Source organism: Ammodytes marinus (assembly GCF_949987685.1).
Source record: "Ammodytes marinus genome assembly, chromosome: 18".
Taxonomy (NCBI): domain Eukaryota; kingdom Metazoa; phylum Chordata; class Actinopteri; order Uranoscopiformes; family Ammodytidae; genus Ammodytes; species Ammodytes marinus.
Window position 1 is genome coordinate 10747060 of NC_137222.1, and position 63506 is coordinate 10810565.

A 63506-nucleotide genomic window follows, 5' to 3' on the forward strand; every position below is an offset into this window, starting at 1 on the left:
AGTATTCATTAATAGTTCCCAAATAAAGAAAAGCTTAGCTAAGGCGAAAACCCTTTTTTTTTTTTACTAGCCCCTTCTGCAACAGGATAATGCTTACTTCTGCAACAGAGCCGTCTCCCCCAAGCTTTTTAAAAGGACTGCACACATACAACCATCTCCATAAGGTTACAGAATAACTATGCATAATTAACTCTTACAAACCCACTTCACTATCCCTTTACTGTTTCCTCTTAGTAATTAATAAACCAGTTTTCTTAGATTTCTCCTCCATCATAGGATAATTTTCTCCTGCAGTTATTCCCCCCCCCCCCCCCCCCCCCCCACACACACACACACACACACACACACACACACACACACACACACACACACACACACACACACACACACACACACACACACACACACACACACACACACACACACACACACACAGGGAAAGAGCATCTCCTGAGATAGAAGTGGGACTCCCCTGGAAAAAAGGTTCAAGGACACTTCTGACCAACATTGTATTGACAAGCATTTATTGAATACTTTGGATTAATATACTGTAATGACAATATTGCGTGATATAATTGACTGGTACATAGTATACATGATACAGCAGATTCTAAGCCACGTGTGAGCCACTCCTGCTGCTTGTTGGCTTGTCAGACATCATCCAACTTCCCCATGAGGAGTTTTCGGACAAGTCATCATTATAACAAGCAACCGTAGATCAACACGCTGGAGGTAAATACACATCAGAGATGAATAAGGTGCTGCAGGGAGTGGACATCTCTCAGGAATTAAAAAGGATTTTGACTTTTTGTTTCTTCATTTGAGACTGCCCACACGTTCTGCCCTGCACAGTGACAACAACAACAACAACACTTTTTAGTCATCAGAAGAATGTGGATTTTATGAAACAAATTCAACCAAATGAGGAGAAGACACACCTTTAGCCTGGTACTGTCATCCTGCTGTTGTGCTGCCCTTCTTTGAGGAGCTGCAGAAGGAAGCTATCCAGTCAGCGACATGACGCAGACCTGAAGGAAAGACAACATGAAACAGATAAGAATCCTTCTTCTGTCTGTAGAATCAGCTACAAGTGTTTTCTGCTGAGATAATGTTGGGGCATGTAACCTGATCCCACCCCTATCAGGTTTAACACGGTCCAGTCCACACAAAATCCTACATCACTGTACATTTCATATCCAAGTCTTTACTGTGTTTGAATTGTGTTTCTCAATAAATGAACCAGGCTGATGTTGTTATTCAAAGTAACATGTTCTTTATAAAAACCTGTTTGCTGCAAACATTTTTGTACGAAACCTAAACAAAATTGGTGTAATAAAGTTTGAATACTTACCAGACAATATTAGTCACAGGCACATACTGTAGTTCCACTTAATTTATTTCTTCAGTCCAGCTCATCTGTTCCCATTTAGGTTACTCAGTGTAACGGTGTGTCCGGTTGACTAACAAGACTGTGACACAGCTTTTCCTCAGCCAGAGACTCTAGTACTACAAACACTGTTGCCGCTGTCATCACACACTGTGATGTCATTGAAGAGGGAGCCACGCCACCACACAGATCGAGGAAGTAGAGTTTTCACACATGTCATGTGTGCTTCAAAGTCATGGTGGCGCAGACAACGGAGAACAAAATGAGACGTTGCCACTGACTTCAGATTAAAAAATTGGACACGTTCATGAAAAGGATATTTTCATACAATTTATACGTATGTGTCCATCAATAGCAATCAATCAATCATAATCAGACAAATCATACCAATCTTCACAAAGTGTGAAGATTGGTATGATTTGTCTGATTATGTTGAATATAGTAACACATTCATTGCATTTTTTGTATGAATACATTAAAACTGAACTCCCTCTAAAAATTCTACAATTCATCAGCATCTCAACACAAGGCCTGGATTTGAAATCAGAGGTTGTAACAAATAATGTAAACAGTCTTAACAATAAAGACTATTGTTATACAATAATATGTTAAAAATAACATAGGATGTTGTTTTTGGATATAAAAAGATCAGGATGTGACAGGTCAGGATGTGAGAGATGTTTGCTTTGAAATAGGCTTATTTAAAAAAATAAAAAACATAAATCTAGAGTTTATCCACGTTACCGATCTTTAGAAACTGCTCTATAAATGTCGATGTGCAGTATAAGTGGGACAATATAGGCTACTCAATGTTGACACACAAAAAAAAAAAAAAAAATTCTGATGTTTACATTTTTAATAAATAAATAAATAAATAAATAAATAAATAAATAAATAAATAATAATAATAAAAAATGCCTAATTATAAATAAATAATATATATAATAATTTTCTTATTGAATTGATTCTTAATCTTGTCCTTTTATGTCGTGAATTTTTGCTTATCATTATTTAAAATAATTTCCAGAAATTCTTTGGTTGATGATTTCTGATCTGCCAATAAAGCTAATTTAATAGGCTACTAAAATGAAATTTAAAAAAGCCTAAATAACAAATCAGTGAATAACTTAAACATTGTGAAACTTTGTATTACTCTAAAATAAACATTATAATAACGAAAACGTACAACACCCACACATGCTGTAAACGCGTGAATCGACTGAGTTGGCCTTGCTGAATCGATGTTGTCGTTGATCTGTGGTAGAGTCTGGCGGAGGATTGTTGTCATTTCTCGGTTGCTAGCCGTCAACGCTAGCTAGCCGCTCGATTTTCTCCTCAACATACTTTGATCCAGCAGGTGGGTCACAGCTTGTGTCAACCAGTTTGTACCGAGCCGAGTTGATTAACCCATATAGGTAAATTATTAGAGAATAAAAGCAACCGCTTGTTGTCGGAAAATACGTCAGTGGACGGAGTTAGTAGCTGTAAAGACCAGTTAGCTTACAGCTAGCCTGACATTAGCTTGGTAGACATATCTGGCTGTAAACTATGCTCTTTACTAATATTTGCTTGACAAACTAACACAGCTGTCCGACGTTCAGTTAACTTGTTATTGTGTCGCAGGTCACTGTGAGGGCTAGTCCATCTGCTTTCAGTGTAACCACGGTTAACTTGTTTTTAGTTTTACGCTCAACGACAAAAAATGTCCATGTTTGGTCATCTTAACACGACGGGTTTGGTTCTTTAAAGAAGAGCTGTAGATGTGTATTTACTCGACAGTTATATAAGGCTACTGAATAATGTTTATAAAGCCCAGTTTAAGTAATATTCCACAATTTTGTGCGGTTGTGTTGGCTTGTTTTTGAGGAAATGTCCCGTGGAAACTATCCCTTTGTACATGTCTCTGAGACCCCCCTCCTCCTATAAGTTATACAGTTCAGTGCATCGGCATCCACAGCGGACTACTTGTTGTGGACGAAATAATGATGATCGCTTAAATGAGCTGCTCTGACAGCAGGGGACTTGAAAGCAGCACATGGCTGTCTGTGCATTTGTAACACACACCAGTCATAACCTCCATGCTCGAATTAGTCCCAGTTAAGTTGGGGCCTCAAGTTATGTGTGGGTGCACAGTGGCAAAAATATGACTGCTTTAAGACGATGATGATTTTAAGCTGATGATTATTGATTAACTTTTTTTTTTTTAAATTGCTGTCATCTTTGTCATGTAGTGAATAGGGATGGGCCGATATTTTTGTTGTTGTTGTTGCAATAAATTACACTCACAATATGTTATTATTTTCAGTTTTTTTCACATGAGGTACTTGAAAAAGCTCTTAAGCTCGCTAATGCACACTCTACTATTGGTTTAATTGTTTTTTAAGAATATTTTGATGATTATCGAGATAATACCGCCAGTCACAAATACAGTAATTGTGGTTTGAACAAGACATGATGAACATTTCCACAATTTAAAAAAATAATTAGCAGATCAATAGATAGTAAAAAATAATAGCCTATTATGTACCATAGCATCTTAACTTTGGTATGTGATGATCATCATCTGTTGCCTGACATATTTTGTAACTTAAAGGTTGAGTCAGCGATTTTGGAGAATGCTTGTGGTCAAAATCACTTTTTGTCAAAATCAGTTGATATCTCCTCATGATCTGCCAACTTATTTTTCTTCTCTGAGAACTGATTTAAAATTTTAAAGTTGAGCTCAATATTTTTCTGTCATGGAAATTGAATGGGTTTAGTTTTAACATAATTGAAATGAAATGAAGAGTACCAAAGTACCAATTTAATTTCAGCAGAAGAAGAAAACATTCTAAAACACATTAACCATTCGTGTAAGTGTAAAAACAATCATCAATATCAACTTTAAGAAATGTATTTCAAGCTATGTTTGCTAAATAAGTTATCAGTCTTTAATGACTCAACTCTGTACTTTACAATTCATAAAGGGATGAAACCGTGCGTGAAGGCATTGAAGTTGCTTTTACAGAACATCACATCCATTAACCTTAATTGCGTGTGTGTGTGTGTGTGTACACAGGATGTTAGGATGGAGTGTGGCCCAGCTCTGCCGGACAGCCTGGTGTTGGAGATCTTCCTGCGTCTGCCCCACGATGCCGTGCTGAGTGCTGGTCTGACCTGCAGACAGTGGCTGGCTGTCTCCAGAGATGAGTTCCTATGGAGGGAGCTGTTCTACAGCTACTACCGCATACCGCGCTCCGTACCCCGACACCCAGGTAGAAATGATTAGAAATCCTTTGTGTAACAGTATTTTTTAAATACTTTATTTTTGACACAAACACACAACAGAAAAAGTGAACAAACAAACAAAAGACAAAACAAAATAAACAACTAACATGGCGTACTCTACGTATAAGGTTTCTAAGACATTGTTTAAACTAAAGGTAAATGTTAAGTCAAAAGGGTGTCAGGAAGGTCAATTCAGTGCTTCTATACGGTCGAGGAAAGCCTGCCTTGTCTGTTTAAATTTTCCTACTTTTCCTGAGATCGCATCATTTTCTCCATATATAGTGTGCTGGGGAACTCCATGAGCCACATATCGAAGCAGGGGGCTATCTCCTTATTCCAAACCTTAAGAATCATTTTTGAAGCGATAGTCATTTGTTTTCAATTAGTTATTTATTTAAAAAAAACACTGATGACTGCTTTTTGTGTAGATGTCTGTGTAATCAACTCCCACTCTACCTGTGTCCAGGGGCCGTGTCGTGGTACAGGGAGTTCAAGCGTCTGTTTGACTGCATCCCCTGTGTGGAGGTTCAGACACTGAGGGAGCACAGTGACCAAGTCCTCCACCTGGCTTTCTCTCACAGGGGCCACCGCTTCTCCTCCTGCTCCAAAGACTGCACTGTGAAGGTAAGGACTAAATGATTATTCCTTTAGTGAAGGGTTCATTTCCCCCCAGGACCTTATTTCCTTACTTTCTGCCAGTGTAACAAGTGATATCATCAGCATTTGGTTACGTAGCTTACGTAACCAAATGGGCTGCTTATTATTTTAAATGATTGATTAATCTTTATTGCACCTTATTCACTGTGCTGAGAGACTTTTCTATTCTCTCTCAAGGTTTTGATACAATTTTAGGGGTTTTATTAGAATTTCAATCATATTTACGTGAGTTATCCGATGACTTATTTTTCAAATTAAGTATGAATAGCGTTATAGCATTTAAGACAAGAATATGCTATTATTATGAATAGATCATTATGATCTGTTGGTGTAAATTATTATTCAAAATTTTTTATCTCTACATACTGAACACATGATAGAATGTGTAACAAAATTAAATCATTGTTGCTAAAAAAAATATATATATATCAAAATCTAGTTTAACATAAAAGTGGGAATTTGGTAATTTGAAACTTTGTAAATGATTTTTTTTTTTAAATATATTTTTTGGGCATTTTTATGCTTTATTGATAGTGCAGAGAGACCGAGTTGAAATGGGGCAGAGAGGGGAGTGACATGCAGAGAACGACCGCGGGTGGGAATCGAAGCCGGGTCTGCTGCTGGGCCTGGCCCGGGAGGGGGACGCCTTACCAACTGAGCTAAAGGCGCCCCCAACTTTGTAAATGATTAACTGTAGAACTCACCTTTTTGTATGCTATGAACTGAGTTTAGTAAGCCTTGAGTTCCAAACATGTCTTCTGGCTTCCCCTCTGTTTAGCTATGGGACACAGAGCGGCCGGACGGTAATATCTCTCTGGTGCACAGCTCCAGCATGCGACAGTTTAACTGGGGCTACACCCAATTCTCCCAGTTCAATGCTGACGACACCCTGCTGCTCGTATCTGGCGTCTACCTGGGCCCACACCACTCTTCGTCTGGGGAAATCGCTGTCATCAGTCTGGGTAGGAATCACACATTTAAAAAAAAAAAAAAAAAAAAACAGTGTTGAGTGTCATCATGTCCTGTTGATGCATATTGAAGATGTTGGCAGTATGTGGGACTTCCTTTAAAAGATTAGTCCAATAACGGTAATGATATGATCAGAGTATTTTTTTTTTTTTGTTATTTAGTGTGCCTCGTTGATATAAATATTATGGACAAAATGTTGAAAACACCAACACCAACTATACTATTTCCAAAAATGATCATAAAGTCAAGAAGCAACACTTTTCTAAAACAATTTAAACACAACTGAACAATATACATTTCATGAATGGAGGATTCACTGTGAGCTAAAAGTGAATTGATGGAAGAACAGTCACGTAAAATGTACTGAAGGAAACGAAGCACCTCTGTGTTCTTTGAATCAAAGTAAGAGTCTGTGTGCATATTTCCTCAATAACACGTGTTTCCCACTCTCCCTTCTTTATAAACAAACTACAGACAATTACACGCTGTTGTCGCGTGTGAGGAACAAGCCGTACGATGTGTTCGGCTGCTGGCTGAACGAGAGCCACCTGATCTCAGGGAACCTGCACTGGATTGGCAACATGACGTCATGCTCTGTGCTGTGGCTCAATAAAGCCTTCCAGGTGAGATCTCTGTTCAGAGATGTCTGTCAAGATCTTTCTACATCCAAGTGCAGACCCACAGGAAGACTTGTTTTGGGCTTTTTGGCTATTACTGTATATCATCTTATATTAACTTAAAAGTATTTTATCTCACTGAGTCCTTATCATTAAAGGGATAGTTTGGAATTTTGGACATAGGGCCTGATTCCCAAGTTAGCCTGAGTGTTATTTATCATTGGAGGCTAACTTGGGAATCAGGCCCTATGTCCAAAATTCAAAACTATCCCTTTAAAATGCCACCATGGTTTCGTTGTTCCACCAATGCAATGAACACTAAAATATATTATATTTACATCCTATCATCAAATTATCTTTTTACACAGAAATGTAATGGACTTCAGCCTCCAGGTCCGAATACATACAATTGTGTAAATGTATGACCCAGTGTGTTTCCAGTTTGTCATTTACTTATTTGAAAAATAATGATATATAATCCTCCACGTCTTTTTGTCTCTGGACAGGACGTTGAATCGGAGAACGTCAACGTGGTCAAGCGCCTTTTCAAGATCCAGAACATCAACGCCAGCACCATCCGCACCGTCATGGTGGCCCACTGCCGTCGCCACGACAACCCGGACCTGCTGCTGGACTACGAGGCTCAGTCTCAGGCCCGCAGGCAGAACGGGCCGCAGCACCAGCCCCTCCTCTTTGACCTGGGAGCCTCCGATGAAGAGGAGGGAGCCGATGAAGAGGAGGACGAGGGGCGCCAGAGAGGAGCTAAGTGTCACGGCCACTCCACCGCACGCTACCCTCAGCCCACCATCTCAGGCCTGGAGGAGGTTCTACAGGTCAGCCATTTTGATCCATTTTCTCAAAGACATTTTTCCTTCATTCTGTATCTTTTTGTCATTGTGCGTGTCCTCCCTCCTGTTAGAGTTGTAAAAATGTAGACCCCATGAATCTGGAGATTGAGACCCAGGTGGCTCAGATAATGGGCAGAGCCCACTCGAAGGCCCCGGTCTCCAGCCTGATTGAGCCCTCTGATCCCGCGGACGCAGAGGACAAAACCTACTTACTGTTCACCACCGGCAGCCTTACATACTCCCCTCACCAGATAGGTAAGACTGCTTCCAAAGAACGCAGTTATAATGCACATATACTGCCACACATGTTTAAAACTTTGTTATAAAAAAGATGACACATAATGCTGCCAGACGTCTCCCCTCATGTGATAGTCTCTGCCCTTTTCCAGGTATAAAGCGGATTAAGCCGGAGCAGATGACCACTTCTGGTCCTGTGCTTGGGGCAGAGCGGGGTTCAGATGAGTTTTTTGATTCACTGGACCATGTCATTGATATCCATGGACACATTATTGGTATGGGCCTTTCTCCTGACCACAGGTAAGTGATTGATGCTTTAATGTAGACAATAAATTATATTACAGCTGGGAATTGGCAATTACACATTTTTTAACACAGCCCCAAGTTATATGGGGCTCCAAGTAAGGGACATCTTAATGCTGCTATATACAATACTATTTAAGGCAATTGTTTTCTTCCAATTATGTGGCCATAGAAGGATTGGTCACATTATGTTTTCACTATATTTTCAAAACCTAAAATGTCCTGTAAATAGATCTTGAGGATGGCTTAGTGGAAAAGTCTGCATTTATCTGTGTTTCTGTGTCAGTGCAAAACATGAATCCACTTTTCAGAATTATTATGACATTATGATCCTAACTTTACTCCTTTCCCCCTCATCCATCAGGTACCTTTATGTAAACAGCCGGGCTTGGCCGGCCGGGTGTGTCATCTCCGACCCCATGTCTCCTCCTCCAATAGCAGAGGAGATAGACCTACATGTGATTGATCTGAAAAATCTGAGGGAGGAGAGAAGGAGTCTGCGCGCACACCGAGCCTTCACGCCTAACGACGAGTGCTTCTTCATTTTCCTAGATGTCAGCAGAGACTTTGTTGCCAGGTGGGTGATCTAGACTTTTTCCAAGAATAGACGCAGCTTTTACATAGCTGTCCCTTTATGGTGGTAAATTGGCCTGCTCACAATTAGGCTGTGTGTCTGTTTTTACTGGCATATTGTGTTGACAGCAGAAACAGATGATTTGGACTTTTTTGGTTGTCAACGAGGTTGAAAATAATGTTAACTCTGTAGCTTCTGTGAATGACAGAAACAGCCATCATGACTGGAACAGCTCTGGTAATTTATTTACTCCTTGTCACCGAATGTATCTGTAAGCATAGAAAATTATAGGAAGTACCAGATAGATTTGTTTTGATCAAATCTGAGGACTCACATGGGAGCAAAATATAAACAGGAATATAAAAATTTAATGATGCAACTCTGTTCTCTAAACGATTTGAGAACTTGGATAACATTATTATTATTATTATTATTATTATTATTATTATTATTATTATTATTATTATTATTATTATTATTATTATTATTATTATTATTATTATTATTATTGTTATTATTATTATTATTATTATTATCTATTATTCTTTTATCTTAATTGAATATTAACAGGGAAGAAAATTAGCGGATTGATCGATAATAAAAAATAAAAAATGTGTTACAATACGAGTATTTCAGTGTGAAGACATCACTGACTTACTTACCTCTCCATTCCTCTCCCTGTAGTGGAGCGGAGGACAAGCACGGCTACATCTGGGACCGCCACTACAACATCTGCCTGGCCCGGCTGGCACACGACGACGTGGTGAACTCTGTGGCGTTCAGCCCCGCAGACCAGGAGCTGCTGCTGTCGGCCAGCGATGACTCTACCATCAAGGTGTGGCGCTCACCACGCATGGTGCGCCTGGCCCAGGCCCCAGCCCGGCCCATGAGGCCCCGCAGCTTCCTGCCGTCCTGGCTCAGCCGCAACAAGAACTCAGCGTCTGCTGCCAGTAGTGTGAATGGAAAACCCTGAGTCAGGTTGGAAAAAACACCTGCAGTGGGGAGGGGAAAAAGTTGTCTGTTTTTTCCGCTGTGGTGTGAAACTATCTAGATACACTCCTTGTATATGTACGGTGTGGTTACAGTTGGTGTATTATTGCTCGAGCGTATGGCAGAAGTGTTCCGTAGTCTTCGGCTGACAGGAGATGGGACATGTTGGGACTGCAGGGTTTAGACACAAGGGGGCGCCATTGCACCAGCAGAGGACATGTATCAACACAGACTCTGTTGGGCTGTTGATGAGTAATATGAAAGACTCTCACAGATACAGATAGTGTAGAGCTGACACATAAATGCACAACGTCCAGACATGTTCCCCAAGAGATGTTTTTTTTTTGTCTGTTTTATCTGTGACGTTGCATCAATGGTCTGAACAGGTCAGACACAGGACTGCTGGACCTGAGGTGTAAATGTATGTAAATGTACTGCAGAGATGGCGTCATGTCCTGCTCATCAGAGGCAAAGTGCTGTAACTGAGAACCATTTCAGAAACGTTTTGTTCCTAATAATGGATATAACCATATGATGTCTTGGATAAAAATGCCTCATAAATCCCCGATTTCTAAGAATTATAAAACCATTTAAAGCCAAAAGGGAAGATGGCATATAGCTGCATTTACTGCAGTCTGTCTTGGTTATTCATCCCATCCCATTGTTCAATTTAGGATTATTTAGTAATTAAAGCTGGGGTGGAGGATTTGGGGAGAAAATGGCAGAGAATCGGAGCCTCGCTCTAATCGGTCAAAGTGTACAGCTCATGTTAATTTTGACCAATCAAAAATCACATACCCCAGCTTTAAAACTAGAAGAGTTGTTGAGGAGAAGTTAGCGTGAGGCATGACTGAACAAAAATTTTGTTTGTGTTAATTGTTATTTCGGCTTTTATTAACGTGGCCATTTATTTAAAAACTTTTATTCATGAATAGCTCAAAGCTGCACCCTTTTAAATTTAGTTAAGACACTTTGACACATAAGGAGGAATTGATGTCTCCTTGAATTTTTTTAATTTTTTATTATTATATTTTACATATACTTTCCTCATCACAAGGATTTTTTTTTGTGTCCAGGCAGAACTTATTCACTTTAAGACTAGAATCCCAACACAGTGTGGCGTACCTGGATATACAGTATAGACCCTGCATATGGACAACCTCTGAATACAACTATATAGTATAATAAATAATAATAATATATTTGGTCATTTTAATTCGCCTTCTCTCCAAAATGTGTCCCTAGACGTGTTATTTTCTATTAAAAAGTGTGCATTAGACACATGGTGGATCAAAGCAATGTTACATTACATGTTTATAAACTCTATATTCCCCTTCAGGATGCACACAGCATGTGATGAGGTTGAAGAGATAGTAAAAATCACTAACTTAAAATAAGGATACAATATTCAATATACATTCAGTAACTTGGCAACTATCAAAGCTGTAATTCGGTTGGATCATGCCTGGAGCTGTCTTCAATCAGTGTCTCTGAAGCATCTCCAACAGAACAAAACAAAAAGTAATGAATGATAAATTAACCTTGACACTTTGCGTTTCATTTGCAGTTTAACCAGTGTAAGGTTCAGGTACTTTTTTTACCTGGTATATACTTCAGTTTCCTTGGAGATTCCCCGCTTATGATGATTGTTACTGATTAAAAAAACACATCAATTATGACTACCACATCATCTGTCCAAAGTAAATTGTCTTGGTGTATTAGCATGTTAAGTTTCCAGAGAAGCCTGTGTGAATGAATCACTTCACAGTTGACTCATGCCACCAATTGAACTATAGTTTTCACGTCTTTTCACATTTGTGTAGTTAGTCATGAACTTTTCTCTTTGGTTTTATTTTGTATGTTTTAAATCATGTTTTCTGTCCTCCAATGTTATTTTCACACTCCCCTGAAATAAAAAGCATGCCCTGAATGGCCAGAATCCTACTAAAGTGTCATAGTAATATAATTTACAACTAATAAACTTTGGTTCTTTGGCTATTTTTTAGCAAAGGTTTTGGACAGAGAACTGCTACTACTTGCCCGTTGCTTCTTGTCCGTTTAGCATTGGTATAAAATGGTCCACAAAGGTTACAATGGAAATCATACAGTTACTCTTGGCTTCTTAAAGCAAACGCATTGGATAGTAATGATGAATGAAGGTTCTGTGTTAAACTCTGAAACCCCGTAGTCCACTGCGATTCTAACGGTTCCAAGCGCACAGTGGCACTTTTAGCAGAGTGCTAACAATAGCATTGCAACATGCTGAAGTTGAGGAGGTATAAATGTAGGCATAATAATAAGCGGGTAACCATGTACACAATCTTGGTTAGGCATGCTGTTATGTTAGCATTTGCTAGCTAGCACAAAACACAAAAGTACAGATAGCAAAGTATGTCATTACTTAAGGTATTTGGTCCTAAACCAAAAACGAATGATCATACTTTTATTATCGATTAATCTGCAGATTTTTTTATTGTTATATTTTTTGGTTTAGAAGCTATCACAATTCAAAGATAACATAATAAAAAATTACTCCACGAACTAGTTGGCGGTTACTTTTTTGTCCATTTACTATTCGACCAATTGCAACAGCCCTAAACCGAATGTTTTTTAAAATTTTTATTTTGGACAATGATGGAGCTAAAATGAAATGTAAAAAAAGGCATTGTACATTTAGTCCTGAGCAGGCAATCTATTCATAATGGACACATTTCCCTACATGTCAATCTAATGGGGGGGAAATTTGTTAATTTTTGTAATCAAAGTACAAAGTGTCCACAAGGCACACAAGAGAATAGACCTTTTCAAAGACTCTCTAGAGGTTTTTGTTTTTTTGCACAGACATGGGTTGGTTTGCTTTAACCGAGCCATACGAAACCAATCCATTATGAATTGTTTCCTCCGCAGCCTCTCAATAGGGGATAGCAATGATGCATCTAACATGCTCTCAGGCTGTTTTTGTGGTTAACACTTGAGTGAAAATACTTTTCAGAGAATGAAGCGGCAACACCATCATTTCACAGCTGCAGTTCGATATCGAGTCATGATCTGGTTTTGGTGAGAAAGATGTCTGGGTTAATTTTATTGTTATATGTTCTATGTGGTGATAAAACGGAGGTGACACTGAAAATATAACATTAACCTAAAACTTCAAAATGGTTTTAATCTTATGACTGAAGGTAATTGCTTTTAAATGTTCAGCTAATCGGAATCACAAAAACACTTTTCTAAGCTTAAACTCTTATTAAAACAGCTGTGATGCTGTGAATGCTCACACTTGTGAACCTCTTCGATGTATAACCCCTCCGACCAACTTGAAATACAGGTAATGCCTAGGCCTCAAGTCATTCTGCCACTGTATCATACACATTCAAATTAAACTTGACCAATACTTTCCAAAATGTGCTGCTCATATTTTTGTCTGCTACATAATACATACTTATAGTCTTAACAGGCACAGTTACTAGAGTTTAGAAGGCTGCTTATTTATCTCCTTTACATAAAGGCTGTAAACCAGCAGGAACAGTTTTGGGTTTGTTGACAATTGAAAGGTGTTCTGCAATGCTCAATCCTGGCGCCAGTTCTTTTTACTCTTTACATGGATGACATTTCTTCTGGTACTGGTTGTAATTTACATCTGTATGCCGATGATACTATCTTGTACTGTTGTTATGCGGAAGCTGTGTACTTTTTTGTTTCAACCCTTCTGCATCGTGTTGTTGTTTTTACAGGTTGCACATAAGGTAACCATAAGTTAGTTCTCAATGCAAATGAAAAACATTTTGACAACAGCAATCTCATCATCCCTACTCAAAACGGTATTAATATTGCAAGAATCATGGAGTCCTTGACCTTCTCGTCTATTTTTGTTCTCTTCTCTCACTTGGTTATTTTGTAAATTAGGATTCTATCTCAATTTATTCCCAAATTAAAATAAAGGTTACAATTAATAAGATACAAAAAGTACAGATGAGGATGATTGGAATTTCAACAGCTGGCAGGTATTTGGTCACAAACCAAAGTATTAGAGCAATTCAAATTTTTTACTTGATGATGTGTCAAATGTTTTTTTTTCTCAAAGACACTATCATGCAACTAAGAATAAAACTGGCCAATCTCTTTTCAATCTCGGCATTTTGTACATTGCTATTCAGCCTCATATGTAAAACCTAAAGCTTTCGATTTCCCTGCAAGGAAGGCAGATGAACTTATGGTTTAGCTTTGACTATAGAAAGTATAGATCAGACTTGGAAATTAACCTGACACTTTACCATAGCCCTTTAGGTTGGCAGACTTGCACAAGACAGATTTCACATTGATGCAACCAACAGTGTCTTTTCTTTACTCAACTGATCTTTCTGAGTTTCCCTTAATATAATGTTTGGTGACACGATCTCAATCAACACGAAGGAAAGTACATCATGTCCTAATTCCCAACAGCAGTACACCAACAACGCTTTAAAACCGACAGGTTCTTTTTTTTTTGGTTTGGTTTCAGAGGCGAAGTGTGTGGTTGTTATTGTGTATAGCAGCTAGCAGAAGTTGCAACAGTTTCGGGCTGCGGCATTCACTGCATGAACAGGGGGGTTTTAACATGTCATGTCACTGTGGTGCAGATAGCACCAGAAAATACTGCAGGTCATAAAACTTCATAAAGTCGCCTACATTGGCCCTCAAGGGAAAGTTGTCACATTCACGTTTGACTGTTATAAATGCCATGAGATAAATATCTGCAGGGTGATCTACAATTAAAGGATATTGTGGTCCTGGGAATATTTCATTAAGTTGATCATCACTTTAGGGCAGTTGTGGCTCAGCAGGTGCACAGTGCACTGCAGATATGTCATATATCTGTCCAATTAAGCTTATTTTATTCAACAACATGTAATGTGTATGGAACAACTTTGTATGAATATGTCTGTATTCCTTCATAATGGGCATATTGTGTAATCCTAAATAGCACAAAAGCAACAGGTTCATGAAATATGCTGTAATTCTTTATTTTAATTCAAGAAAAAATAAATGTATCTTTAAAAGCACAGTGTCATTCACAAAAAATAAAAGTAAATCATTAATGGGATTATTTGGTTTAAGGTCAGTTTAAACACATAGGTGAAAATGTAGAAAGATTCTTATAGAAGAATGTTTAACATGTGTAATGAATAAATACACCTATGTCTTATTAGTAAAAAGGACATTCTAAATATTGTATAATAAATATAGTCTATGAAGTACAGTACATACGCTTCTGGTTACTATAATAAGTGAGTTAAGCAATCTGCTCTACACAACACAGAAAAATATATTTCTATTAACTTGCTATTATTTTCTATCAAATTCCAGTCTTGTATTGGTGGTCTATGTAAGATAATTACTTTTTTAAGCATTGTTTAATGATTTTATATTACAGATATTTATTTTTTATAATTTATAATTTATAAAACCTTTTTTAAGGGCTGAGTTACAGCAGCTCAGGTTAACACTCATTTGGCAAAATATTACTCTTATATGCAAAATGCGTCTGTCTTTCACACTTATTGTTATACTTATTGGTTATATAACATGATAAACAGTGGCTAACTACATCTGCAGCAGGTGCCGTTATGAGCATATATCTGTTTCGTTGAAACAGACGAAAGTCATGGAATTTTAAACTTTTTGAATTTACAGAGTATGTATTTGAGTTAAAAACATTTGGTTATATCATTTATCTTTTTAATTCCTCTCATTCATTAGTTTTCTTTGGCGCCAAATGCCCTTTAAACAGCCTGGTGCACTGCGAGACACAGTACCAGGGCTCGCCTCCATTAACGTGAGTGTACTATTAACAGGATGAGGTTTTATTCAAAGGGTTTCAAAGTAAATCTTTGCATGAATTTAAAAAGGAAATTGTGTTAAAGTTTTGAAACAAACTATGACGAAGAGGCCTCATCTTGTTTCAATTAGTTTTGTTGGCGGGGCCGGATTTGTACTGATTGACCATGACCACACAATGCCTGGATTATTATATTTATTCTAATATATCTAGAATATACACAAGGTATTTCATACAAATATTTGTTATATGAATTAGTTTTAGAAGTGATATAGGTACTGCCATAAGTCCTCAATATACAAGACATTAACAAAATAACAGAAATGGCTTAACTTATATAAAGCACGGGTATGACGTGGCAGTGCCTCTGTCGATTGGCTCTTATAAGATTAATTTATCCACTAAAGAGGGATCATCATAACCATTATAGATCCACTACCATGATTGTTATTTTTACATACCCTTGTATATCTGTCATAATGTGACACTCCCAAGTACTTACTTCATGTATATTCTTTATGTATAGTGTAGTTATGATATACTGTAATATAATATTATCATAATAAATGATATATTATTATAAATATTGCTACAATAGAGATTATCATATAGATATCTTATTTCGATCAAGTTAACTATTTAGTTTTTTCTAGAAATCAAAAACATTGGTTGGGCTTCCACAGTCCACCCTATAGTCCTGTGAGGTCTACAATGGCTTTGATGAAGATGGTGTCATCTCTCAGATAGGCGCTCTTGCCGGCCAGTTTAGGCAGTGGACAGAAGAGCGGGCAGCCACTGGCGATGTTCATCTCGCTGATCGGCCGCTGAAAGGAGGTGGAGGTGACATCGGGGCGGAACGCATCAATTATGTGTTCTCTGTTGTTCTGATCCAGGAGCATCAGTGTCACCTGAGGGAAATAGGAGGAGAGGAGGTTGTTTTTGGGGGCTATTTTAATGTGGGTTTAAATGGGTCGGAGGGATTTGTTTAACACATCACTCCTACCTTCTGACTGAACGGCCACTTGAGCAGCGCATCACACTTGCCCCTCATGACGACAAAGAACAGCGAGAGGTGAGTTCCCCGACCCGTCCCGTCGCCGTTCAAATACAGCCTCAGACACATCTTGTATCCGTATTTGCTCGAGTAAAACGCTGTGAGGAGGAACGAGAAGAAGCCAGAGAAAGCAAGTGTCATGCGAGAATGAGTGATAGGCAAACTCCCTGAAGGACAACAAGGGTGTAGTGAAGTGGAATTTCCCCTCGACTACATTCCAAGAGTTAAGATCACGCATACCACATGACCTTAACTCATGATCTAAGCTTTAAAAATACTCTTTCAACTTGGTCATAAGATAGGTCACGTGTACAGAGGGGCTTTTGAAAGTCATGATGGGGTGGCGGTGATGCCCTCCTCACCTGGAGAGAACATCGCAGGTGTTCGGCCGGCCACAGCATCCTGCCTGCGTCGTGAGAAGTCGGAGATTTTCCACACAAATATCCCGTCGAAGGTGCAGAACTGGAGTTCTCGCACCAGCTGTTCGGTTTCAGACAGCTGCAAGTCTCTCATGGTGAGCGTGCGCTCTAGCTGACGGACTTTATTGGAGAGGTTTTCAATTTTTTCCTGATCTAAACGATGTTGATGCGAGAAAGCCTCCAACGTAACCGAACTGCGCTCCACCTCTCGGTTCAGGACACACACGATGTTCTCCAAAGCGGTCACCTGTCAAAAAGGAAAACACAGGAGCAGATACAATCAGATCCTCATTCAAATCCATTAGAAAAGGTGCTATGAGGAACTTTGAAATATTTCTGAAACAGTCAAATTTTTCCTTCGATGATCATAAATGACATGTTACAGCAAACGAGACCATTAGTGCAAAGAATGCTTTTTTATACCGTTTTTCTTAAAGACCTACTTCACCGGTGGAAATATGAAGGTGTATTGAACTCTGAGATCCTATGTAGTATAAATGTGCAAACATTTTGGAAATCGGTTCAGCCTAGCCTGAGAAAAGGCAGAATGAGTGTGTTATGGTCTCACTGTCTAACCCTACATTTTCCCATGTGTGACATCACGCATGGTAAAATGTAGGGTAAGGATTAACAGGACAGCTGGACCAGGGGTCCGCTCACCTAGGAACAACAGCTGGCGTAGTAAAAACACTACCGCTTTTGTCCAAAGGGGGTGCAAGAATGAACACAAACTGAAAGTTCCTTGGAGCACCTTTAACAAAGAGCAATCGATCGGTTCAGACTTACCTTTTTGTCCAGGTCCACGGATTGACCAGAGGCTGCGGCTCCAGCACCCATAGTGACTCCCTCCTCAGGAGCCCTGTACAGGCCCAGACCAGAGTCCTCCTGCCACTCCCCGGCACTGGGAGGTTCGGCATTCATTCGGGTCATTGACAGCACCATGGGCAGCAGCAGACGCAAGTGCTCCATGGTGCTGCTGTGCTCATGGTCGCTGAGCTTCCCGTTGTCTATCTGAGAGACACAACAGAGCTCATTAAGACACAACTTCCACTATGGGCCGAAGCTATGAAACTGCAGTACATAAATGGTCGAGCCAGTTATGAGGGTTGAAAAATAGCCTACAGTCTTCTATTTAACCAGAACAGTATCAATCTTCTCGTGTAACTCTCTGCAACAGTTTTGTTAACCTGCTTAAATAAAAAATAAAATAAAATAAAAACAACGGAAGCATTATATTCAATTAGATTAGGGATAAGTACCACAGATTTACAGCCCACTTCACTGAATGGACAGGCACTCTTTGACTTAGCGCAGGACTTGCTGTGGTCATTGAACTGAAAGAAGAAAGGACAAAAACAAAAGTTAAGATTCAGGGGACCGGCTCCAGAGGGTGCATAAAATCAAACATGAAAGTGAAAGTAAGGATTCTCAGTCAGAAAGAAACTTAGTGATCATCAAGAGAAGTCTAATGAACCAGTTATTAAAACCACAAGAGAGAAATCTTTCACTGTTCAGATGGTCAACATGTGGACCTCAGAGGCATCTTATTTAAAACATAACTTGCATGTTCTGCCTTTTGTTTGTGTTTTGTATTATTTTGTGCATGTAATTCCGGCCATTTGGGAACAGGCTATACATGCTAAAATAGATTCTATACTTAGATGCAGGATAAATATAGCATCTTTATATAGTTTGACAGAGGTAAACCCCTAAAAGTTTTCATTCATAGAGGAAATTGTGGAGCATTACCATGCGATGATTTTAAAACCACTTAACTCTGAATAGAAATGTATGTGGAAAATCAAAGAGTAATATAACGAAAATCTCAAACCTTTTCTCTTGGGATCTTTTTCTTTCCGCAGTCCTTGCATTGTAAGGGAAACTTCACACAGATCTCATCATGGGCCTAAAAAACAAAAACACACACCATGTAGGAGCATACAATTATTATCTTTCATTTCCAGATATGCAGACGCAACCAGCAAATCATTTAAAAACTAGATCACACTATCTCTCTCACCTTGATTTCTTTAAAGTTGAAGGTCATTTTGCAGTATTTACAGTTGAGCGTTCTGGCCTCGCACTCTCTCTCGTTGTGTCTGTCCTTCTCCGTGCGAAGGATGGAGGTTTGGCAGGCCTCACACAGTACCTGCTCAAACTCACAGCGACCTTCATGCTGAGCCTTGAAATGGAGAAAAGATCTGTTAATATGACTGCACTCTCACTGCTGCTCCTGCATACCTGATAAGCATTGTGTGTTTCCTTTTTCTTTAAAATATATATTTTATTTTTTTTAAAGTTGTGTTTCATGATGTTGCATCATATTTTTTTGCAGTGTCATTTATTTGGCAAATGATCAAACAGTCAAACAGGCTTAATAAAAGCTTCTGTTGATGATGATTACACACCCTTGTTTATCATTGTTAAACAAATATCCTACAGTTGAGGTTGTAACAGGCGTAGATATATGCAGGTGTGGCTGAGCATGTTCTGACATTTGTGGCCGTCCCTTTCTGCCAAAACAGTTTATCATAAAAAAGCTTGTGACAACACAGTGGACTTATTCAATTATGAAAGTGGCGTTAAGTAATGAGGATTATTTGAGCATATAATTATTGATGTAATTATCATGTTTTACTTTCCTTTAACCCAAATTGGAGAAATATTCTGAGACTTACAATGTATATGAATGCACTATATGATGTTTGAACGTTAATAATATACTACAGAAGTGAGGTTAGGAGGAGTGAGCTTTAGGAAAGAAAATAAAGAAATCGCAAAAAAAATAGTAAGATGGAAGAAGAGAGGAAATAAAAGTGCAACAAAACAGAAGCACATAAATAACTTTAAGTGGAGGTTCATCAACAAATTCTTGTAAAGAAAGGCTGTTTTTGATTAAAAGCTGTGAAAGTGTGTGGTAATCTTCGATTTTTGAAAAATAGCGGGAAATGAAGGGGGCGGAGGCTCCATTGGGAGGAGAGGTGGGTGGGGTTAATGGACCGGGAAGTTATTCTCATAATGACTACCAACTGCACGCGGGAGAGCCAGAGCAGGAATCCAAGGTAGGTTAGCCATATTTTCGCTTTGACTGCTCACTTCTCAGATATGCTGTTTCGGTAAATGTCAAACCCCCAATATGAATCATATTTTACCAGCTTTCCATTCAAATCTCTGCCCATACCAAACCACTCAAACACTGCGTTTAGTCTATATTTCCAGCTTCGCTAGATCTAACTTGGGCGTAGACTGACTAGCTTACAACTAGCGCGATCCTTCCACACATCAGTGACTAAGACAGCCAGCCCATACGAACATGTGGGTGTATCACACATTTGTTCTGCTATAAAAGTAAAGCGGACGTTGATCCCATGGGTGTAGGCAGTTTTGCGAAACATTTGCAAGACATGCAAAACTAATCTCACGCATCAGCCTCGTGTTATCATGTGAACCATTTCCTTTCACAGCATTTTACCATTTCCTTTGTAAAAAAAACCTGACCTACATAGGGTTGTGTTAAGAACAACCACAAACAGACAAAAAGCACTACACACATTCAACTCTATTTACTAAACAAACTAACCCGCCCCACATAAATATATTCACAGTACAAACAAAACCAGTATACTGATGACATTGGAAACACTCTTAAGAGCTTATAATGATTTGGACTGGGCTTTTATATGACTGTACAACCCACAGTTCAACTGCAAGGACGTAGTTTATTGTCCATTGTAAATTGAGCAGTTCCCTTTTGAACTGGGGAATGGGCAGTTTCATTATTGTGTAACGGTCAACTAGCCCTCTAACAGCAGTCAAAGCTAATCTTGAGTTAAACAGCCTTTTATATCCTGGTACTTTCCCATTGAGCTCTTGTTTTCAGCTATGCTGGTAACATGGGGACTTTCCAGTCTGCAGTATAGTTTCCCTTCCTGTTCTCTCCTGTGGTGTAACCCTACCACATAGCTCAGACAGAATGTGATCTAGAGGCTTGAGTGTGTGCATAACAACATGAGTGACTGACATTGTATGGTCTGTGAAAAATATGCGTGACAGTAGTATGCTCTGTGTGAAGAACATTTTATTTTTTGTAAAGAACCAGCAGGACCAGTATGGGAGTGGTAAACTGACACTTGTGCACATGAGGCATAGAGGGGAAAAACACTGAAGTAGAAAGCAGCAAGCGCACTGACAAAAGAATCAAATAGTACTTTATACTTCACCTCATACTCTTTTATTGAGCCTGTCCATTCACAACCCTGATTCAAACACCTGGCAGGCAGACTTGCTATTTCTCGCCCTGCTGCATTGTCTGGAAAGGCCTGGTGGGCGAGGGAAGAACAGACGTTAGTGAAGTCACAAAAGCCACTAATTATAAACAGCTAACAGACATAACAGATTGTATGATTGTATGGGGAAGGAAACCCCCGCCGAGATGGTATTTATGTTTTGTTTTCCTTTGAAACAGAGTGGGGGGTGGAGGATGATTTACAGATCACAAGGGAATGTACAGTATGTCTCACGATGTTGGCAGAAATCCACACACACTTCACAACTCACCTCATTACTATTTAGAATGGAAATAGGTTCCTCATATATCTCCTCTTGGCGGCAGGCCTCACATGGCTTTGGCCCGGAACTGACAGACAAAACAGATTTGTGACTTTATAGTTGAAAAAAAAAATGAAATTAAAAGAAAACTGCTAATTTGGCGCCAATAGTCAGCAACAATTTCCTGCTGACCAGTATGGACCCCAGATCAGTTAGATGAATCATTAAATCAATACAACGGCAGGAAAGGAAGCTTGTGGTGCAATTGATGCTGCAATTCACAACCCCAATAAGGTTCTAGGAAATTCATGAGAAAAATGCACAAGCTCTTTGCAAGGTTGAAGACAAATAAAGGAAAAAAACACACACACACACTAAAAAGAATATGCGAACCTGCATTTCACATGTAATGATATTCACATGACACAGGCATCACTTAAAAGTGTAATAGCTTTTTGCTGTTGTGTTAATGTTGGGAGGATTAGCAAAATGAGACCCCAGTACAGACTTGTTATTTAGGTTTAGATTAATATATTTTGTATAGTTGTTAAAAGGGATTCAATTTCCTGTATTTTCAACATATGTTTAAAGGTGGGGTTAGCAATCCTGGAGAATGCTTGTTGTAAAAATCAGTGATATCTCCTCATAATCCGCTACCTGTCAGTACTGTGTGTGCGCTGAAGAAAAAAAAGATAGGCGATGTATAAACCGTATGAACACCAGGTACAGGTAGCGGACCGTGAGAAGATATTCAAAAATTGTATTTTGACAACAAGTGTTCTCCATAGTCGCTGATCTTCTACCTTTAATAACAGTATGATTAAACATAAGGTGACAATATAGGATACCTCTGTATTAATAATAATGCATGAGCAATGTATCAATGTATTCATGAACAACCAGTGAGTCAGTGAAAAAAGACAAAAGAAGAGGAAAAGGAAACAATGGACACCTTTAGAATGATTCAGCATGGTCACATCCTTGTCATTCACTGACTTCAGTTTTTTAGATTCCAGTCATGTGAGGGATGAGTTTGCATTTGCAAGAAACTGATCTTTGGTGCAATAAATCCCAGAGGCGAGCAGAGATAAGAACACAGGATGTGCTGAAGCATGTCCGATAAGAGGGTAAGCATTAGGGGGGTGGAGTGGGGGCTAAGGGGGTTTGCATTGCACACGGTTGGAGTTGGTCTGAGGACCTCCAGTCTACCTGGTGAGCTGCTTGAAGCAGTGAACACAGAAGCGGTGGCCGCACTGAGCCTGGACAGGCTTCCTCAGGACCTGGAGACACTGCTGACATTTGTACTTATTTTCCATGGGCACCGACAGCACACTGAGGGGGATCCCAGGTAAAGAGTTGGGGCAGTCCAACGAGATTCGGGCCATTCTTCTCCATCAATCTGGTACTATTTCCTGTGAAGGAATACCACATAAACAGCTGTTAACAGCCAAAACAAGACCAGTAAAAAGAACCTTAGACTACAAGATGGACCTAGTCACTCTGATGTCACCCATTGGTTATCTACATAGTAGAAACATGCAAAAATGTACAGAAACTTTTACAGCATTGAGCAACTGAAACATCAATCATGATGTTTTCAGTTTCCCATGACATACCAGTAATTGTTTTGGTCGACACAAGCAATGCAGTAGGTGTAACTGACATACCAGTCACACCTATTCATTGGAACTGTCAGTACATGGTTAGCTGTACTGAACATGTTGTGCATGATGAGCAGCCAGCGCCCATCCCTAAAGCAAATAATTGTGTAGTGAGAATATAAGGCTCATTCATTCATTGTGAAACTTTGAGAGACATCATCATTATCGTTTTATATGCCACAGCCAAAGGATGTAGGCATGTGCAAATTGTTTTGCCTATAATCAAATAGATGTAAAACTGCTGAGGCTACAATGAAACTTGTGTGCATCTGAAATACAAAGTAAAATTGCTAGCCTATGACTTCTAAATGCTTGCGAAATCTACAAATAGGATATGCTTGCAATTTCTTGTTATCAGCAATCTTCTTGCGCAAGAAGTTGTCGACAGATTTCTGATTAGTTGCATTAGAATGTAAATATGGTGAGTGGAGAGGAAGTTAAAAAGACATCTTTCCCACAGACTGTGTTCATTCGTAGAAAAAGGAAGTGGTAATCACCAAATTCTCTAGACATAGATTTTAAAACGTATAATCTTCCAAACGTTTACGTCGCTCGAGGACAGCGGTATCGAGCTTTACGCGCAATGAAAGTCCAGTGGTCTCAATCAACAGCTGCCCACCAAGCCATTTACTTGTGATCGCTTTTAATAAAGTAGTAATAACTACAAAGGGCTAATTATCGTGCTTATGCTGCCATCCGATGGTTACTGTATGCTATGCCCACAATACATGGAGTACGACACGATGCACAATGCTTCCAAAATAGGAGTTGTTGCAATATTTTTTTTTAATTAGTAATAGTTATTTGTATGGTGTGTATTACATGTTCTTTTCATGAAATAAAATATAGAATGTTTAATATTTGGACTATTTGTCCCTTCTGGGGCCGTCTGGTGGAAGTACGCAGAATGACACTGTGGCGGTGAGCAGTTGTTTTTTTTACACATCAGTCAGTAGTACAGATGTGAAACCTGTGCAGAGGTTAAATAAAGAGTCTCCGGGTTTTCCTTCCAAGTAAAATAATAGAGAGGATATCTTGTAATAAATCCTTTATGGTAGAAAAACATTGTTATGGTGACCTCTGTGGGGAGAAAGTAACATTTGGGGGAAAAGTTATATGTAAGGGAAAATGAGGGAGTGTTTTTCCCATATCAAAGATGTCATCATATTCTAACATATTCCCACACACTCCCACAGTAAATATTGCATTAGAGATAAACTTTCTGTCTGCTGTATTTGATTAAGTTGATATACTTGATGTACCCATATGGTTGAATGCACATTTTGGGAGTTGTATATGTAAATATGCACACAGCAGTTTTGCCCTAACTGGGTTTAGTTTTACATGCAGCAGCTGCAGAAAAGGGTGCATGTGTATGCACTCATATGTTATATGGGTGCATACACATGCATTGTTGTCATATAGCAAATGCAAATGTATTTGAGAAACTCTGGAAAGACAGATTGCAGCTTCACGTGTCATGACACATGAAGCTAAACTGTGTAATATTTCTGCATTCGGAATGCTTGCATGATAATATGTAGTCAAAGCATGTCTTAAAAATCAAAAAAAAAATCTAATCAAAATATGTTTGTAGGAAGACCACAAAAAAAAAAGTTCCATCTTAACGACACCTGTATACAAGGTGGATGTAAAAAAAAAAAAACACATTTTCAACAAATCACACTACGCATCCAGCAGAATTCATGAAAGTGTCTGCCACTGCAGAAAGGAAGCCATTGAGGTATCTAGCCACATAACACATTTTAAGCCTGGGTCTAAGCAGAAAAGGATGCACATAATGATTTAATGCTATTTACATGCAGGATGTCATTCAATCATGTCATGTCAGTGCAGAGCCGGCCCAAGCCTTCAGGGGGCCCTAAGCGAAATATGATTAGGGGGCCCCTCTCCAATGTTAGTGCTGCTGAAACTATAGATCTTTGTTAAATATCATTCACACACCCAGTGTTTTCCGCTAGTGCCTCCACTGTGCGGCTGTGCGAAAATATTTGACAGGCGAGATTCAGAACCTCCTAGGGGGGTCCGGGGGTATGCCCCCCGGGAGATTTTTTTAACCTTTTTAAAGTGAAATGCATGAATCTGGTGCACTTTGAGAGGAAAATTAAGAGGCTAAATCTGAGAAATTGTGTGAACAAATAATTTGGAGACACTGGGTCAGATGAATTAGAAGCTATTGAAGAAGGACACATGGATTTTCCATAAAAATATTAATATAGTAAGGCGTCCCCCTCCCGGGCCGGGCCCAGCAGCAGACCCGGGTTCGATTCCCACCCGCGGTCGTTCTCTGCATGTCACTCCCCTCTCTGCCCCATTTCACCTCTGTCTCTCTGCACTATCAATAAAGCATAAAAATGCGCAAAAAAAATCTTTAAAAAAAAGTATATATATATTAATATAACACAGACAAGGCTGAAATAGGCTATAGACTATACACAGTGCATGGGCAACTGAGGGCAGCCCCATTTCCAATTGTTTTAAATAAACTCAATACACACTGTGCATGGATGTGAACGTGACATGATCAGATAATTTCGGATTTCCTCCCAGATAAAGTGATTACATTTTTAGGCTATTAATTATCTAGACCAAAACATTGTATTCCTTTTTTTGTATGATAACTCACATTTGCACAATATGATGTTAATATCAAACACACAAACTAAAAAAAAAAAAAAAAAAAATTTTTTTTTTTTTTTTGGGGGGGGGCCCCCCAGGCAGTCGGGGGCCCTAAGCGGCCGCTTAGTTCGCTTATGCCTCGGGCCGGCTCTGTGTCAGTGTGTGTGTGTGTGTGTGTGTGTGTGTGTGTGTGTGTGTGTGTGTGTGCGTGCATGCGTGTTAGGGTCAACTATAAGAAAATGCTGTTTCAATAAAAAATCCTCTACTACAACCCACCTGGCCTTGTCTCAGTGGATTCATTTGATCAACCAAACTTCACCTTTTGATGGAAGAAGCCCAGAAAACGACTTCACCATGAAATTCTTAGTTTGGGATAAGTCTGATCATGCTTTTGCTGATCCTGACAGATTTAAACTGACTAAGTGGCTGTTAGTTTGAAACTTAAAATAGACAAATGAAGTCAGGCAAATTGAAAGATGACACAGCAGACTAATGCTGCTAACTAACTGCTCATGCTTTTCACAAGACTTGAATGGTCATGAGTGAAACAGAACATATGACCTCTAGCACAAACAATAAAGTCTTTCAAGGAACATTCCCACTCACCAGCACCTTAGTTATTCTGATAGCATTTTAAAGTTGTGCTTAAATTAGTTTATTAGCAACATCCCAGCTTTTAGGATAACTTTACAAAGCTATACTTGACAATCATTTGACTGAACTTCTATTATTTCTCAGAATAATTATGATAATAGCTAAAACTCATGAATAAATGCTCATACTTATCACAAGACTTAGAGTGTTATGTCATGAGTGAATGTCATATGACCTTTGCATTACCAGCAATGTGTGACAAAAGTTAACATTCAAGCTACGAACAATAGTGTCTTTCATTTAACATTCCCACTCTTTTTTTGTCACTTAAAGAATACTTTAAAGTTTAAAACACAGTTGTGCTAAAATGAGATTACTTATTACATCCCAACATTTAGGATAAGTAACTCTAGCTCTCACTATAATTTTACTGACCTTATATTATTTGTTCTCTCTGTATCACATTGATAAAATGAAGGACTATGTATCATATTTGTAAAATGTAATATACTTCCAATTAATTTGTTTCCTAATATTAAACTTCAATCCCATCACATTGAGAGTGAAACAGCACTACTGGTTATCTTATCTTACAAGGAATTTTCTAGAATAATGACTAATAATAAGTCATCATGTCTGTCTTGTTCTGTCCTATATTACTTCATATTAACTGTAAGAAGAACCACATTCAAGGCGGGAAAAGTTTCTTATTTCCTTTCTTAGAAAAATAACCAGTTCCACTTATCACCCACACAATCTGCCCCTGATAAAGTTCTCAGAAAGCTCGTCTGACGGTTACAACACACAGCCGTTAAACTGGTTTAAGTCATTTCGCAATTGCTGCAAGTATTTTCCCTTTCCAAACATGTCCAAATTGGGCATAAAGGGCACCAAACTCAGAAGCGAGTCATGCCTTACAGAGCACAAAAAAATACACCCAGACTGGTGTTTAAGTGTAGGCTATGTATCCATAGTAACCTTGAGGAGGGTAGCAGTTAAAAACTAACCCAGTGAAGACAATCATTGTGGCAGGCAATCTCATGTAAAAACAACACTACACTATCCTTCACCAACCTGAATCTTTGTACACTTTGGCTGAAAATACCAGAAGCTAAACCTTGAAAGCAGACGTCACTCACTAGGCTACTTTACTAGAAAAGGTTGTGGTATAAACACATATATTTAAAAAGGTAGCCATACAGTTGTGTGTGGAAAGTACACATGTCTGAGAAAAAAGCAGCAACAGCACCAATACATTTCCAATCTAGACAACCACACTGTCTCTTCAGTCTCCACAGTATACTTCTTTGTCTCTAACAGTTCTCCCTGCTGTTTTAAAGCTAGAAGCAGCTGCACCCTTTCCTCTGCCATGCTCCCTCCCTAGTGTACACTGGCCCTGACGGCTCTTCTTGTTCTTGGTGAGCATTTCTCTCACAATGCAACCAAAAAGGCTTTCTACACTCTCAACTCCTCTGCTCTGCGACACTACACTGAAACCAAACATGAAACATTTACTCACCGAGCTTTTGAGTTCACCTTATAGTCCTACACCACCCAACCCCAGTATTTAACGTAGCACGCCCTCTGACACACGTCAGCAACAACCATGGACATATAAAGAAACCACCAGTGGCTTATTCACTCAGTCAATAACCTTATCATGGAGGCAGTTACAACATGCCCACATGCTAACGAATAACTTTTGGCATTTTTTAAACGTCTGCATTTGTGTTATCGGCTTAACACAAGTGATAACGTAAACCGGGCAGCACTTTATTTAGCCTATTGGTTTGTAGGTGTAGCTACGCAACTTTATGCAGCTACTCAAATGCTAACTTAGGAAGAGTTTCACTAACCTATTGCTGTGGGTTTTAGCGAATTAACAAGTCGGCCAGCTAACTGCTACGCATGTAAAACAGCAGCCCAGCTAACTAACCTTCGTGTCCTGTTGGTGTCTGTGTCGACGGACAGAAAACGAAACTGTATGTCCGCTACGCTATCGCATGGAAAGGACAGGTCGACCGTTAGCTATGTTTACAATTTCAGTGTCAACATGCGCTTATTTTTAAAAGTTTGGCAGCTGGGGGGGACGGAGTCAACCCGTTTTCCCCTGCAGTACATTCTGTTTAAGCGACCAAACCCCGCCCCCTCATCAAGGGCAGCCCCGGAGAGGAAAGCTAGTTTACGCATGCGCATTCAGCGTCCACAATGTGGCCGAGCCTGGGCAAACCTTTGCTACGGTTAAATCAGCGATACTGCTGTTTGATCTCCTCAAAAGGTATGAGTTTCCACACGTGTGTTCAACGTTATGACATTTGAAAAGGGCGAAAGGTACCGCTGCATTGTTCAAGAAATATGTATGTAAATTGACTGTTTTAAGGTGGAAATGTCGTCACAGGCACATACAGTAAGCTACACACAGTCACTGCACAGTTAATTAGCCACTGACCTAGACTCAGGTAAATATCAGTGCCTTATCATTTTCCAGCTTGTATTTATAATGAATCTGATTCTCTTGACCTTCCAGGACGAGCAATGTTGACTTTGCCCTCCACACGTAGGCTATATAGATCATCGATCACATTGCAAGTTGCGACCATCTTTTAAAACTTGGCTGTCAATTCAAATGTTATTGATAGGCTATATAGACCTATTACTAAACCTAGCTTTAGCTTGGTCAGTCAGATGTTTTGGGAGCAACACTTGAGGACACACGGTTGATGGAAGCAAAATAGAAAACACCCATTTTTCATAAAGTCAAATGACACACACTTTCAGATGTTTCCCATACTATCACACATACTCTTAAAGTAGCCTAGAAATTGACTATGTGACCTCCTTCTCTCAAACGAAAGCACGCTCTGCCACAGTCTTGGTCCAAGGACACACATTAGTAAGCCACTGCGTTGTCATTGTTCTAGAGGCCGATCACAAGCACATATCAAGGTTGTTTTGTTATTGTGTAGATGTTTTCTAATGTTGCTGCACCATTTGTCCCAGCAGTGTGTGTCCGCCAGCTGTGCAGTAGTAGCACCGACTTCACAGACAGCTGCCACAATGGGCTGTACCCTGGACATATCTACACCACGCCAGTCCAGAAGGCCCTATTGGCTGTTGGTTCAGGCGTGGCCGCACTTCACAATCCCTACAGACATGGTGAGACTCTCACACACAAGCTGAGTTGCTGAGACTACTGTGTAACTGCAACGCCCAGGTTTGACTCAGATCGGTGACCATATGTCAACCCCACCCCTTCCCATGCATATCCTTCTGACTGTATCTCTTCTATGAATTAAGGCAAAATGCCAAAAAAAAGCCCCACACACCAGTGACACAGGCATTAGTCAAGTCAACGTAATATGGTAGTAGCGCTCCCCTATGTGGGTCATGATGAAACTAATTAAGCCTTTTACTTTCAATTCTTCGATTTTGTTACCAAGATGAGCTACACATTAGGAGTAAATAGCACAGGATAAGTGAGACTTAAAGAGAAGCAAAGGGCATTTCTGCATGTTGCTGCTGTCTGCAATATACCTGTCTTGTAGCCTTAAAATAAGTATTTTCATTAAACCAGTCACAGCAACTGATTCTTAGCCTGCCTGCCTACAACAGAACAGGTTATAAGGAACTGGAACAAAAGTTTCATCCTGTTTTTCATTTTCCAGTAAAATGATACTATCAGTGTTCGCTGGGGACTGTACCTGAGGTTGATTTTCTCATGCACTGTTCGTGTAAAGTTACTCACTCTCAGGCCTTTATTCTCTTGAGACTGCCTTCACTTTAAAAGGCGTCTCGGAAACAGAAATGAGAATAAATACAAAGTGAGGGCCCCGAAACTTTCAGAAAGGAAGAGAGCACCAGCACCTGTCATGTTACCGGTAAGGTTAGAGACCGCAGGTGTCTTTAAAGGTCAACTGGGGACTTCTGGTCCTAAGCTGATCGGTTGATCTCCAAAAATGCTGAATCCAACATTATTACAATACAGTAACATGTCAAATGAATAATAATAAACACAGGCATTCTGTTAAACATGTGTTGTGGGATCACTAGGATATTTTCAAAGAGACAGACATTCATTCTCAGACTTGAACAAATATGAATAAAAAAAAATTGTTAGGTTGCAAAACATTTCATAGTTTAATTGCACAACACTGTCCCTACAGACATGGTGGCGGTGCTCGGAGAGACAACCGGACACCTTGCGCTGATAAATCTCAGAGACAGGATGAGGAACGATCCAGAAGGCTACACTATTCTAACGTGAGTCTTCGCCTCGGTAATAAGCATTTCCTCCTCTGTGAATCAATGAACTTGGATTTCGTCTTACTTGTTCTGGACTTGGTTAATCGCAGAGAGAGGCCCAGGATCCGGCTGTCCACGCTCGACCTGAACAAGATGGCGTCACTGCCCGACGGCACTTTGGGGAGAGAATACCTCCGTTTTCTGGAGGACAATGTGAGCGGCCGCTGATGTGTCATGAAACTCAATACAAATGACAATGTGATATCTGTAGCCTCAGGAATTCCCTCCCTTTAGCGTTTCTCTTTCGTCCTCATTTACTCACATCTACTTTTCTGATCTGTCAGCATGTGACCCCTGACTCCAGGGCAGACGTAAAGTTTGTGGACAATGAAGAGCTGGCTTATGTCATGCAGAGGTACAGAGAGGTTCATGACCTACTGCACACCTTACTGGGCATGCCCACCAATATGCTGGGTGAGTCAATCAGTATTGTGCTCGTGGCAGACAAGAGCAGATGAAGGGCCCACCGGGAGCCACATGTTTGAACAATGAATTTCTCAGCATAATTCAGTCCTTTCTTTTCAAAGTTTTTATTTTCTCTTTTCACATTTCATGCTTTCTGAAATTAAACTTTCTAAAATTGTATGAATTGAAAGAGGAATGTGGAACATGGTGTTTTGAGGGTTTCATCCAAAAAGTGTTGACACACTTCTTTCATTTCCTTCCCTTCCCTCTCATTTCTTTTTTTTTATGTGTGCCTTCCTGCTTCGTTCAGGTGAAGTGGCTGTGAAATGGTTCGAAGCTGCCCAGACCGGCCTTCCCATGTGTGCTCTTGGAGCTGTGCTGGGGCCACTTCGGCTGAATGCAAGGTAGGGACCAATGCCAGACGTTGGACTACCAAGACGTGAATTACTAAAATCTCTGATACGCTTTCACAGTATCGCATTCACTCATTTGTGTGCACCTTAAAGGGGGTAGGGCTGCGATGTAAGATTACTTTCATCAGCGATTTTAAGATTAGTCTCCATCTCAATCTCCCAAACAGACATCGGGATGTCTTGTTTTGTCCGAGTACGATCCAGAATCCAAAAATATTATTTCATATGTGTTGTATCATAGAAATGTAACAACATGAGAGCAAATCTTATTACTTTGGAAGCAGGAACAATTAATTGATTACCAAAGTAGTGGCTGATTAATTTTTCTGTCAACTATACAATTCAATAGCTGTTTACGTAGAAGGCTTTTATGTCCTCAATTTCACCTGGTAGGCGGCATAGGCCTAGAAAAAGGAAGCACTTACAACTTTAAATCATTAGGGGCCTTTATGATGAATGATAAATAAATGCCGAACAAACGGTTTCTCTGCCTGTAAATCATTAATGCTTCCTCATCTGATAGCTTTAGAGGGGAACTGGGTTGAATAATAGGATCCCCTCACTGTTGCGTCACACTGAAATCTTTCCTCTCTTGTATCACTCTGCAGCCGTCTCCAGTCCCTGCTCACCTCCTTGGGGCCTTGGGCCGTGCAGAACGGCCGGCAGGCGCGCTGCATCCTCAGCATCTTCTATGAGAGGCGCTGGGAGCAGAGTGTGGAGGACCTCAGACTGGAGCTCAACATACAACCGCCTCCTATCACACTCAATGCGACTGACAACAGGACAACCTGAGAAAGACAGAAACCTATTTAAAAACTAATCATGAATCACTGGACAAAAGCGGGAAAAACCAGAAATATTTAGTGTGTTACATTGTGGAGTTTCTTTTTCCGAGAAGTGTGTTATTAATTCCTTAAGACAATGGGGAAGTTTCACACTTGAGGAACTTTGGCTTGTCCCTGATTTACATCCTGAATGTTTATTTTTTTGTGTTTAGTCAGCTTTTACTGTTAAATGTGAGTCATATTGCGCTTTTTTTTTTTGAGAATGTGATAGAAAGTGTGTATTTTTCTATTAAGAACTCAAATAAATTCCTAAATTGAATTATGTCTGTTATTAAATACTGTCTGAATACCTGTAATCTCCTCTGAAAAGCAGCATCAGCATTGCTCCAATATTATACTATCTATATAGCTTTTATTTTGCCAATATTTGGACTTTTTTGTGACCTTTTATTTGATTACAGCTGTGCAATTACGAGAAATAGTCTCATGTGCACCTGTAGTTTTTCACACGTCAGTGCAGCTGCTTCTGTTATCTTTAGACTCATGGTTTCATTTTATTATGAATCAATATACGCCTATGCTTTTTACAGCAACAATGACGGGAAGTCCAGCTGTGTACATTGCTTGGCAGGTGTAAGAGGTGAACATCTTTTTTTTTTAATGTGTTCTAGTTAATTTCACAGTTCAGAAAACAAAACAACCTTTCTAAACCTATCTATTGTATAGCCAGCTCTCACAACACATCATCTAGTTCAGTTCATATTCTACATTTCAAGGTTTTTTTCATACTGTCCACTCTTTAATATACAAAGCCTAAAGTAATTAATAACACAGCTGTTAGGATATGTTCAACCATGCCTAATGCATCCCTTTTATTGTAAGATGTTTCAGCAATGTCTCTTTTGAAATGGCTGGACTGAATGGGTTGCTACAGTGTTACACCATGCAGAACTGAAATAACAAGGAATATCAGTAGTTGCTACATCCTGTGGTCTTACCCGAAACATGTCCATCCTGAAATTACCCAAATAAGTTTTCTCCAAAAAGAAACCTTTCTTAAACATGACGTCATTATTTGATTTACAAAAATAGAAACCTGCTAGCTATGCTGCAGTGTACTTTATGGTTTATAGCCATGAGTTCCACAAACACAACCTTATTTGGATTTGACTGATCCCCGATGAGAAGTCAGTGAGGTCACATCCTTATTTATAGTTTCCCTCATTCCTGTGATTCCTCATTTCCTTCTACCCAGTGGTCGGATGTAAATGAGAACACTTGAGTATTTTCTTTTCATGCCACCTTACACTTCCACACCACCAAATTTTATAGGGAATTAATCAACTTTTTACTGCACTACATTTATCCTGAAAGCTTTAATTGTCAGAAAGTTAATTGACATCTATTTTGATACATGTCATGAGTAACAAGTCATTTTTCATTTAAAATGATGCAGTGGTTCCCGCTCCACAAAAAAAGAAAAGACTGTGGGTTTGACAAAACAAATGATTCTGATTCTTTTTACAAACCAAACAATCAGTCAATGAAATAATGGAAAAAAATGATCAATCTAATCCGCAAGGAAATAATCTTTAAATACAGTACATTTTCCTGATTATACACACTTTAATTTGAGTAACAGTTTCAAAGCAGGAATTTTCCTTTTCTTGTGTTTCTAGTTACATGAATAAGGGATGTGAATACTTCCTCCCCCAATGCCACTGACCCCTCTAACATGTTGTGTGCTATCAGAGGAACAACATGTTCCAGGTCACTTCGCTCTTTTCACGACATTGTTGCTTTCATTGCAACTTCTCTAATCCTAAAATGTATCCAGCCTCCGTCCCTCACTCACTTTAACCTGAATTCCCTTTGATGTTATTAAAATGTACAAACATTCATTCCACCTGGACCATAATACAGTAAAGGTTTTTTCCTGATTGTATTCAGCACCTGTAACTGTCCGGGGTCCTGACATAATATTTTAAATTTTCACTCATCACTCTAGTGATCTGACATGAATCATCAAAAAGAACACACTGGCGCATGACTCATGTTGGTGATGTCTGTTGTGAGGGCTAAATTTGGACTTTACTGCCCTCTGGTGGTTTAAAGAGGTAATCACAGCTGCTTTTCAAAACCACATTACCTGTCATCATAAAGAAGCAATTTCAAAGTGAGCAGAGACACTGTTGCGAGTTCTTTGATTGAAATAAATTCTCCTCACAGTTTTAGTGTAGTTTTGTTGATATTTTCAAATCATAGAATTGAGCTGCTTGGTCAAATGTAAAAGTTTAAAACTGAGACTTTCTTAGAACGTTTATCACAAAACTCTGAACATGAATTAGTTCCACTCATTCTGTTAACATATCTTACCTTCCCACTGAGTCCCTACTGGGCAACTGTATTGATGTAATGTGGTACTTACATCAACAAATACACACACAACAAAACCCTCCTGTGGCATAAAAGTGCAAATGCAGGTCATTTTTGTTCAGCCCTGAAAAAATTGTTACAGCAAAGGAAGTAACCAAAAAATACCTAGTGTATTCATAGAAACGTCAATTGCAGAGTCAGAAAATTCATAATTTAATAATTTACCAAGCATATGAAATGAATGCAAAAAGATCTCAGAGCATTTCTGTGGGAAGTTTTCTATGCCACCCAACATTTGAAACTGTCCTGGATCTACCAGTGTCATTTTTTCCTAATTCATGTTTTCCAAAAAGGTTCCTGGGGAAAGTTTATCACTCGGAACAACTGATGACAAAAACAATCATATTAAAAACAGACTGCAAGTTTAATGAAAAAAACAAAACAATCATTGTCAGTCAAAGAAAATACTGTTACAGCACATACATCTAATCACATTACAGATCAACAAATAAAGACATTTAAGTCTATGAAAACAATAAAAAACTATTTTTTAAGAAGAGTAGAAGCTACAGATAGAAATACATAGAGATTGATTTTCATAATTGCACAGATGGAGAATCTTTATCTGCTGATCATATTTACTTTAGAGGAGGGTCCTCTCCTCTTGGCATATCTTCACATGTTTTAAAGTCTGTCAGTGTTCTGGCACTGGTGTGTGTGGGGTCAGTGCAGTATGGTGATGCTGCGGTCAGTCACCCCGCACGCCGGCAGAAGCGGGGAACTGAATTGTTGCTTGACACAGTGGAGCACGGCACCGGAGTCCGGCTGGAAAAATATCAGCGTGTGACTGGGCCAGTCCAGCAAGAGGCCGATCCTCTGGGGTCTCCTCACCACCTGCAGGGGCACCTTCTTGCCTGCGTGGCAGAAGGAGTAGTCCCCGTCGAAGTTGGACAGCACCCAGGACTGATTGTTGTGTCCCAGCCGAGCCTCGTTCCCAGAGCCCTTGCGCTCCAGAGAGGCGTAGCAAACCCCGACCTTGAAGGCACCGCTCTGCCCCACGTCCACCACCCAGCTGTGGGTGCCGGAGGACATCCGCATTGAGCCCAGCGCGTTGGGCCAACAGTCGAATCGCGCCGGGTCGTAGGGCTGCGATTGGCGAGCTTTTTTTTGGACGAAGGTCAAAGTGCAGTGGTCGTCAGACAGCGACAGGAGAGGGCTCACGGTGCGCTCGTCAAACTTTAAATGAGAGAATCCATAAGCTGTGGAAGGAAGAAAAAACTGTTCCATTTCTATGGCATAACACACCATCACATACAAAATATGATGCGCTGTAATTAACTGAAAATATCTAAAATGAGGTTTACCTCAACCAGCTCAAATATTAACACTATAACACAATATTGGATTGATCTTCTGATTATCTTTTTTGAACAGTCACTCAAAGTGCTCAAAGTGACACCTTCAAAATGTCTTTTTGACCATCAATGCAAACATTAAACGATTCTGTTCACTGTCATTTTAGACAATCAAGTTGTTTTTGAATTTCATTTGAGAAACTGACACCATTAAAAGTTAGTTATCAAAACGGTTGCTGATTATTTCTTTTTGTTAATAAATCACAAGTCTACCAATTGAAACATTTTCAACTCTTTTTAAGCTCTTTTCTTTATAAACTGTAAAGTAATTGAATTTAAAGTTTTTAGAATTTTGTTTTGTAAGTTCTTCATGTGTTTTTTTGTGTCAAATCATGATTAGTAAATAAAGTTGTCAGATGAATGTAATGATGTGAATATTACAATATTTACCTCTGAATTGAGTAGTACCTTAAATTTTTACTAAAGTAAATGTACTTAGTTACATTCCACCATAGCTCTCTTTCAGACTCCCTTGTTTTGTTAAAAAAACAATCTGTCGTGTTTACTCATGAAGATTGTATTGAAAATGTACTAACCGTTTGGCCCCAGCAGTACTGCAGTGGTCCACAGTCCTCTCAGCAGTTTGCTTTCACCACAGCCTGGGTTCAGGTTGAGCTGGTCTGTGTCACAGGGCTCCCCGACGCCCTCCGACTCCTCCACCCTGACACAAATACAGAGAAGAAGAAGAGATATTAACTCTCTGGTATGTCCTGAGCAAGGAAAAATATATATTCACAAGCATTCTGCACTGTTTACCATTACCTTTCAGAAATCTCCTGACCACTGGTCTGAAAGAAAAGACAGGACGAAAGGAGCATTAATGTACTTGTGCCGCCGTGATCAGGACACTGTTATTAGAGCATAACGTCCTCTATTCTTAAAAAAAATCCCCACAATGACCCCCCTCCCCCTCCTGACAAATGTGTTTAGTTAAGTTTAGTTTATTTGTATAGTTTGTGTACAGTCCCCTTTGATTAACTTTACAGTAAAAGGAGCAGCTTCAGCCTATTTGGCTAATTTCCAGCTGTAGTCCCCGGCCAGTTGTCAGTAGGCAACATAAAATACATTAGTTAAGAAAAGAAAAGAGTCAAATAAAAAGAAAATAAGAAATAGTTCCCATCTCTTACCGCCAGCTGTGCGTCTGGAGTGTGTGTCAGCGTGTGCACCAGGCCAGAGCGTGTTTGCGACAGACTTTCCAAGGCCTGGCTCCAGTGGGCCCTCTGGGTGAGGAGACACTGCTCCACCCGCTCCTCCTCTCTCTGCACCTCCTCCAAGAGACGCTGCTCCTCTTCATCCAGGGCCTCACGGGCCGCACTGACCTGAGACAGCACCTGCTCCCTGGCCCTGCTCGCAGACACCTGCACCCACATGAGACCGCACAGGAGAAGATTAATTAGATGACTAGAAGGAGGAGGGTAGGAGGGATATCACATGAGTTTGGAACAACAGTATATACTGTATGGATAATCAATTCTACACTATTGCGATTGTAATAAAGTGGTTCATTGTGACTTTTAAGTTTTTAAAGCTCATGCACTAATGTAATGTTTCCAATCAATCCCTCCGACGCATCTCTGATGCAACTCTCTTGTTAGACTTCTCACAGATGAAATACTTCTCCAGTGACACTGCTCTTGATGTACGTAAACAGTTGGGCTGCAACTAAGGATAATTTTCATGCATGTTTGTTTTGTCCAACCAGCAATCCACAGCCAATGCATTTTAGAATGTACAGTCCACGATATAAACAGAGAAAAGCAGGGAATCATCCTACTGAGAAGCCTAAACCATATAATTTAATTATTCAATAATCAAAACTGTGGTCCAGTAATTGACTAATGGTTGGTTGATTATTTTCCCACAGAATTCATTTTGACATGTCACAGTAATAACAGCTTGTATAAATGATAAAATGAATGATGGGTGAATCCAATGCAGCTACTTCAGTTTTAGGGCCCTGTTCTTATGCATGCTGTCACACTGTAATGGTTTAATGGGACATTTGAATAGAACACAGTCAGCGATATAATGTTCCTAACACCTTCACTGTTTCCAACTTCAACAAGACAACATTTTGTGAAAATGTACATTTAAAATAGTGGTATGGTAATGTAACCATAGGAAAGTAACTTAACGGGATGACGTGTCAATGTTATGCTAGTGGACAGTTAATCAGTTATTGCAGGTTGAAGTAAGACTTCCTTGTAGAGAAGGCAGGTGTATTTTTCTCGAGCACCACATTTTGAGCAAAGAATCCTATAAATCAAACATTAATAAACATCTGAGTCAAAATTGTGTCATTGTCCTGCAACTAAACACGTGACAGAGGGCGCCCACAAAAGGACAGAGGATGTTAATGAACTTTCACACGACCGACTTCCCACGTCTGGCCATAAACACAACAATAGCTACAGTACAGAGATTGAAACAGAAACCCATATTAGTTTTGTGAATGGATCCAATTGGTCTTTCCTGCCTTTTTATTGTTCCCTAGGTGTTTGCTTTGCCCTCAGTAACTTGTTGTTAACTAGAAAAAGTACACATGCGTGACCGCATCGCTGACCCATTGTGTTCAGGGAGGTTAATAAATGTGTGCGCACTGAAAGAAGCAACCTTTGCTTTATTGCATGGTGGTGATAAATGCAACAGCAAACAGTCTCCATTTCAAGGTGTACTTCACTAATGAACACACTGTATAATTAGCAGGTCATTATACTAAAATAGTCCTTAATAAAAAAAGATCTGAAATCCCTTCACTCTCATTTCAAGTTTAAAGGACTTCACATGCAATTAAGTTATATAAGACTAAATCCAATCATAGATTTTTTCAATTCATTTATTTATCAGGCCAAAATGCCAATGATTCATGGTTCCAGCTTCTCAAATGCGCAGGTAAATGATTTTATATCAATGTACAATGCTCATTCAACTTCATATTTTAGGGTTCGGAGCTATTTGACATCACTTTGCACTTTTAATGGCATTTTTATGTTCTGAGACCTTAGACAGTAAGTCGAATGAGGCGTGCACTTAATGATTGAATAAATAGTTGAGAGATTTAACAGAGTCTTAACAGAGGGGTCACTATCCACATACAGAGACCCAACATATGGCCATAAAGCACATAGAAAGCCACATAGCCAAAGCAGCGTCCACTGAGCAATGTGTGCCAGTATGGAGGTTGTGACTGTGTCTGTGAGTGATCATTATAGTGTGTGTTTGAGTGGGTGCACATCAGTGGCTTTTCCAACCTGAAGATTTTGCTCTTTGGCTGTCAGCGTCTGGTCGATAAACCTCTCGATCCTCAGCGCCTGCAGCTGTATTTTCTCACACACATCCACCAGTTGGTTCTAGAGAAAAGAAACACACACACACACACACACACACACACACACACACACACACACACACACACACATGCACAACTGAACATCATCATCACACAGAGACCCAACAAGAAAATCCTGTCTTTTTAAATACCATGCAGAGGAATCGTCATGAAAACCCCAGGCAAAATGGGGCACACCCGAGAAAGAATTATGAAATACCAACAGTACACTGTCAAATAGGCTAGCCTATATTATCTTATGTCCACATTACCCAGTCCTCATAGCTTCGTAACAGCTAAAAGTCCTCCACATGGTGTCTGTTTGAAATTGAAGAAATTCCAAATGTTTTCTCCCATTAAAGATTTTCTTTTAGTTCAAATAAGTAAAGAACATGTCTTAAAGTAAAGTTTGAGGTTAATAAAAGTGTTAAAAAGCAACCCCATAAATCTAAAGTGAAAGCCTCCTTCCCTTCAGATGTATCCTTACTGTAGGCCTAATTACTGTAGGCTACCCTTCCAAAGTTGAAAACAAACAATATCATGTAGCCTAATCAGCTTCAGCTAAGAAGCAAGCAGCTGTTGCAGGATGGATACAGTGTAGCCTGCCTATAGCCTGCCCAGCTCAACACTCACCCTTACTGTTGTTACTCTGGTGGCCAGCGGGGTCACAGTGTGTCCGTGGCAGGGGCCCACGATGGCGCAGTGAGAGCAGATGAGTTTCTGCTCGGTGCCACAGAACCAGTCCAGCTCCGACTCATGCTCCACGCACAGCTCGCATTCTCCAGAGAAGATTCCGGACTCGGTGTCGGCGGTGCTCGCAGCTGGCGTGGTGGCGTCACCACCACTGCCGCAGGAGCTCGTGTCGCCCGCTGCTGACGCCTGCCGCAACCGCCGCTGCTGCTGCTTCGCTCCGCCACTCAACACGGAGAAAATAGGCTGCTCACAATCCATCTCCTTCCTGTTTTCCACGCCGTTAAAAGTCTCCTCCGACTCAAAGGAGAAAGACGAGCATATCAGTTCGCACGTTACGAGCCCCTGCTCGGTCATAATAACCAACAGCGACAGGTGCACCGGCTGAGCTAGAGTTGGTCGCACCTTCCCAGCACAATAGCGCCGTAATACAGGTGTAACAGGTGAGCGAAATGCGGAAGTAACGCACACATCAGAGGGCAGAGCAGAGAGGGAAAAAAAGGAAAAAGGATTCTGCTCTGCTGGTTTTCAGTTGTTTGATTTGGGCGTCAACTGATAGGCTAGCCGCCTTTTAAGTTTTAAAATATGGCGTAATCCTTCAAAATATTCTATCAAGTGGCATTATATATCAATTTGCATGGGCTAATTATTATAGGCTAGTGTCTCTAATTCTATTTGGATTACCTTAATTTCCATGTTCTCCTCACCTTTTGGTGACTTTTCCAGCTGTCACCAAATGTGAAGCCTATTACCATGGGGAAAGTACCTCACATTTAACTAAGGGCTTGATATTGTATAAGCCTATATGGGAAGTGCTAGCCTACTTTTACCATACTGGCTGCTACTACTTTGCAGATCAAAATAGAACTGAAAACCTATGATGAGTAGCCGTATACATTTAATGATTGACTTACTTTACCAAACAAGATAGTCTGGCTTTAACTTCAGGATCAACATTAACATGCTAATCCATCCATCAAAAACAATTGAAACTATAATCCAATTATAAATTAAATGGCTTCCCATCATCACAATTCAAATCCCATAATTGTGTGAACCTGCATTCCCATATTACGTTTTATCACAATACGAAACCAAAATCTTATTAAGGTCTTATGAAAGGCTATTATTTAACGTTTGCTTCAATGATGCTTTAAAACAAAGCGATACAAACAGATAGGCCTACTATTTTGTTTATAATCAATTCAGCAAAAAAGTCAGATCTTTCATATAACTCCTCGGTTACAAAAGGAAATGTGTATTGTCAAGGGAGACAGACAGGGCTTCTATTGTGATATATGTCTGACCAAGACATTAATAACAAAGTTTTTTTCATATACTGTAATATATCATATGGCACTTATATGTAAATCCACGTGAAAACTAAACAAATTGGTCTTTAATCAATTGTGTAAAGGTGCTTCCTGGTTGTACTTCTAATCAGGCAAAACTCTTTTAACTCTTTAATTCCTTATTTTGTTAGTTCATCATTACAATTTTTCTTGAATTGATCAGAATCTACAGAAGGTTGACAAAAGTGGCTACTTTTTTATTACAGCAGTCTCATATTCAAAAAACCTTCAAAGTATTTTCAGTTTTCACTTATTTTTTACTAGATATTGTTGTTAGAGAACTGTGGATGGCTATAATTATTTTTTCCAGGGTGGATGGAGCCATTATGTGAGTGTGCCCAGGGATCAGTGGTGCAGCCACACCTCAGTAAAGACATCGCTGTTTTGCAATAGCAAACACCACCCACTGTCTCGAAATAATCTCTTGATTCCAGAGAGAATAACTTCTATAGTAAGACCAAATTTACATTATTAAATTATGGTTTGCTATTGAATTGGGTGTAACAGTATCCCAAGACTGATGAATGAAGAAATTATTTTAAAGTTCTTTTTTTTTCTTATGTCCTTGTGCTGACGGCACATTTATGTTATTGGAAGATAATTTCCCAAAAAATGTTCCATTGTGACATATTCTTTTGAACTAACAATGTTAGCAGTTACTGATAGATTTGTAATTTGTGCTAGTAATTTGATATTTAAGATTCCTCATAAGGAAAATTGGGGCAAGAGGTTTAAAACAAAGTAAATGAAAAAGGCTTTGGGTCCTTTTTACATCCCTTTCTATGCTATCGCTTCTTCTTTTTTTCCTTTAAAGAAAGACATTTTTGTTGAAGCTACAGCAAAGTTTGGGAGGAAACAGATTAAATCTCTAGAAATTCGAACCAGCACTAAGTACGACACACCTCCTGCTCCTCCCGGCTCTGTGTCTGTGAGTAACTGGATAGGGAGGGATTGACAGATGAGAGTCATGCCTTCTGGTTCACACAAAGTGGACTTCCACACATTTCACTTTGAAACAAGAACAGCATTGTTTTAGGACATAAGAAGCTTTTTTGTGTGATGGGTACAACTGGTAAACACGAGAACTACAGATGCTTCCATTATGAGCACAAGGGTTTAAAGAGACAGCTACATCAGCACATACTAAAGGGGAAAACAACACAAATCTTTGAATAAAAGATAATGTCATCCCATTTACTTTAACCCTGTATGTTTCATTTTGTTTTTTTAGCCGTTTCGAGGGACAGACTTCTGTAATGTGTGTTTTTCTGGAAGAGTAGACTTACTTCCAAATGACATGCAACTTTTTTAACTGAAACCATTCATACTTTTCTTGAAGGACCTTGTCACAATATCGATTAAATGTATCTAAAGTAGGCTACATGGTCAGTAAAGGATGAGAGAATGCAGAGGAGATGGTGGGTGCTGGTTAGAATAAGATTAAATGAGAAGCATTGGCTTTCATCAGAAGTTTAAATGTTGAGTGGAAATCGTGCTTCTAGAAGAAAGAAAACAATTTAGATTCATGTTTTCACCTGAAGGCGACAACACATTCATAATCTCAGGAATTTGAAAACTCAACAAACACAATTGAAACTGAATCTGAAGTCTACTTTTCTTAATTCAAATGCAATTTTGGAGTTTCTGTAGTACAGGTCCTGATCACCAGAGGGTGCTCCCTCACTACACTAACTGAACTAAGAGATGTTGTTTGGGATGGGGCAGAAGATGCTGGTGAACAATTATTACTGGTCTTAGAAAAGTCTAAGTGAAAAAGTTACAAAAAACAGGCAAGTGTAGCAGTCTTATTTGATATTTTAATCATTTGTTAAAAGTAAAAACTGTAACAAAAATACCATTTATATTCAACCAAAATCTTAATTTTTGTTCCCCAAATTAATATTCCCTGTCTTTAAACTTATTTGTAGACACAAAGGTCTAGAAAAAAAAGTGTCTACTTGAATTACCTTGTAAAAAAACCTACTCAACAGCCAACAGAATATAAACATTCAATGAATGTTTTACATATTCTTCAGCCCTGTCTGTATTTCGGGCCTCTCTGTGTGTAATATGTAGGCCTAGGCTATGACAACAATAACAGAGTGTAAACTGAATTTTCCCCGGGGATTAATAGTGTATATCTAAAAAATAAAAATAAAAAAAAATACAGAAGTGAAAATCTACATTTACTTATTACCTCTTAGTAATTCAGTTACTTTTACAATATAACTAACTACATTTATTATAATTTGCTTTGATTTTTCCAGTGCCTTTAACACGATCCATTTGGCCTACACTTCTGCTGGAGGAAGTCCAAAAGATGCAAATGATGCAAAAGAGGCATCCTCCTCCGACATTATTGACTAGGGCCTAAACTATAGCATAACCTAGCCTAGTAGCCTATAGCCCAAGCCTTGATGGAACAGAAGGTCTCAGTTCGTGCGGCTGAATGGATGCAGGTCTAAGCAGGTGCTTAACAGCATAGGGGCACTGCAGGGGACTACTCTCACGTTTCCTCTTCACCTGCATGTCTCAGACTACTAATACAACTCTGAATATTCAGATGACTCAGCAGTTGTGGGGGTTTGTCAGTGCTTGACAGCAGACAGAGATGGGGTACTGGTGGACTGCTTAGTGGCATAATAATAATACACTGACTTTATTTACACTTTTCAAACTAAATTTAAAAATCTTATTTTGGGGGGCAAGATAGATGTTTTCGTTGCTCTACTACCAGGAGTGGCCACCTTGATACATTAGGCGGAGTCCAGCTGTTGAAGTGTCAACGGTAAACGTCAATAATCCCACCCAGCCATCAAACATTTCCCGCGAAAATGTATGGAAGAAGTCACGAGAGTGTAATGACGTAATAACTGAAACAGGCAGTCCTCAGAAATTGTGTTTTTCTATTGGGCGGCATCGTCGGACGCCTCGTATTAAAAAACGTAACGTCACCTTTGATTGGACGGTGTGTTTAGTGGCCCATCCCTCCCCGCCCCCCGCAGCTCGCACGGCTTTCCTGCGCCAGCAGCAGCGGTGTGTCACCAAGGCTGGGCTGCTGCCGGAGAGACCCGGAGTCAGTGCGATCACCCAACCAGTTAACCCAGACTGGCATCGCAGCGGGGCTGAGGGGCTGCCCCTGCGAGTTAAACCCAAACACCGTTTAGGTCGGAGACTGTCAGCACCCGCCCGTCCTCCCGATGTCGGATTTCAAGCTCGGGATCGTGCGGCTCGGCCGTGTGGCCGGGAAGGTGAGCTGGATCCCAGGGCTGCCATGTGCGGCCGGGGAAGGGCCCGCGGGGACCACAATATGCGATGGAAAAATAGGTTTAGCCGTGATGAGTCGGTGCTAGACAGCTGCTTTAATGGTTTTCAAGCCGTTGCCTATGCGGGAGTAGCTCAGCTTTTTTCGATTTTAGCCGCATTTAAACGGATTAGACAAACCGGCCGTGCCGAGCCAGACTGGTTTATGTGCCTCTGTCTTCACCACAGACTCGCTGTGAAGCTAACGCTAGCTAGCATGTAGGGGGCTACGTTAGCTGCTGGCTAACGATAAACGTTAGCAATAGTGCCACCTATGTTAACACAACGCTTCCTATTTAGTAATTATTGGTGTCGGGTGATAAAGACATTGACAATTCAGTATTTTTTCTCGTCGACGATGGGTCATATGTTTTTAGCGGCCGGCGGTACAGTTAGCAATGCCACGCTAGCAGTGTTATGTGGATTACACGGTGTGAAGTGTCTGCTAATGAGGAAGCCATCGCCATGCTCCATCAACTGATTCTTTTGTGCAACGTGACAAAGCTTTGTCAGAACGACACAACACAATATCTATAAACTATGTTTATATAAACTTGCATCGTCTTTAGTATCTTTCCATACACAGACTTGGCGTTTAGCTAGCTGTGGCTGTTTGTGGAGAACCGCTCGTGGCTGGCTGCTCGTCTTGCAAGACACCCAGGGTTCGACCGTTTTTATTTTTTAAAGCTGAGGAATTAGCAGCCCACCTGCTGAGTGACAGGGCCCCGGTATGCCTCATTTACATGATGTCACACCTGTTAAGTTTATACTCTTTAAACAGTAAAGACAAAGTGTCACATTGCATGTTTATAACCTTATTGATGTGGCCAAAACCACCCGTGCTGGGTTGGACCGTGATGAATGTCGCGTGGGGCTACTGTGTTGGTATCTTGTCACGTGCAGAAATCCCATTTGCTGACATGGCGCTCAGGTAGCTCAAGTCCCTGTTGCTTCTTTTTGGAAACATGCTGCACTCCGAGCCGAAATGTGTGAATGTCAAAATGAATTTGAGATGAAGCACTTTGGTTATAATGATAACATTACTCTAACTTTCCCCTTGCTGAAATGAATATTTATGATGCTTAAAAAGAGATACATTTTGTTTGTCTGCTGCTGCTGATGTCACATGGGGGGCACATTCCCACATAGGAGCTTGAAGTTTGAACATACCTCCCACTTTTTATCATTTGTGACTGTTATGGCCGCTACACACATGCCATGTTTAATAAGTGTGGTGATGTTTGACTTTCCAACATAAAAGCTACATTAAGACCCTATTTTCTTCCTTGTAAATAGTTTGCCTTGCTAATTGGATTTCAAATAGCCATTGCCACATAACCGAGGGTGTTTGACAAGCTGCTAGCATCTTTCACTGAAAAAAAAAAACATTTTCCAAACCCAAGGCTTGAAAATGTGTTTTTAATAAATTACTATTTGATGTCTTGTTTTTTTTTAAATTCTATTTTAATTTAATATTTAAGTTTTAAACTAATCAAACAGATATTTGTAAATGCTTGAAGGGGATTGTTCTATAGACATGTAATGTAAAAGTTGTGAAAAGGTTTAGCACGTCTTAACCTGTGAATATTCTCTCTCCTTGTCTCCTTAACAGACAAAATACACACTGATAGATGAGCAGGACATACCGCTGGTGGAGAACTATGCGTTTGAGGTAAACTAGTAGATTCAATTGCAAATTATGCCTATGAAGTATTGCTGTTGACACTATTGTAGTGCCAATGTTAAATTGTGACGTTCTCCATCACTAGGCACGTATGGAGGTAGATGCAGATGGCAACGGAGCAAAGATCTTCGCCTACGCTTTCGACATTGGTAAAGGCCGCTGGGCAGGAAGGCCACTGCATGAGCTGCTCTGGTAAGTCATTTGTCCAATATATCGGGTGTAGAGCATTATTGTTGTGGAAGTGTCCTTGAAGGGGTCCTTTGAACATAATTTGCCTAAAAGTTCTGAATAGCATATGTGTTTACAAAAGAGTATTGTTTCAATTGTTGATAACAAAACAAAGGTAAAGTTTTACATCAGTTTGGTATCTTTAGGAGCTATGTTAGTTCAGTGGACCACTACTGTGTGTCTCAGTTTCCACAGTTGCTTGTTATTAGGGCTGCCCCCTGAATATCAATGATTTGAATAATGTCAAGGAAAACACCTCAGTCGATGTATATTCTTCCAGTCAAGCCATTGTTGTATTGGTCAGTCAGTGTGCATTACAATACAGGATAAAAGCACTGATGTAATCATACCAGTCTAGTAAGTGGCGATAATGTGTCATGTCAAACACCATAGAAGTAGCCTGGAAATCCAGACCCATATCTAGAACGATGGAGGGTCTTGCCACGATCAATAGTAATTCCCAACTAAAGGGGCGGCTCCTACTCATGCATTTCAAATGCCACTGCACGCAATTGGATAGCACTACAACCAATCAGAGCAGTGAACAAGGTGTCGTTTTAAGCCCCGTTCGTTTAGTGACCAGCAGGATTAACTGTTAAATTAAACTTTTGCCGTGGTCGGTCAGCAAAACACAACATTCCTCTTACTTGCTAATGAAAGATTTGAGTGCCGTCTTTCAAATTGTAAAGGGTCGAGGCCAAAACATTTCTCAAACTCAAACAACATATCCGCAGCCATCTTTGATGTTTACTATCACATCTTCGACTGCGCAGATGCAGCACTGTCGTCATCCAGTTACATCCGCCCCTACGAGCAGTTGTTGTTGACTATTAACTGAACCAACCGTCAAAAATACGAATGGAAAATGTTTAGGAAATACCCCCCTTGTATCGGTTTGCTATTAGAAGTAGAAGAATATCGCGACGGGCCATTAAACGGGAGGATGTGTGACTCGGCCACTCAGTCAGCTGTAGGGATCCGTCACGTACATCCCTGTGCACGTAAACACGGGCATCATAAGGTTGACTGTGTTGTGCTTGTTTTTGGTTATGTGTTTTCAAATGCAAGCCGTGTCTCAGCCTGAATATTTTATTGAGGTAATCAGTGCAGTCCGAGGCTTGTAATGTGATCGCTCGCTATCATTTCTGTCCCAGCTGGTTATCATAGGCTAGCTGCTATCTACCCTACATGTCTCCTCTCGTGTCGTGTACAGTATGTTTTAAAGTAACATCCCCAATAACCAACACAACTGGGTGAGCTTATATATGGACATTTCATTAAGTTTTTTTTGGATCTGTGATGCAAATCAAGTGAAAGAGAGCCAGGGAAGGCTGCACGCGGCGAGACAAAATGCACTCAAAGTCCTGGGGAGTTTTGGAGAATATACAACAGAATGAAGCCGGTAGTGTCTAGCCAATCAGTGGCCGGCGATACCAAAAAAAACAGCTGCTACAGGGGGCCAGTTACTTTTTTTTTTTTTTGCGGTGGAAACGCCAAAAATGCGAGTCGAGTCAACTTGAGCTGATACCATGCAGTGGAAAAGCGCCAATAGAAGAACAGTGGCCCTCATTTATCAATTTTGCGTGGAAACTGGTGCAGATTCTGGCGCAAATACCTCCCTACGCCAGGTGTCGCGTGGGATTTATCAAACAGGCGTATCTCGCCAATCTCAGCGTACGCCAGGCCATTATTGATAAATGCGGCGGATGAAAACTAGCGTATCACGCCCCTATATTTTCTCAGTTTAGAGGCCTCGCCCAGAGGTTTTACGACATGGATATGCGCAATACGGCACTTCCCTGAAGTAGAAATTGACAGAATAACAGCGAAAGTAGAAAAAAAAGAGTTTCATTTCGGAGCATTAGCCTACAAGCAGCATCAAAGAACGACAGAAGGCAGCAGTTAGGAAGGAAATAACTGCTGCGGTCAACAGCGTTGGTGTTGACTCAAAATCGCCACTAAAAAAAGCGTGTTGCTGTTCTGAAATGCAACCAACTGGTGGTGCGGGGCTGCGGGCATATTATAAGTGGTGGAGGAGAAAAAGACGCACCAACTGTCCGATAATGGTCCCCATAAAATAAATACACGTCTGCAGAGATTTCAATGATTAGAATGTATTGGCCCTTTTTAGATGGCACTATTCAAAAGGGTTTTAAAAACTGAAAATAACACATTTAGCGTTTTACTGTATGACAGCATGCGCTTAGCACGAGTGGTCAGCCCGGCCGTCGGCTGCACAAGCCGACCCGGCAGCGATCAGCTGTGAGAGCGCACCGTCCTGCTCCACCAGCAGATAGGAACAACGTGCCGGTTAACGGTGGAAAAAATCGCTCGCTTTAGCATTAATGACACATTAAAAGAGGAACTAACATCTACAAAGTGTGTCAAATAAATAAAATGTTAAGCTGAATGTTGTGCCGTGTATTTTTTTGTATCATAAAGAGCAGTGTATGTCTACTACATATTTAATACTTAGGCTAACATTTTGAATGAATGCAGCCCCCGTGCCTCAGTGTCCCCCCAGCTGCTCCAAGACGGAGACAACTGCCCTTACGCAGTCCCATGCAGCCCTCCTAAGTGGCCGGTGTGCGCACTATTGAATCAGCTCTCCTACTCAGTTGCACACCATAAGCTGCTCATTTTTAAGTGATTAATATCTTTATTTCGGTCTTATTTGCACTGCATTTGTATTATCTTCTAATAATTGTCCAACAAAGTCATCGGCTACCCGGCACAGCCTGCACTGCGAGTCCAAGCTGTTTTCAAATTTGCGTACACGAGCTGAGAGCTGGCGTGGGATTTGAGCGTACCCTACGCTCACGTCCATATTGATAAATGTACTCCAATGTAATTTTCTGATTGCCAAAAAAGTATTGTGAATAGTCAAATGTCTGTATTGAACAGGCAAATTGGATCCGACTTGTTGTTGATCTTTCATATAATGCTATAGTATTCCATATTTATCAGCTAAAAAAGTCCGCTAAAAGCTCTGCTTGTGGGATACATGCTCTTTTAACACATGGCCATACATGTAAAAAAAACAAGGAAGTCGCCAACGTCCTGTAGTGTTTATCACATCTGCATCATTGAATAATACCTCCATGTTGATAAGCTGTCCTTATTTAGTAAGTGATAGGAGATTGTCTGACTTATGCACTATACTTCTATATGTTGACCCAGGGAGAAGCACAGAGGAGGCATTGCACCCAGTTTTCAAGTGATCCACATCAACTCTGTGACCGTGGACAACCGGCTAGACAATCTGCGACTGGTGCCTGTGGGCTGGAGCCCCAAGCCGGAGGAGATATCCAGCAAACAGAGGTAGGACTACGACCACACACAAGTGCTTATTATCATTCTGATTCTGTAGGAACGTGGAGTGCTGCACGAGCCGGATGTTTTGTCTCTAAGCAAAAGCCAGGCTGATTCAGTGAGACCATAGCTTAGCCTTGGCGCCTGATAACAGTTTTTTTTTAGGTAACCAAATGAGATATGGGCATTTGCTTAGAAAAATACATTTGGATATTTGCTTGATTTTTGTTTTTTACATTTTAAAACAAATAATTCAATGTTGTTTGACTGCCAGTCACACAAAGTTTGCAGTGCATTAGCATCACTTTGGGTGCTGCTTGCATTTAGTGGTCACTTTTTGAAAAACAATTAGTTTAATTTCTTAAGATACTGACGGTAATGGATAATGCTTTAGAACTGGCTTCTTGCTTCTCATAGAAGTGATTGAAGTAAATCTAGCAATACTTCAAAGTGAATTCTGTTTATGAGAAGTGCAAGGTTTGATCATTGACCTGTTGCCTCTGCAGAAGTCCTATTTATATAATGTTTCTTGCATCTTATACACAAATGTATTGTTAAAGATGCGTACAGGCCTAATATTCTTTCAAATGTACTCTTCTTTATCCAGAGAGCAGTCGCTGTACTGGCTGGCCATCCAGCAGGTACCGGCTGACCCTGTGGAGGAGCAGTATCTGGAGCTGAGCCGCACACGCTACTACAACGCTAACGGGGAGCTGGTGGAGGAAGAGGAGTGCTCCTGCACCTACTACGAGTGTCATTATCCTCCCTGTTCACTCATTGAGAGGAGGGTATGTACTGATTTTCAAGTGTGATTCTAATCAATCAATGTGTAGTTAAAAATCAGAATCCTGTCAATTATTATTGTAAATGGATGGGTCACAGCACTAAAGCATTAGCCTGACATGCCCAGAGCCAGACTTGATCTCTTGCCTTGTCTGTCCACAGCTCCGTGAATTCAACATCTGCGGTCGCTGCCAGGTGGCGCGCTACTGTGGCTCCCAGTGTCAGCAGAGGGACTGGCCCGCCCACAAGAAGCAGTGTCGCGAGCGCAAGCGGGTGCTGGCCCTCGAGTCGGAGCCAGAGCGATGATCTGCCCTCGTCCTCGCCCGGCAGAGGAGGAGGGAGAACGGGAGGGAGGGCACTGTTGGACTTGTGGGAAGGGAGTGGGGGATGAAGTGCAAAAATGTGGAAATTTGCTGACAAGAGACTAACGACGCAGGACAATGTTGGTACCTTGATTGTTTGATGGATTCAGGGGGGTGGGGGGTATGTATAGGAGGGGAAGAAGAATTGAGCAAAAAGACATCTGCCACTTCCTCAGAACTGGTAATTCTCCATAGCTTGCTTCTCATGTGGATGATGATGAAAGGTATTATTTGTTTTTGTTTTTCCTTCATTTTTCTCGAGGAGGGAGACCCCTCGAGCTCTACCTGCTGCTATGGTTTTGTATGTGAGGGTAAAAAAGTGGTCTTGTTAATGAACTAGACAAGCTTCTTTTGGACCACAATACGGACATTCGTCATCATCCACCTTTGTTCCTCCACCTGGCCGCTGGGTTTGGTTACGTTTGTGCAAACGGGGATGGTGGGGCCAGGGACTGCATTGCCCGCGTTCAGCTGGTACAATGGGACATGGACCTTTTCACTGTATCGCTCCCTTTCTGACCTCTCTGGTGCAAACGGCTGCTGTCTTTATGGTCATCAACACCTTAGCCACCTCCCTGTCTGTTGTACCCGCCCCCTACGCAGCCAACCACAACACACATCAGCTAGATTTCACTGATTTGAATCACACTACCAGTATTGAGTGTTGGAGTGTGTATGTGTATGTATGTGTATGTGCTGCCAATATGTACCAAAGGACATTGACATGGTCAACATGGTTTATGGGCAGGGTTAATGTATGTCTTTTCTCTTCTTAAAGAGGCCATATTGCACCATTTTAAATTTCATATTTAATCATAAATTAATGGGTTAAAATATTTTCACTGTTCTATAATAAAGTAGCTGCCACAAAGGCTTTTGTTTGTTTTCTAGAAATGTTCTTTTCCCACAAATCTCTTTCTGTCAATTTGATCTGACTTGTTTTGTTTTGACAAAGTTTATCACCTAAAGTAAGATTTCAAAATTCTCCAGTCACTAAACTGGTGCTGGTGTTATTGGTACTTTGACAGGCCTTTTACATGATCCCACACAAACAAAGCTTGTTCCATTCTTGAAAGCAGCAAAACGGATTTCTTATTTCATGTCTGAAGACTGGAGTGTCTGTCAAATTTTTTCGATCACAAGGAAACAAAATGAAAGAAATAATCCTTACCAAAGTCTACTCTCCTGTATCAACTGGATTAAATCCCTCCAGTCAGTCTTAGTTTGCTGGTTTTAAAACGTACACCTGTCTTCTCAACTGTATTTTTGCATCTGCAGGGTTATAGTATGTGTGTGTTGAGTCGGGGGGGATGGGGGAATTGCTCAGTTTCTGGTGAGTTTGCTCTAAGGTTTTTATTTTATTTTAAGAAATGATATCAATGGAGCTATATTTATTTAAAACATTTGATTGTGAAACATGTTTTTGTCCTGGTGATATTTGAAGGCAAACGTTATAAGAAAGTGGACAATATGGGACTTTTTTTTTTTAATGTCACATCTTTTTTGGGCAGGAAGAGGGACTGAATATTTCAACCCTGTTACTTGATTGTTTTTCTTTTTTTCTTTCTTCCTGGTCCTGAATGAATAGTGAGTCCTCCTCGGTGTTACCCCTTCCAGATATTCCATGAAAACAATGCACACCACCATTGTCACAAAAAAAAAATCTTCCATGTGAGAGAGGTCTGGGAGTGTAAAACTTGAACTACCACCCCAACCCATTTACACAACAACCTTTTTTTTTTTTGGTAAATTATATTTTGAAAAGAACTGAACCTTTTCCTGCTTCTGTTTTTCTTTTGACGCGGCAGTCCAAGTGAAATCGTTCTGTGTCAAAGTTTCTCCTCAATCACCTGCCTTCCTTGTATTACCTACAATGCACACACACCTGCTTAATGTGTCCTCTTGTGTCTTAGGGTGAGGGGGTCCAGACACTTAGGAAGCATGTTATTCACAGGCATACGTGCGACCTGTTGATTGTTTATTTTGTATGTGTGAGCGAACAGGTTTTTTTTTCTTCAACACTGCACTAAAATGTGGCTCCCATGTTAGCGTATTTGTCGTCGGCGGGTCGAAGGGAGGGGTGTGTGATTTCGATTTGGAGTGTACATATTGTCTCTGAAATCTTTTTTTTGTTTTGTAAGAGTATAAACATTAATCACCTAGAAATAAAGAGCTACAATATGTGAATGGAAGAACAGTGGGATAACTGACGGTTGCTTTTCCAATGTAAAATGATAATAAATTAAAATGAACCTCATTTGTTTGACTTGTGAATTCAAAAAGAATAATGTGGGATAGGAGTGTTATCAAATCTGAAACCATGTTGGATTCACTTCAAAAAATGCTTTTATGTGTGAAAAATGTGGTTGGAAGCAGTTGAAGTTAAGCATGGGTTAATACTTAATGTACATTCAAGTTTAAAAGTTGGCTTGTAGGAACAATTTGGTCAAAGATAGAAGAAGCTGCTTCTTAGCAATAGAAATCAGTTTTAAGAAAATCAATTTAGGTCTGAAATATCCTAGACCATTCTGAAGGACTATATAAACTATTGATACATGGTTTATTTCAAGCCCACAGGTTTAGTTATAGTTAAATACATTTTGCGACCATTAATGTTATAAAACATTTATTAAATGTTTCTGTACCCCCTATACATACAAAATAGAGGACCCATACAGTATGTTGCAAGTATTTTGAAGATTTCACCCAAAGTAAAAGAAAAATGCCCATAAATGTTACATTTGTTGAGATTAAAAGTAAATCATTATGTCGATCAATAGAGAATCAATCAGCAACAATTCTTATTACAGATTAATCATTTATCGAGTAAACATTTTCTGGTTCAAGCTTATCAAATGATTTGAGAGAAATAAGTAAAAGATCATAGAAAATGTAATAATCATTAATTGTAGCCCTGGTCAGTGACCGGTGAGGTTTGGAATGAAAGATTTTGTCAAATAGGTCATCTCTATGACCTCTGCTGTGGGAGCCTTGATATTTTATCTCCCCCAGAAAATTTTGAGCAGCAAACACTCAATTTCCGGTATTCTGGTGATTATGCTCCACTTTTAACCTTTTTAAGGTTAAGATGGTATGATCCACTCTAGGGGTGTCTGAAATCTTTGGTATATACAGTATGTAGTTACAGGTAAGAATGATGAACATATAAATGTTTCGACAGCCCTTACTTCTATTTTTTACCTCATTTGGAGAGATAGGGGGTTGTCTAGTCTTTCATATTTTTTTGAGGGCGACACATTTTTCTCGTCAAAATAATGAGGGGGACTTATCCCCTGCATCATTCTGCATAATGAGTACTTTTACTTTTGGTACTTTAGGTTCATGTTGATGCTAATACTTTTGTACTCTTACCAAAGTAAAACTTTTAATGCTGGACTTTTATATGCAACTGAGTGTTTTTACACAGTGGTATTGCTACTTTTACATTGCATTTATTCAGCTGCAAACTTACTGAATTAAAGGGACTCAATACAACACTTACAGCTATAGCAACCCTTACCTCACATCAGTTTATTAACAATATTATTGTTAATACATTGTGTTACATTTTTACTCCAATGCTATTGTGGTCCATATTGATTTGATCTTTTTTGTTTCCTCATTGGTCAAATTTAACTTTAGTTGTCATTGATTATTAAAATGTGTATTAAATAGTTTTATCATCACTGAATTGTTGAATATTTTAAAATGATACATTTTAAAGCATTACTTTCGGGATTAAATTAGACTAAATGCCAATTGCCACTAGATCAGAAATAAGAAGACCAATGAAACTACAGACAAGACAATATTTTCACCGATCTAGGCCACATGAGGGAGCTATGTTCTGCAAAAGTTTCTGCTGTCATTAAAGCAGCATGTTTCCCATTACATGAACTCAACACTGTGTTATATGGTAATAATGTTTTTTGTAATAATGTAATCTTTGGTATGCATTTCTGTCAGCCATTTACGAAAATAAATTAGACAACTCTCAATTGGACAGCTGATTATAAATTATAAGACCAAACCTTTGTCAAAGTAACAATCTTTATTTCCAGTTCCAGGTAACCACATGAATATTCATTTGTTTTTAAGAGTCATACATCAACAACATGAGAAATTAAGGATTTCTTTGATCATACACTTTGATCAACAATAAAAACAACATCAAATGTAAGGATGTACAACTATACTATATGACATATACAGACATATACTGTAGGTGGCACCACCACTTGACAAAAGGCACCAACAATCAGAGGACTATTGATCTCTTAATCTAAACTATTAATCTTCAGAAAACATAGAGCATTTAAGGTAAAACCAATCTTGAGTTATGATTTGCAAAAAGTGTATACTGTCAAATGTTTACTTACACACAAAATTTCTCCTTAGGCGAATAAAGAAAATAAAGTAAAAAGAGCACGAGATTGCAATAATACTTACTAACATAAAGTATTCTAAATTTCACGCATAGTGGACAGTGGACAGCTACTCAAATGCTGTGTTCTTGAATATGCATGGGAGTAGATCGCCTAGTTGCATATCAGCCACTACAGTGGACTCTTGTGTGTCATCCCATACATTGCCAACCAGTGGCCAACTATTGTAAGAGCAGCCACAATGAGTCAAAACCAAGATAGTCTCGCAAAGCCAGACCAAACTACAGCAAGTAGTATGGTCTGGATCCACTCTATTTAGAGCCGTCTATCCGGGGGGGAACTGGGCTGGCCTGTTTTTATTTCTTTAAACCAACCACAATCGTCTAGGGCAGGGCTAAGACCGGGAAACAGCAGCGGTGTCCGTGCAAAATAGTGCAGGGGGGAATTGTTTTAATGGAACGTCTGCACTCGAGGCTGTCAGAGAAATGGCTAAATCCCAACCGCAAACAAAAAAAATATTAAAGACAAAAGGAATAAACATAGTGTGTTGCTTTCTCACCAGCATGTCAAGACACCATACACTTTAACCCTCGAGGAGCTCACGGGATAACTTAACGGGAATGAACAAGTCACTGGTGGACATGTGTAAAACTCTCTGAAAAGCGTGTCCTTAAAAAAAATTAAGTCATATTTTTTATTTTCATGCCTAAAGAAGTATAAAATCACATCAAAAAAGAGAATATCGCCCCCACAACTGCACAGACAAAGTTCAGTATTGGATTGGAACTCTCAGCTCTCTCTCTGGCCTCAACTTCATATCTGTACTGTAACTTCTTCTTTTCCTCACTCAGTTCTCTTTCAAACCTTTCCTCCAATTCTTTTATCCTGTTGTTGTCGTCTTCCCGATTCTTCTGCCTCTCTGCTTCCCTCTCTCTTTCTTCTTTCTTCAAAGCATACATCTCCTGCTTCCACTTACTCTTCTCCTCCTCTCTCTCTTTATTGTCCTGCTTCCTCTCCTCCTCTCTATCTTTCTTCTCCTGCTCTCTCTCTTTCTCTCTCTCAGCCTGTAATTGTTCCTTAACTTTCAACATCTGCTTTTCGTGTTGTTCCATTAGTTTCTTCTCCAGTTCCTCTTTTTCTTTCCGTATTTGCTCTTCTTTCTCTTTCAAGATGCTTTGTGTCTTCTCTTGGAGGATCTTCTCTGCCTCTTGGAACATGTCGTTGGTGTAGTGGCTTCCTCCGTTCCTCTGAACTATATTTCTGATCTTCTGGAGCAGCTCGGGGACTTGAGAATGATCCTTATTATAAAAGACATGGTACTGGCCGTTACATCTGGCCACGAGTTCCTGCAGGTCTGAGCTCCCAGCCAAGAACTCCTCAATAGTGGATTCAAGAAGGTAACCATGAGTAAAGAGAACCATGCTGTATTTGTCTGCTGCATCACCAAAGATTTCTTGGATCCTTTGCACTGTGTTCTTTTCCTCTTCAGTGAATCTACCCAGTCTGATGATCACTAGGAACACATGGGGTCCAGGAGAAGAGTAAGAGATGCACTGGGATATATCTTTAGCTGTTTTGTTCTTGCCAAACCTGGTGTCAAACAGACCTGGGGTGTCAATGACAGCAACCTGCTGCCCATACACCGTAGCTTTACCCTTAGCACTGTCTATAGTAATAGACGTTGCACTGAACTTTGTTTCAAAGCACTGTCGTCCCAGAATGGTGTTCCCAGTGGTGCTCTTGCCAGCCCCAGTTTTCCCCACCATGACTATCCTCAGCTCCTGATTTTGCTCTGTATTGAAAAAAAAATAAAACTGGATAAATGTGATGGCAGGGAAAATGTATTATTCTGTGTCTGAACTCTTGGTAACAGTTTGCTAGACCTTGAACAACAAATTATCCATGAATGGAACTTCTCTAATGTTTTGTCTTGAGGTTAATGAGCAGGGGTTACCGCATGCCGATGAGATTGTTTCCCTCATCAGAAAGGGCATTTTCCCAAGGGTTATGATTCTGACAGCAGCCTGTTCATGGCACTGTCACTTATTATTGACAGTTCAGTAGGAACACTCCACTCAACACCTTAGCTTCCAGCATTCGCACCATTGTTATCCTAATCTTTATTGGTGTGAATGCTGAAAGCATTCACAGCTTTGATATTCACCGTATTTATTGGTGTGAATGCTGAAAGCATTCAGGGCATTACATGGTAGTATCCTGATTGAGCTGAACACAGGGTTGGGGGTTCGATTCCCCGTTCCAACACCAAATTTTAGACTTCACCGGATTTTCTTCAAATTTTGTTTATTATGACTCAGAGATGACATCACAAGAGTTTAGAGGTCAAAGTTCAAATTTCAAGGTCACTGTGACATTGCCTTTTGTGACTTTATTATCTCATGAACGCTTCCACGGTTTTTCTTCAAATTTTGTACAAATGTTGATTCTGACTCAAAGATGAACTGATTACATTTTGGAGGTCATAGTTCAAGGTCATAATTCATTCCTCAATTCAGCTAGAAAGTCCATTCAAACTTCCAAATATTCCACATTTTTCAAACATTCTATTTTTCAACCATTCTGTTCATTCAGATATATTCATCCTTCGTTCTTCATCAACATTCAACAGTGAAGTTTATTCAGCATCAGCTTCAGTTCAGCAGCGCAGCATTCACACCGCAATTTCTTCAGGAATTGCATTTCTAGTTTTTATTTGTATTCCGTATGTTTTTTTGCTCTCTGTAACTCCTTCAAATCTTCAGCTATTTCAACCATTCAAATCTCAAAATGTTCAGCCATTTTAGCTCTTGTGTGGACTTCTTTCAACTTTTTTGTAACTTTTAAACTGTTTAAAATATTCAGCTTTTTAACAAATTATTAACACTGAAGTGGATGGGAGCAGCCTTTAAATCCTCTAAAACTTCACCTCCTTTGAAATGCTACTCCTCTGGCATACTTTAAGCTACAGACTCCATTCAACCTTTAAACAAGTCACAAGACATTGGGCTTGCACATTTTAAAATATTAAATGGTTTTTGAAAGAACACAATTTAAGTTTTGTGCTCCTTCCAGCTCCTTTTAGACTTGTGCTCCGTAAGCCCAGTTCAGACCAAAGATTCACCTTACAACGACTTGCAACAAGACGGTTTTAGAACGTCACACGGGAGAAATCGCAGCAGTGTCAGTGTGAACTGCTCGTTGCAGTGCCTTGCAAGCCGTTGCAAGGAGTCGCAGAAGATTCAACATGTCAAATTGCAAGGTCCAGTTTTAGAACGTCCAGGCCAGCTCGTTGCGAGCAGTTGCAGTTGCGTCTCATTGCAAAGTGAATCTTTGATCTGAACGTGGCTTTTGAGTGCACGCAGTCTAGCTCTGCTGTTGTTCAGCTTCTTCAAAATATTTTCACAAAATTATTTCATCTTTTACTACACCTTAAACTTCTCATGAACATTTCATACATCAAAACGTAGACAAATCTGTCACCTTTCAGCGAATATGCCTACCTAAGCTGTCAGACCTACAGAATGATGATGATGATGAGAAAACGCATCCGCTCTCCTATTGACTGTAATGTTATTTTAACCTCTAATACCCCTTTCACACCAACAGGAACCAAGAGCCAGTTCAGGACTGGTGCTGGGGCCAGTTCAAAAGTGGTTACAGCCTAATACCAGTAGCTCTGCACTAGCTCGGAACTAGCTCTGGACTAGCTCCAATTTTGCGGCGGTGTGAAAGGGGCATTAGGCTACAGACTTTGCCCCACCGGGAACCATCACCTTACCGTGGTGGAGAGGTTTGTGTGCCCCTGTGAACCTGAGAGCTGTGTTGTCCGGAGCCTAGTGCTCCTGGTAGGGTCTCCCAAGGCAAAGTGGTCTCAGGTGAGGGGCCAGACTAAGAATGGTTCACAAAGACCCCATGGAAGATCAAGCAAGAGGAAGTGTGACTCTGCCCGGAGGAAGCCCGGGGCCCCCGTCTGGAGCAACGCCCAGAAAGGGGGCCCGTCTGCGAGCGTCTGGTGGCCGGGTCTGCCACGGGGCCCGGCCGGGCACAGCCCGAAGAAGCTACGTGGCACAAACTCCCTCTACAACTGATGGGCCCACTGATTCAGAGGAACCGCTGGGGTCGGGTGCGCTGTCTAATGGTTGGCAGTGAAGGGCGGGGACCATGACGGACCAGACCCGGGCGGCAGAGGCTGGCTTTGGGGACGTGGAACGTCACCTCGCTGTGGGGGAAGGAGCCGGAACTGGTGCGGGAGGTGGAGCGCTACCAATTAGATCTGGTGGGGCTTACCTCCACGCACAGTCTTGGCTCTGGAACCGTACTTCTGGATAGGGGTTGGACTCTATTCTTCTCTGGAGTTGCCCAAGGTGTGAGGCGCCGGGCCGGTGTGGGGATACTCACGAGCCCCCGGCTGGGCGCTACTACGTTGGAGTTTACCCCGGTGGACGAGAGGGTCGCCTCCCTACGCCTCCGGGTTGTGGGGGGGAAGACTCTGACTGTTGTCTGTGCGTATGCACCGAACAGCAGTTCGGAGTATTCGGCCTTCTTGGAGACCCTGAACGGAGTCCTGCATGGGGCTCCGGTAGGGGACTCCATAGTTCTGCTGGGAGACTTTAACGCGCACGTGGGCAATGATGGAGACACCTGGAGAGGCGTGATTGGGAGGAACGGCCTCCCCGATCTGAACCCGAGTGGTCGTTTGTTGTTAGACTTCTGTGCTGGTCATGGTTTATCTATAACGAACACCATGTTCGAACATAAGGATGCTCATAAGTGTACATGGTACCAGAGCACCCTAGGCCGAAGGTCGATGATCGATTTCGTGATCGTATCATCTGATCTAAGGCCGCATGTTTTGGACACTCGGGTGAAGAGAGGGGCGGAGCTGTCAACTGATCACCATCTGGTTGTGAGTTGGGTCAAAGGGTGGGGGAAGACTCTGGACCGACCTGGTAAGCCCAAACGGGTAGTGCGGGTGAACTGGGAATGTCTGGCGGAGGCCCCTGTTCAAGAGATCTTTAATTCGCACCTCCGGCAGAGCTTTTCTAGCATCCCTGTGGAGGTTGGGGGCATTGAACCCGAGTGGTCGATGTTCACAACTTCCATTGCTGAAGCCGCGGCAGGCAGCTGTGGTCTCAAGGTCTTAGGTGCCTCAAGGGGCGGTAACCCTCGAACGCCGTGGTGGACCTCGGTGGTCAGGGAAGTCGTCCGACTGAAGAAGGAGTGCTTCCGGGATATGTTATCTCGGGGGACTCCTGAGGCAGTTGCAAGGAACCGACAGGCCCGAAGGGCTGCAGCCTCTGCCGTGACAGAGGCAAAGCAGCAGGTGTGGGAGAAGTTCGGAGAAACCATGGAGAAGGACTTTCGGTCGGGGAACCATCCAAGCTGTGTACAGTAAGGATGGGACGCTGTTGACCTCAACTGAGGAGGTGGTCGGTCGGTGGAAGGAGCACTTTGAGGAACTCCTGAATCCGACTAACACACCCTCTATGTTGGAGGCAGAGCTGGAGGCTGATGGGGGATCATCATCAATTTCCCTGGTGGAAGTCACTGAGGTAGTCAAACAACTCCACAGTGGCAAAGCCCCGGGGGTTGATGAGATCCGTCCAGAAATGCTGAAAGCAATGGGTGTGGAGGGGCTGTCTTGGATGACACGCCTCTTCAACATTGCGTGGAAGTCGGGTACAGTGCCGAAGGAGTGGCAGACCGGGGTGGTGGTTCCTATTTTCAAAAAGGGGGACCAGAGAGTGTGTGCCAACTACCGCGGTATCACACTTCTCAGCCTCCCCGGCAAAGTCTACTCCAAGGTGCTGGAAAGGAGGGTTCGGCCGATAGTCGAACCTCAGATTAAAGAGGAACAATGCGGATTCCGTCCTGGCCGTGGAACAACGGTCCAGCTCTTCACTCTCGCAAGGATCCTAGAGGGAGCTTGGGAGTTTGCTCATCCAGTCTACATGTGTTTTGTAGATCTGGAGAAGGCTTATGACCGGGTTCCCCGGGAGATACTGTGGGGGGTGCTGCGGGAGTATGGAGTGAGGGGGTCCCTTCTCAGGGCCATCCAATCTCTGTACGCTCAAAGCGAGAGCTGTGTACGGGTTCTCGGTAGTAAGTCGGACTCGTTTCCGTTGGGGGTTGGCCTCCGCCAGGGCTGCGCTTTATCACCAATCCTGTTTGTGATATTCATGGACAGGATATCAAGGGGTTGCAGTTTGGTGGGCTGAGGATCTCATCTCTGCTGTTTGCGGATGATGTGGTTCTGATGGCATCATCGGCCTGTGACCTTCAGCTCTCATTGGATCGGTTCGCAGCCGAGTGTGAAGCGGTTAGGATGAGGATCAGCACCTCTAAATCTGAGGCCATGGTGCTCAGCAGGAAACCGATGGATTGTCTACTACAGGTAGGGAATGAGTCCTTACCCCAAGTGAAGGAGTTCAAGTATCTCGGGGTCTTGTTTTCGAGTGAGGGAACAATGGAACGTGAGATTGGCCGGAGAATCGGAGCAGCAGGGGCGGTTTTGCATAGGCTTTACCGCACTGTTGTGACGAAAAGAGAGCTGAGTCGTAAGGCAAAGCTTTCGATCTACCGGTCGATCTTTGTTCCTACCCTCACCTATGGTCATGAAGGCTGGGTAATGACCGAAAGAACGAGATCGCGGGTACAAGCGGCCGAAATGGGCTTTCTCAGGAGAGTGGCTGGCGTCTCCCTTAGCGATAGGGTGAGAAGCTCAGTCATTCGTGAGGAACTCGGGCAGAGCCGCCACTCCTTTGCGTTGAAAGGAGCCAGTTGAGGTGGTTCGGGCATCTGGTAAAGATGCCCCCAGGGCGCATCCCTAGGGAGGTGTTCCAGGAGCGTCCAGCTGGAAGGAGGCCTCGGGGAAGACCCAGGACTAGGTGGAGAGATTATATCTCCACACTCGCCTGGGAACGCCTCGGGATCCCCCAGTCAGAGCTGGTTGATGTGGCCCGGGAAAGGGAAGTTTGGGGTTCCCCGCTCAAGCTGCTGCCCCCGCGACCCGATTTCGGATAAGCGGTTGAAGATGATGATGATGATGATGACAAATTTTATGTTTTTGAAACTGTCTTTTGAAGTGAAATGCATGGATTTGGTAGCTTGGCTCCGCCCGCCCGCCTACTTCCGGCCAAATTTTATTTTCCCTTCAGTAGTCAGTCTGGGTGTACAGCCCATTTCCCAGTTTTGCCGGAGATTCGACAGCCGGTCCAATCAGCGAACAGAGCGAGTGGCTGAGAACGATGACGTTGAAGTCGCGCTCCAGTTTCAGTTGCCAGAAGCCGGCTCATGACACACGTGACGACCAAAGGTTATGCGATTGGTTAGCTAATCCAGAGTGGCACTGGGCAGATCCAATAGTTTTAAACTTTAACAGACACCCGCCTCCATGAGTGAACGTTTGCCAATTACAGCACTGCCAGACCTTCTGTACAAATGAAATGAAGTACGATGGTCTGGTAGCACCAGGCTATGGATTTGGTGCACTTTGAGAGGAAAATTAAGAGGCTAATTCTGAGGAATGTTGTGTGAACAAATAATTTGGAGACACTGTGTTGGATGAATTAGAAGCTATTGAAGCTTCAAAACACATGGATTTTCCATAAAAATATAAATTAAAAATAAAATATTATGGAGGGTCCTCTGGGTTGGGCTTGATGCTCTTTTTCTTTTATGGGACATATTTCTCTGTAATATAATGAATGCAAAAAATGCAGTGAGAGGAACAAAGCAGAAGAACTCTGTTGTCCAGCTATCTGTTTTTTCACAGACGAGGCTGAAATAGGCTGTATAGACTAT

At 40.8% G+C, this 63506-nt stretch overlaps 6 protein-coding genes and 1 long non-coding RNA gene across 12 annotated transcripts; 3 read left to right on the top strand and 4 right to left on the bottom strand.

Moving 5' to 3' along the window:
• Nucleotides 1-731: 731 nt before the first annotated feature.
• LOC307265513 lies at nucleotides 732-1459 on the bottom strand. Its single transcript, XR_013845349.1, has 3 exons — nucleotides 1352-1459; nucleotides 939-1028; nucleotides 732-844 (listed from the first exon to the last, which is right to left on the bottom strand). It is a non-coding gene; the product is annotated as an uncharacterized lncRNA (long non-coding RNA).
• Nucleotides 1460-2670: 1211 nt separating this feature from the next.
• On the top strand, nucleotides 2671-11779 carry fbxw5 (F-box and WD repeat domain containing 5). 2 transcript variants are annotated; one of them, XM_080046429.1, is made up of 10 exons: nucleotides 2671-2744; nucleotides 4446-4641; nucleotides 5121-5278; nucleotides 6090-6273; nucleotides 6755-6903; nucleotides 7404-7730; nucleotides 7817-8000; nucleotides 8135-8282; nucleotides 8650-8862; nucleotides 9544-11779. In XM_080046429.1, exons 2-10 carry the CDS (start codon nucleotides 4455-4457, stop codon nucleotides 9830-9832), a joined length of 1839 nt encoding a protein of 612 aa, XP_079902555.1. In that variant the 5' UTR covers nucleotides 2671-2744; nucleotides 4446-4454; the 3' UTR covers nucleotides 9833-11779. The 2 variants fall into 2 exon arrangements, with proteins under 2 accessions (XP_079902555.1, XP_079902556.1); XM_080046430.1 differs by having other exon boundaries at nucleotides 2697-2802.
• A 3062-nt stretch (nucleotides 11780-14841) lies between these two features.
• traf2b (Tnf receptor-associated factor 2b) lies at nucleotides 14842-28619 on the bottom strand. Of its 4 annotated transcripts, none has more exons than XM_080046771.1 (11): nucleotides 28517-28619; nucleotides 22895-23097; nucleotides 21695-21773; nucleotides 21358-21456; nucleotides 19158-19319; nucleotides 18969-19043; nucleotides 18397-18471; nucleotides 17924-18148; nucleotides 17081-17384; nucleotides 16668-16816; nucleotides 14842-16572 (listed from the first exon to the last, which is right to left on the bottom strand). In XM_080046771.1, exons 2-11 carry the CDS (start codon nucleotides 23068-23070, stop codon nucleotides 16354-16356), a joined length of 1563 nt encoding a protein of 520 aa, XP_079902897.1. In that variant the 5' UTR covers nucleotides 23071-23097; nucleotides 28517-28619; the 3' UTR covers nucleotides 14842-16353. The 4 variants fall into 4 exon arrangements, with proteins under 4 accessions (XP_079902897.1, XP_079902896.1, XP_079902898.1 ...); XM_080046770.1 differs by lacking the exon at nucleotides 28517-28619 and adding an exon at nucleotides 28100-28152; XM_080046772.1 differs by lacking the exon at nucleotides 28517-28619 and adding an exon at nucleotides 27016-28060.
• A 108-nt stretch (nucleotides 28620-28727) lies between these two features.
• coq4 (coenzyme Q4 homolog) lies at nucleotides 28728-32794 on the top strand. 2 transcript variants are annotated; one of them, XM_080046775.1, is made up of 7 exons: nucleotides 28728-28858; nucleotides 29584-29736; nucleotides 30744-30840; nucleotides 30933-31035; nucleotides 31167-31296; nucleotides 31598-31691; nucleotides 32309-32794. In XM_080046775.1, exons 1-7 carry the CDS (start codon nucleotides 28789-28791, stop codon nucleotides 32490-32492), a joined length of 831 nt encoding a protein of 276 aa, XP_079902901.1. In that variant the 5' UTR covers nucleotides 28728-28788; the 3' UTR covers nucleotides 32493-32794. The 2 variants fall into 2 exon arrangements, with proteins under 2 accessions (XP_079902901.1, XP_079902900.1); XM_080046774.1 differs by having other exon boundaries at nucleotides 28744-28858; nucleotides 29581-29736.
• A 2476-nt stretch (nucleotides 32795-35270) lies between these two features.
• Nucleotides 35271-40704, bottom strand: bspry (B-box and SPRY domain containing). The gene is made up of 6 exons (XM_080047193.1): nucleotides 40238-40704; nucleotides 39528-39626; nucleotides 37404-37634; nucleotides 37039-37064; nucleotides 36813-36937; nucleotides 35271-36120 (listed from the first exon to the last, which is right to left on the bottom strand). The coding sequence occupies exons 1-6, from the start codon at nucleotides 40649-40651 to the stop codon at nucleotides 35585-35587; spliced, it is 1431 nt and encodes a 476-aa protein (XP_079903319.1). The 5' UTR covers nucleotides 40652-40704; the 3' UTR covers nucleotides 35271-35584.
• A 4003-nt stretch (nucleotides 40705-44707) lies between these two features.
• Nucleotides 44708-53565, top strand: zmynd19 (zinc finger, MYND-type containing 19). The gene is made up of 6 exons (XM_080046832.1): nucleotides 44708-44897; nucleotides 46562-46621; nucleotides 46719-46825; nucleotides 50042-50182; nucleotides 50781-50961; nucleotides 51119-53565. The coding sequence occupies exons 1-6, from the start codon at nucleotides 44847-44849 to the stop codon at nucleotides 51260-51262; spliced, it is 684 nt and encodes a 227-aa protein (XP_079902958.1). The 5' UTR covers nucleotides 44708-44846; the 3' UTR covers nucleotides 51263-53565.
• A 2838-nt stretch (nucleotides 53566-56403) lies between these two features.
• LOC307265032 (GTPase IMAP family member 9-like) lies at nucleotides 56404-57697 on the bottom strand (the record flags this gene model as incomplete). Its single annotated transcript, XM_080046602.1, has 3 exons — nucleotides 56404-56409; nucleotides 56510-57495; nucleotides 57658-57697. The coding sequence occupies 3 exons, from the start codon at nucleotides 57695-57697 to the stop codon at nucleotides 56404-56406; spliced, it is 1032 nt and encodes a 343-aa protein (XP_079902728.1).
• Between the last annotated feature and the right edge of the window lie 5809 nt (nucleotides 57698-63506).

Coding starts and splice junctions, on each gene's coding strand:
- zmynd19 (XM_080046832.1), top strand. CDS start 44,847: ATGTCGGATTTCAAGCTCGGGATCGTGCGGCTCGGCCGTGTGGCCGGG. Junction 44,898..46,561: donor TCGGCCGTGTGGCCGGGAAG/GTGAGCTGGATC, acceptor TCTCCTTAACAG/ACAAAATACACACTGATAGA. Junction 50,183..50,780: donor GAGATATCCAGCAAACAGAG/GTAGGACTACGA, acceptor TTCTTTATCCAG/AGAGCAGTCGCTGTACTGGC.
- coq4 (XM_080046774.1), top strand. CDS start 28,789: ATGTGGCCGAGCCTGGGCAAACCTTTGCTACGGTTAAATCAGCGATAC. Junction 29,737..30,743: donor TCACAATCCCTACAGACATG/GTGAGACTCTCA, acceptor CTGTCCCTACAG/ACATGGTGGCGGTGCTCGGA. Junction 31,036..31,166: donor TCCGTTTTCTGGAGGACAAT/GTGAGCGGCCGC, acceptor CTGATCTGTCAG/CATGTGACCCCTGACTCCAG.
- fbxw5 (XM_080046429.1), top strand. CDS start 4,455: ATGGAGTGTGGCCCAGCTCTGCCGGACAGCCTGGTGTTGGAGATCTTC. Junction 5,279..6,089: donor CCAAAGACTGCACTGTGAAG/GTAAGGACTAAA, acceptor CCCTCTGTTTAG/CTATGGGACACAGAGCGGCC. Junction 7,731..7,816: donor GCCTGGAGGAGGTTCTACAG/GTCAGCCATTTT, acceptor CCCTCCTGTTAG/AGTTGTAAAAATGTAGACCC.
- traf2b (XM_080046771.1), bottom strand. CDS start 23,070: ATGGCCCGAATCTCGTTGGACTGCCCCAACTCTTTACCTGGGATCCCC. Junction 19,044..19,157: donor TCAACTTTAAAGAAATCAAG/GTGAGAGAGATA, acceptor TTTGTTTTTTAG/GCCCATGATGAGATCTGTGT. Junction 18,149..18,396: donor AAGTGGGCTGTAAATCTGTG/GTACTTATCCCT, acceptor TGTGTCTCTCAG/ATAGACAACGGGAAGCTCAG.
- bspry (XM_080047193.1), bottom strand. CDS start 40,651: ATGACCGAGCAGGGGCTCGTAACGTGCGAACTGATATGCTCGTCTTTC. Junction 37,635..39,527: donor CCAAAGAGCAAAATCTTCAG/GTTGGAAAAGCC, acceptor ATGTGGGTGCAG/GTGTCTGCGAGCAGGGCCAG. Junction 36,938..37,038: donor GGTCAGGAGATTTCTGAAAG/GTAATGGTAAAC, acceptor TATTTGTGTCAG/GGTGGAGGAGTCGGAGGGCG.